Here is a 69,335-nt window from a genome sequence, read left to right as displayed (position 1 = left end):
TTTTTAAAAAAAAAAAAAAAAAAAAATCATAGCTGCACAAGAACTTCTCAAAGGAAGCCAGGATCAATGGAGACAAGCAAATGCAGACATTCCCATCTGTGTGTTTCATCATTTCCCAGGACACTAAAGCCTCTTTCTCCTTTGATTTATTTAGTAAAATAGTTCTGGACTGGCTCTGATTTGCTTTTGCTTAAGGAAAGGGCCTGGCAGAGCCCTGGGCCACTTGCAGACCTTGCTGGCCCAGACCACCCTCGCCTGRGACCTCCCCTCGTCCTGCCACCTCCCACCATGGCCTCTGATTTTGTGATTCCAGCTGTCTGTTTCCTTGGCTTTATTACAAATGCTCCCAAACCAAAGTGTTCGGCTTTGGATCGAGCATAACGCTTTGCTCCACACAGAATGTTGTGTGTGCTTGTTTATCCCAGAATCAAGAAACTCAAAAATTATCTTAGTTGATGCAACCCCAATCTTCAAAGTTTTTTTTTCCCAGTTCAGCTACCAAATTATCATCACATTAATAATTTATATTGTTCTTTGTGACCTTAGTGCAAATTCAGGAAGATATTTTCAGTTAATGTTCAGCCCAGTTAAAACCACTCTGCATATTCTTTTTGCTTAAACTCAGGCAAGTATCTGCCTGCATCAAGGCTTAAAATGAAAAAACGGGTGAGCTTCAGAACCGGATTAAGGCATATTAGAAATAAGCTATAACAAAAAGGAGAGAAGGCAATTATATCTTCTTCCTTTTCCTAAGAAATGGAAAGATATTTGTAATTAAGGGCTATAAAAGTTCTTGGGATGAATTTCTTTGAAAAGACATTATGCTAATTGCAGATTCCCTTGAATAGGGAAGACTTCATATACACAGTTTGTAACGTAATCATTGAAACAGCGAACAGGCTGATTTACATTTGAAATAACCTTTTAGTAATGCTTGCCGCAACTGTTTGGATTTATTATAAAATTAAGTCTTCGTGAATACTATAGCTGGCCATACCTTGGCTGCAGCAGAGAAGAGCTTCTTTCTGAAGCTGTGAGAATACGTGCCTCGGAAAGCAGTGCTATCTACCCGGTGGTGGCTGCTGTTTCAGGCACACCCAAAGACGTCTCTTAATCCAAGGACAGTTCAGAGAGTTCTTGATATAACATGATGCCTCTCAAGAGAGCCTTACCGTCCAACTCTTACTGTAGTTGTTAATGCAGCTAAGCCTTTACTTTCTAGCCAAAATAAATTATACAAATAATAGCTGTATCTAGTGGCAATTTGAACCAGTTTCTGATTTGTACAAGAGAGATCCAAAAGCCTGGGGAGAACAGGAATTTGGATTAGGCAGAGAAGCCATGCATGGAAACTGTTGCTGCTCAGGAACTGTGAGAAGTTCAGGACAGATGGATGCAGAATAATTATAGAATGATAGAATGACTCCTATCATTAGAAGAGTTTCTTTACCACTCATACATCTGCCTGCCAATTCAGAGTACCCCCCTGTAGTACAATTAGCCGCTTCAAATGCAGACTGGAAAGAAAGGTCAAGGCCAGCCTTTAATTCCCTGTACAACCAGTCCTAAAAGCTAGAAATAGCAGAACTATAGAAATGGCAGTAATTGCTTAATTATACAATGTACTCTTGTTCCAATAAAGCAAATTGCTTTATTTTCTTAATCATTTTTCCCAAGTCTCTCTCTCTCTCTCTTTTTTTAACACTTTTCTGTTTGTAGAGGACAAGCTCTTTGAATGGCTTAAACTGATACAGCTCTTTGGAATTAGCCACTGATATTTAGCACAGTGTCTAAAACTGGTCGCTCTATTGCTAACAAGCTACTGTTTCCTGGGTGCTGATGAAGCATCTTTTCAAGTTCAACTCCAAATTCCACTCCCTTTCTTACCGCCATTCAGGATTTGCTGAGTATAATTACTTCTGAATATTTTCACATCTCAATATCCAGTTACCAGTTTCTCATTCAGAAAAAAAACTATATCATTGTCATAATGTATGGATCTATGGTCTCCAGCATGAGTCTTGCCACATTGTACACCTGAATTTCCCTGTTTCCAGTAACAAAACGTCTGCCCTCAGCGCGGTGGCTGCTCTTCATCTTCTGTCATCTTCTACTCTCCCGTACTGACATTGCAAATATCAGGAATGCGATTATCATCAGCCTTTGCTCAAGGGTCTTTTGCACCTCTGCAACTAGCCTGRTTTAGCTTCAAAAGGAACTGAGGCCAGAAGGTATCATATGGAAATGAGACTAACTAGAGCCTTCTAGTCTCAGATTTCTTTGAAACTGTTCAGGATAGGGCAAGAAATCATCCTTTAACTGAACCCACTCACTTGTGTTTGGCTGAAACATCTTTTCCAGAAAGGCCTGAGGACACTAAGCAACAAGGAGTTCACCTGTTCCTGGAGCAATATGCTACAAACGCTTAATACTTCTAAAGATAAAAAGTGAATTCTAGTTTTTCATTCCAATTGCTCTACTCTCTGCAGTCCTAGATATTGATTCAGGTCTTGCGTTTTTTGTTAAACTTAACATTTTAACATCTGATATTTAAACCTTGCAAAGAGAGACTYAGAGAGACTGTACTCAGGCAGTATTCCTCCTTTCTGTGTGACCTTGCAYGCCTGCTCCTAGATACTGAAATGTGCATTTGTTTGCATTTAAAGCACGTCAGTTGAGTGGGATTACCTTACCTCTGTGACTCATTTTGCAATTCAACAGTTGTGTAATTCTACAACCTGAGCCTTTGTAAATGATTTTATGTAACTTTGCTTGTTGCTTATTAAAACACTGAATTGCGTCAGACCTAGCACCAGTCTTCGTGAAGTTCTGTTGGAAATACTGCTGTATAATGATAATTTTCCACTGATGACTACTTTGGGGGATCTGCCAGTCCATGTGCCATTTATCCTAGGCTTTACATACAGTCACTTTATTTCTTTTTTTTTCAGTTGAGTGACATAGGAAAGTCCCTGTGGCTCTTTACATTTATGAAACTTCCCATTACCTAGAAATTGTTAGGATGTTTGACTCATTTCAAGGGYTTAATCTGGCTACGTTTCATGTTTTTCCTCTATATCCATCTGGCTCAGCCCTTGCAATCTGTGTAGCCCACAGATCATCACACTCATTAGGGTCAGATACTCAGACTGAAGTAGGTGTCCCTAGTTAGGAGCTGTTCTCAGATGCCAACAAGTGCGTGGCTAGGACTGTGTCCAAAATTTCAGGCAGCTTGTTTCTAAAAAGCAAGAAACAGGTATTCACCTGATGTGCCAGGACACTCTGCTATCAGCAAGCCTTTGAGACACATTACTAAATAGCCTCTCTAACTCTTTTACACTCCATAGAAGAAAGTCTCCTAATCAGGATGATGTTTCTCAGGTAAGAGTGTGTGGGTGTATTATGGTGTTGTGAAATGTATATGCCTGGGACATCTATAACCTCCCTCCTTAAAACATTCAGCCACTATCTGCTGCTGCATGCTGCTACCACTTGAAGCATTGCTTATGACTGCAATTATCCYGAAAATCCTACAAGCACTTTAAGAGAGGATTTTTAGCCTGATGATGATTTAGATTTCGTGAAAAAGGACAACTAATCAGTGCGTGAGGATGCAGTTTAATTTCTATGTCTAACACAATGGCACAAAAATCCAAAGTTAGTGAGGATGATGCCGGTATGGCAAGAGCAGACTGCCTTGTGAAAGGTTAGATTCAGACACTGTGAGATACTGAACACGAGAAGCTGAGGCTGGGGTATTTGCTACAGACAGGACATCCAATTACACACTGCTCTATAAACAGACTGGTGCAGCTTCACCTGGTATGGTGATGTGCTCTGACACCCGTGTTTGAGACACAGTTTGGGGAAGGCCAAAGGGTCTCAACCATACAGAAAAGCTATCAGGCTGATCAGAGGCTGAATTCTGGTGCAAGATTTTCCTTCTGCCTCTGTGAGAAGAGCCTACCTTGCAATCATATAGGAGATGAGGGCAGACATAAGGTGCAGCTCGCTCATTTATTGCCATAGTTTCCCCATTTTGATAACTTATGGTGTTAATAAGTGTAATGCTCATTGGTTCATGTTACAGCTATTACCCCCCAGAAGGCTCCGTCTTAGAATAGAGCCAGAAGGTAACAGACCCTCATCCCTACCAGAGGCCTCAGGCAGACCATGCGCGTCCTCTCCTCGCACAGGGAAATAAGGGGTTAACAGCGTGCAGGACAGCAGCCACTTCAGACATATATTTAYTCACTGGCAGGAGTCATTGTACAGACTTCCCGTCCCCTTCGGGAAAACATGAACAGAAACAGACTAGAATCCTCAAGGGATCAAGGTACAGAATAAGGAACAAAAACAGCTGGAATGTGTCTTTTAAAAAAATCAAAAGCACTAAGCACTGGTTGGAGAGGAAAACAAAACAACAATTTTGCATTATGGAAAAAAATCATGTACCATTCGTGCCTTCAAACACCGATTATTTTCTGAGAAGTTCGTCCACAGTTCCTTGGTGGAATTTAAAAACTGTTTGTTTTTAAATTGCACTGTTTAAATTGCACGTGAAGGAAAATACATTTAATTCAGTGAACAACATTTCCAATAGCCAAGAACTTGTCTGAGGTCGAGAAAATATTGACAGCAAAAATACAGTTTGCAGTAGGGCAACTTGGACTGAATGAAAAGGAAATCTCTAAGTTTTTTCCCCTTTCTCGGCACAYGTACACGTCATGCTGACAAGACTCTCAGGACCTGTTTGTACCCAGCTCTGGCCAATTGCTCGCAGGTGTGCTTGGGCGGAGAAAGCCCAGAGCGCTGATGCCAAAGCCAGCAGAAGTCTGCACGGAGAATAGCATACAAACATTCACCTTCTCTCTCCCTCAGGGAACCGCTTTCTCTGCGGCAGGTTCAAATCTAGTTATTTTCTGGGAAAAGACTCAATTATACCTGGAATYGTTGACTTAAGCCCAGTTCATTGATTCTCAGAGTCAGCAGTAAACAGTGAAATACAACGCAATGGGAATTATAGCTGTTAAAGAAAATAAAAGCAGAAAGTTTGGAAAGTCTATAATCTTCAGTTTCTTAACAAAATAAATCACAACAAAGAGTTAAAGCCTCCTTCTAACCACTTAGACCTGGTTTTGAGTTCCTGCTGCTCCTTCCCATCCTCTGTGATGTGAAGTTCTCTAGATCTGATTATAGTGCAGATGATATAATTAAACGAGAGGAAGCTTAGTCTACACACTCCTGTGCTCCATGACCCTGTGTTGCCCACAAGATTTGTGGGTAATTGGCTTAACTTAGAGCATCTGTCAAACTATGCTGACAAATCAGACAGAGCAAGGATTTGGCTATCATAACAGAATTTGGACTTTAAAAATCCCACTCACCCAAACTGCATGTACCTACACATGTAAATTTGTTTACCATTTTTTTAATACTGAAATGACCTGAAATAAAAAAAAATCTATAAAATCTGAATTAAAAGAAAATTTTGAGAAATCTTACCCATGACCTGACTCACACTATCTCCTTTGAACACTTCTRCATTTTCCATGGATCCTTTCTTCCACTAATGGAAATCAGGACTGAACTGTATGAAGGAGAGAATTTAGTTGAGAGTTGGAACTCAACTCAACTAAATTTTTCAAAGATGGCCTCCTGGTATTCTTTTTTTTTTTTTTAACTAATTAATAAAGTTAAAATAAATCCAAACACTGCCAAAGATGACAAATGAAGATGACCCTTGGCACTACAATACACAACACTTATCTATATTTGATTCGGAGGTTTTCTCCTAYGTTATTTATACGTTTTCTGACAGAAAGACGTTCACCAGGATGTGCACATGTCAGCGCACACGATGTTGTGAGGGAAGTAAAGCCAAAAAAGCTTTGTACTTAGATTTGTGTAGAGAGAGAGATAAAGTAAGCTGCAAATGCCTTACTGTTGAAGAGCTTTACATCATAATTTTATCTGTATATCAAATAATGCAAAATTCTAGAAGGGAGACCAAAGTGGTCGAGATGAARGCAGATCTGTTCTGGAGTATTTTTGCTTGCAGATTTAAGATCTTAAGATCAAGCTCCTCATTAGGCGCAGTTACTAGAGCCATGTCAGATTCAYGTGAGCCCTTAATTTAGCACTGCTCCATGGGCACTAACACATCTACCCTTTAAGTCAGGTAACCAAGCTCAAGTAAACAGGTAACTGTTTATATCTGAGTTAAACAGACAAAATCTTTAGCTTAACCCCAGAGTAAAGCCATGGAGAGGCACTTTGACCATCCTTCTCCGTGCTCCTGCTGGCTGTTGGTACAACCGAGGTGAATCGAAGCATGTTCTCCAGTACGAAGTGACACATCGGTCTCATCCCCAAGCACAGTTGTAAAACAGCCRCTCAGCCAAGTGTTATCAAGCAGAGCATCAGCAGGAGCTTCCTTGCTCTCTTTGTACTTTCAGCTTACTTTAACTGAAGTAAAAACTGTACTTGAAGAAAAAGATTTCTCTGCTGAATTTGAGGCAATCTCTACCTGTATCTTCATGCTTGCATAGAAGGTAGCTCAAGAGACATCTCTTGGTTTATGGCCAGTATAAATCAGACAAAAGCGCCTCGATGGGCTGCACACAATCTAATTTGCCCAGGATCCCAAAAGCAGTTTGCCAAACACTAGAAGATTCGCAGTTCCCACTTACCTTATTGATAAGAACCTGCCTTTGGGCACTCACAGATTTATTCAGACTATCAGCTCCTGACTGCTTGCTGTGTTTCCACAGCACTGTGGAGATGAACTGCATCAGCGATCTGAGAGATATGCAATTTCAGCTATACAAATTCTGAGATTTCCACATGCCACGGGGACCAAGTAACCAACGTTAAGAGTTTGTAGAGATGTTTCCCCAAAACAGTGTTCGAAAGAGCAGTACAAATTCTGTACTCTCAAAATAAACTCTGGTTGAATAAGATTCAAATGCATCCCTTACCACTATTTGAAATCAAAGTTTTAATTTGTTCGCAGGAACACGAACACTTCTGTGTATATATTTCTATATATAAACATACCTGCATATCTAAGCTTATTCAAAGAATGSAAGAACAGATGCTGTGTTGTCTACCTCAGGCTCAGAAACAGGTTTACAACAGGTATCATCATCAGCTCCATGTAAGCCATTAAGTTATTAGCCCATCAGAAATATTAACTTTACTAACTACTCTAGCATTGAGCACTTTTTAGCATCCATTTAGAGTTCTTGTCCATAATTCCAGCTCTCTTCCCATAACTCCTGGGACACCAAAGGCACAACTGGTTATCAACCAGTTCCTTGGCAGGAAGAATGCCAAGAAATTAGCAGGAGAAAAATTTGTTGCTTTTTTTACATTAAACTGTTATTGAAATTCTAGTGTGAGTCAATTCAAATATCTAGATGGAGAAACGCAGACAAAGAAATAAACCCAGAGAAGGAATTTAAGTTTTGCCTGTCAGAAAGGGGAAGGGCACAGCTAATAGGCAGATCATATAATAACTATCCCTGCCAAAGTTCTTTGYACCAACTTTCAGTATCTTTGGGAGCCATTCAACACCTAGAAATTCTTGATTAAATTGAAAATGRTAATTCCAATTATCTCCATGTCTCCCACATATACACACAAAAAACGTACAGCACAATGAAGTACAACAATTCCTGACTCACACAAGTCCCCTCTGTTCTCTTTTGTCACCTTTTAGGCCCTTGCACAAGTTAATCCTGCTTACTGAGCCAGCAGAAAACCACATCTCATGCAGCAACATCCATAGCCAGCAGACTGTAAGCCAAGACATCTTGAACCTCAGGTGTGACAAATCCAGATTCACTTTGGAGGAGGACGCTACAGGTACTTATAAATGTCCTCAGTGAGTTTGCTACATTCTTCTCTGTTCAAGTASTGAGGCATGCAAGCTGTTCTCTGAGATGCAATTTTGTGCACTAAGACTTTAACACTAGTAACACTAGTGACCAGAACTTWAATTAATAGAAGAACCACCTTGCTGTATCCTATGAAGAGTCTGGGGAGAGCATTTGCTGAGAATTGATTTTTGTTTCTAAGGAAAAAATTTACCTTAAGTTTTACCTGCTAATATTGGAAAACTATGGCTGAAGCGCAGTTTGCAACAACTCTTTTTTATCCTCAATACAGAGGAAAACTATGCTCAGATTACACAGARGAAAAAGAAAAAATCACCTTCTAATCAAGAGAATTTTTATGTTCAGTTATGGATTGTATTTAGTATTATTTTTCCCTAGAGAGCTTGGGATCTCATAGTTAAAAGCAGATGAAAATTACTTTTTTAGTTTTTTCCTTACAAGTACGTAAGTCTCATTCCATGTAGCAAATATTCATTCTAGAGAAAATATACTTAAGCTTCCACTGAGACTACAAAAACTCCACTAAAGAAAAAAGTTGCTTYATTCCATCCAAACTGACATCTAAGTCCATCTCAGTCCCCTTTCAAGTGGGCAATATTTCTTATGCCCTCTGAGTTTTGCAAGTGCCCCAGTCGCGTTGTGGGGCAAGGTGCTGCCTCAGAGTCGAGCTCCCTGCCCCAACACAGCCTCAGCTAGCCTGCAGCGTCGGGTGGGATTATAGTATTGGGAGAAGACAGACACGGGCAAGCTCCAAACCCATTACCAATGTGCCTGGTCTCCATCAATAGCCAGTAATAAACTACTGACAGCTGCCTCCAGTACCTATCTCCATCAAACACACCAGCTGCAGGTCAGACTGAAGGAGAGCATGAGCATTCATCAATGCTGATCAACAAGCTGAAGGCCATCAGGACCACTCTCCCAGCCCACGYGGCCCCTGCACACCCCAAATCTTCCCACTCTTCTGCGCTTTCTCTGCCGCAGCCGTGAAAGCTGTCAGCCCCTTCACTGAGCTGATCCTGCTACCTAACCAACAGTCAGACCTATCTGCTTTTCTCCTGGAGCGGTTTCCTGCAGCTCCTCACATGGTCTGTTGGGTGCTGGTAATAGTACAAGAAACGGGAGCAAGAAGAGGAACAGCAGAGGAACAGGACTCCCATGTCTGATCGCAAAGAGCCACCAGACCATCCTGTGGCATGGCTGAGCAGAGGCTGAAACACATGTGTTGAATCAGCAGAGAAGCTGGATCCCTTGCTTAGACAGRGAGTTGATGTTCAGCCATTAAAGAGCTAGATGTGACATCTGGCCAAGAAAGAGATATCTGCACCTGTCTCTTGACCTGAAACGAAGCAATATTTATTCTAAGAACAGCCAAAGCACCTGCAATAAGAAAAAAAAAAAAAAAAGTCACCAGTAGGTTGAGGTCCCCCACAATACTTCAAAAGGGAAAGGGTTTCCCCCACAATACTTCAAAAGGGGAAGGGTTAACGTATTCTGCCAGGAGGAAGTTACTTCCATGGTGCTAAAAAGGGCAAAAACCTGTCAGAATCAGCACATCAGGAAGAACCTACTGCCGGTTCCTGAGTGACAAAGAGAGCRTAATTTTTGATTGAACCATAAAGGCAGTAGGTTAGATCGGGTCTGCCTTTTCTATTTTGGATGTTTTATTTACATTTTACCTTAATCTGGGCTTGAGTTAAGAGCACTTCCACCACAACTGAATGATGAGAAGAYATTCCCCACCCATGCGTCTGGTAARTTTGTAAAATGGTCACAAAAAAGCTCTTAATTTCYCAGGTCAAGGTTTGTAAACAGAGGAAATAYSACTTATTAGACAAAACTGTATGGAAGAAAAARTTATATAAGCCTTTAGATTTGTTAGCCCTCCTTGATCTTCTAAGGACATTTACATCCTTAGATCATCACAGCTGCTGCAAATCCACCAGAGCATGCAAGATAACAAAATGACACCTGAAAAAGAGCCTGTGTGGTCCACAAGCTTGTCTGATTTTTCCAAATATACCTATCAATCTAAAAAATACCTAAATACCTGTATTTACATAACTCATTTTGTCTATATCTTTGGTCCGTCATAGCTACTGCAAAATACCACAAGTCTCAGAGCAGTTTCCAGATCCCCCAGAACACAACCCCACGCAGAGACCTGAGGCAGGAGGAGCTGGGGCATCCKGGTGGCCGGGAGAGACTTAGGCATCTTCCCCCAAACGGGAGTAACCAAAGCAGAGCACACGGAATGAGCACAGATCTAGAGAGCGGGACCATTCAGGAAAGGCTGGAAATCAGAGGATATGATAGGCCATCATTAAATATGTAAAAGTAACTGTAATGAGGGTATATCTGATGAGGATAGCACAAGGAATAACGAACAGATATTGCAGGATGGAGATTTAGAGAGTGGGGAAATCTAAGCGTGAAGAGGGTTAGCTGTTGGAGATGATTTCCAGGCAGGTCTGGACTCCCACTTTAGTGAGCTTAAATATTGGCCTGAGCTACCATCTGTAATGGATGAAGCAGAGTGTGAATTTTTGGAAAGCTCTTCCACTCTCTTATTTTTATACCTCTTTTTCTCTTATTCCTACAGTGTTACGTGCTACTGCTGTTCAGACCATTTTGACTCCGCTCAGGTAATCCCTCCTCTAATTTTTGGTGGAGTTGTTCCACCTTTTTCACCTCTTAATTTTATGCCACTGAATCTACTGAAGCACTCAAAATGCAAAACAACGTGAAAGGCATTTCAAGTGAGTAAGATCAAAAAACATATGAAGTGGTTCTGCCTAGGTATTTTCTAAAGTTTTAAAGGAAAAAATATATTACACAGAACAACAACATAGGACATTTTCTGAAGATTGTTTCCTGCAAAGGTTGACTACAACTAGTGTGGAAATTAAAAATTAGCTTTACCCATTCCAAAGGTATGCTGCTCTTTTGTGCTTCTGTTGTACTTCTCTTGCTGAGATCATAACTGAAGCATCTGTAAAAGCTGCTGATCTCCATTTCAGGAAAAATTTCACCCTTGAGTTCAGATCTTTCCTGGGCAGTTTCATGGTGGTTTCCTTCACCCAGTTGCAGGGGCAAATTCACAACTTTCAGACAACAGCTTTGACCAAAGGAGARGTAGGAATTCAGATTCCTTCCATGCTGATTTTTGCTCTCACTGGCCACCCAAGGARCTACAAGAAATTTCTTTGGTCCCCAAAATGCTGCCTTAACTGTGAACAAGAGCAGGTTGGCACTGGCTTGTGGAGACAGACTTGTAGGACTGCTTTTTGTCAAAAAGTTTATGGTGTTCACTAAAGGCAAGAGGCTAGAAATGGAGTTCTGTTTAATTCATTTGTTTTTAATCCCTTCATTTGGAGTGCTACGAAGAAGCATTGCAGAGACTAAGCAGCCACTGATGAAAAGGTATTTAAAACAGCTGAAGTAGTTTAACCTTTATGCTTCTGCTGATTTGGAAGCTACGCTGTCAGCAGCAGCAGCTAAAAGCCTGTGCAGGTCTTCACTTAAACAAAATCACCTTGTTGGTGACTACCTGCCGTTTGGATAACGTCAACAAGTAATTTGGTGCTTTAAGAGCTTTTGTTTCATCAGTGTCCATAAGACAGTAATTTCTTGTTGTTTTTGCAGACTCTAAGCCGCAGGTTTCTTGCTTTTAATTCAGAATGTGTACATCCTACCTCCTAAAGTACTGGCTTCTAAATACAGTCGCTCACGCAGCCGCAGAGCTACACTCTGCTTCGCAGCACATTTCCGCAGAAGCCAACACAGCACATACAGCCCCATTTAAGCACTGGCGTGGGCCCACTGTAGTTAGCACAGCAATCAGTCACTGCAACTTGAATAACATGGCAGCTAATACAAGTGTTTATTTATCACACAGGCAGTTTATTCAAGTGCAGTTTACAAATTAGATCATCTTTCGAGCTGGGATAAAACACCATCAGTAAGGCACGTTCCCTACGCAGTGACATGGTCTCTTCTTTCCACTTTGAAGCCCTTAATGTATGCAACTTTGAATCATWGGGTTGAAAAGCAAATCTGTGAGGTGTGAAAAAATATCTCCATTATCTGAAATTCTCCGCAATCCCAATGTGCCAGTCTAATAATCTGAGTACATGATGTTCTACAGTGCCTTAGTTCTGAACATGTTTGTGGTTTCCTCTCCATCACTGAATATATCATGAGCTGTTCCAAATCTTTTGTAATTAGTCTTACTATTACATAAACTCATGTTTCAAGTCTTTGGTTGATACAAGGAATAATGACCAAGAGAAAACTATGTTAAAAGAAGGAGAATGTAAAAGGTGATTTTGAAATTCTCTGCCCACAATTTAAATTTAATTCACTGTTTTCCATAAGGTAGTAAGTTAATTCATTCTYAGTCATTTGAATGTTGATGTTAAAAAATACTATTTAGTGACTCATTGCATCTGGAAACTAGATTTTTTTTTTTTGATTTTGCTTTAAATGTTAAGATTTTGTTAACTAATGGAATTTACAAAATCTGAAAAATTGTACATTGAAAAGAAGTGCGAAGTGTCACTGTGCTTTTTTCTAGCAAAGAGATCTTCATCAGTAAAGTTAGAAACAAAAAGAAAATTGATACTTTTGATACCCCACATAGGTTGGAAGAAAAGGAACGAAGTGACTTAGTGTTATACAAAACAGGAACTAGCAGGCATCAGCCCATCCCAAGTGTAGCAAGCAGGATCTTGAATTGCCGTTTTACTTCAGATGCTACTTCACTGAACTTCAAAACCAAAATACTGATGAAGAGCATAAGTCTTTAAAGGAGAACAGAATTGGCTAAGGAACAACATTGACGCTTTTCCAAAAGCTGGGAGGGAATAGAAAAAAGATGTCACGCAGAGTCGCAGATTTTGTTTGTCCTTCTGACTTAACATGCGTGTAAAACTCTTGAGATTTTCTCTCAGCTCCGCTACAACAGCAGCTTCCCAGGAAAAGGGCAGGTGCTTGGCGGCCAGCGAATCTCCCCTTTTGCCGTTGCTCCGGTTCAAATCCCTGCCCTTCTCGATGGCAGGGGCGACGCACGGCGGACGGCTCTGCTCCCGAGGCCGCGATTCTGCCGCTCTGGGCCGTTCTGGGTTACTGACCGCGGCCACGCCGGCTGCTGCTGGAAACTGGTTTCCTTCTTCGCTCACTCTTCGTTGCTAATTAGCCAAACYGTAAAATTCAGTATCCGGCTTTTTGGCAGCTTTTCTTGGTTGGGGGGAAGAAAGGTGGAGAAGGTGATGAGTAAGATGCTCATTCCCACCGCTAGACAGCCCGAGCTTAGTGCTTTATAGGACTCCTTCCTTCTCTCCCTTTACAGGGGCAGAAAGGCATCAGCACGGCAGGGTGAGTCGATGTGGCTCTCCGAGGCACGCTACTTAGGAAACAAGGTGCTCTGACCTGGAGCTGGTGACGCTGAGCCCTTGCGGCACAGGCCAGCTCAAAGGAGGGGTGTTGCAGTGACCAGGGTTACTGCAGTCAGGCAGGCCCACAGCTTCTGGGGGAGCTCCCGCAGCTCGGTGCCTCTAGGAGACACCTGCTGAGCTCATCAGTACAACACACAGCCTGGTTAAACGCAGGCGGGCTGGCTCCTTTGGTGGTCCCAAAGCACTCCTGATATCTCACAGACCAACTGCTCAGTTAGTGAAAATTCAAGCAYGGACCAGGCTGTAGCTACTTTGATTTACATAGGTTGAAGTCCYATGCCCAGGAAAGGGCATAAGTAACAAGCTGAGATTCCAGACTAATTCTGGGCATTCTTTCCAAAGGCTTAAAAGGGAAATGTCTGTGCCTTTCACTGGGATTTGCATCTCTAAAATAATTTTCTCCAAAACAATATCACCGCCAAGTAGCAAACACAGTTAGTGTTTGTAGTATATTTAATTTACCAGCTCATGGGCCCTCTCTCCCTAAAGCTGTAGCCTTCCACACTTGCAAGACATTTGGACTCCATCTCTTTTTCATTACCTCCTCCCTGCTCCTCTCTTATGAGTTCCTGCACATTTGATTGATTTCTGCTGCAATGCTGCTTTGCACTCTTCACTGTGGAGAGACAGTCCTATTGCTTCCCTTGCTTTTGCTATGCCATTTACAGAGGATGGCAGAAAAGTAGGTCAGCACATCAGCAGCATTGGATACTTGGGATCAAGTTTCCTGTATTCGAAAGGGAGCSCTTGTCTGCTCCTCCCGAGGCACACTTCCTCCTCCATCGGTGACCTGCAAAATACTCCAGTGGAGTGGGAAGCAGCACAGATGATTTCTTGAATCCCAAGATCCAACTAAACAAGGGAGGGAAAGTCTTTCTGARGTGATATTCCCACTTTCGATCAGAGACTGGAGGAAAGCAAGTGCTGCAGCACAGAGAGGAAGCCGAAGCAGCCGTTCTGCAAGGCAAACGTTCGCATTTAGCTCACTGAGTAGAAAGTCACAGAGCAGGCATTTATAGGACTTTTGCCCAAACTGCAGTCACTTCATTGAAGTTTTGGGCCCTGCTTCTCAGGCATCAAAAGCTAYGGCTGGTCACAGAGTCCCACAGCACCCCTGCCACCAGTACGGTGCTGGTGCCCTGGGCTCGGTGCAGTCTGAGGACCCACAAGCGGCAGCAGATTTGGAGGGGAAAGCTGAGACCCATCTTTCCCCCAGCCTGGGAATCTCAGCTCCTGGAAGCTCCTGCTGTGGAAAGGATGGCTGAACTGGTTGCACGTCCCAGACTACTGCAGCTCTCAAGTGTTAGTAAAAACCTAGCATCAGAGGGCTGCTATGTAAAGCATGTCAGGCTGTAAACTCTTACAGCTTAGGAGCCTTTACCCGGTCATCCTGCTGCACTACTGCGGGTGCAGGGACTTGGGAAGAGGGAGGGAGAGGTGCACAACTGGGACTGGTTTCTGTGTCATCTGCCCCAGTTTAACCTGCCATGGACTAAGTTTTCAGCATTTGAACACATGGAGTCCCCCATGGGAAAAACCTTAATGAGAGAGGAAGCATTACAGCTTCACATAAAAGCTTGGTGATACTTTTGTTYGAAATATGTCAGTCAAAGGTGAATGCAGTACAACTGGGGCACCGGTTCTAAACCCAAGACTAGTCCAAAYTGGCAATCTGCAGCCAGCTCAGCACTGAACGTTATTCAGCAATGCTGTCAGGCAAATCAATCCAGAACCGGAATGGGCGCCTTAATACTCTTCCATCAGCTCTCTGGAAATCTTCATCTTACTCATTTTCCCCAATAACACCACCATTGCTGGTTTCTTTTTTTTCCTAAATCTTAATGCAAGAAATGGGCCCTTTTTGACAACACTACACTGAAATAATATGCAATAAATCATCTAAAGACTCAGCTTCTGCTCTCAATTTCAAATTGACAGATAAGCTTCAATCTTCCCTCGAGGTGCCTGCTGTTTGAAGCACAGTTGCTGATGCAAACTAAGATCTAATAAAATAGCCAAAATCAGAAGCAGTTGCACCCCCCGTCAAGCTATAAAATAGCACACAGTATCAGATTTCAAATGGAATGATTAAGCTTGTATATGAACACTAACTGGGAAATAAAACTGTGCAAGAACAATATACAGTGCAGCACTTTGTAAATTCTAAGAAAGGGAAAACAAGTGGAAAGATAGACAAAAATACACGTAACAGCAGGGCTTAAAAGGTAACAGTAAAAATTATATCTAAGAGAGAATATAGGAATCAAAAGAATGAAAGGTAAGTGAGACGGAGGTAGGTATCAACAGCTTTGAAAAGAAATTCTAAAAGGATATATGGGGATAGTGTTTAATAAATATATAATCTTTAGTGTAACATTCTTGGCTTGTTTGTTCTTTTTTCCCTGACTTCATCTCATTTTCCAGAGAGGTTTAGGAATCTATGGCATGTGCCTGTTAGTTTCCCATTGTTATCTGTAAAGCACTATACAAAAAATATTCCCTAGTGGTATAACATTAAAGCAACACAAAGATTAGAAAGGTTATTCTGCACAGAATTTTAAATTCTTTTCTTTCCCCGGGCAAAAGTGAAATTTAAAAATTCCTTGGAAATGAATTATTATAAATGTGTTGAATCAAGCAGAACATTTCATTGTAAATAAATTATACATGATAAACAAGTATAGCTTGCACATAGATATACATATCTTCTCCTGAAATACAGATTTCTACCTCCCACAACAATGAAATGTTCAAGTTATGAAGTACTTAATATTTGGCAATATCTGTATAATAGATAAATTTTTTTCTTTTATCAGTTATGCCTATTGCATTAACAAACAGAAGTCATCCCATAAATGAAATTCAACCTCAAGAGTTCCTTTGAAAGGCTGCCATGAGAGTCTAGGAGACTGACTGTACTTGCTATTTCATATTTTATTACTCAATTGCCTCCCTAGAGCCTGCGTATGTTTATGAAGTTTAATTTACCAGGAAGAGAAACTTGTTTTCTTCATATAGGATTTATTGTCCAAGAGATTTCCTACTCTGAACTGTGCTCCAGCTGTGGCATTCCGGGAGATGCATGCAGGCTCCAGCCTTTGGCCTTTACTTAGTACAAAATTATTAGATCTCACAAGGAAGTTTTGCTTAATCACTGTCTGTGGGTATAAGCACTTTTCTTCCCCCCCCCCCCCATAAGCCAGAAGTTTAACAGTCAATCTTACTGAGTCTTTCCAGTCATCTGAACATCACTAATAGAAGCTAAGCTATCATTATGGGAATGTGGCATTTTGCGCGTTAACATTACATCCTTAAAAAGACAACACGAATAGAACTCAAAATACTTTCTCCAGAATTTGTTTTAAAATGGCTTTGAAAAACAGATTATTCAAACATATATATAAAAAGATAGTACATTTTAGCTGGCTAAATGTCCCTGAAAGCAAGGCGTATTCAGAGCATCTTGCACATTGACTATCCACAAAGCAATCATTTTCCCAATTTTGGAATTATTCTTTGAACCACRGAAAGCAAACAAGTTAAGACTGTTTAATTCTTAGCCCTTGTAAAGGGCTTAGCACTCAGAAAACTGAATAGCTGATAATTTACACTTCATAAAGAGAGCAAAAACTTAAACAGATCGCTGGAAACTCTTCTTTCTCCTGTCCTCCTACCACAGTTGGGGAGAGACAAATTCTTTAGAGAGAGAGAGAAACTGGAATATGTCAGAGTAAAGTGTTTCCTAGGATATTTGTGTTTTCCTTCCTAAAAGGAAGGCAGCTACCTGCATGAACCTCATGTTAACGACATCAGGTCAGGGCTAATGACATTCATCCCTGCCACGAGGAGAGATAAGTGACATTTTCAAATACCTGTGAGCGTGCAGGTGTCTCCGCAAAGCGAGTTTCCTCAGGAATTCAGTCACTGCCTTTACTTCAGCGGCTAGCCGCATTCAGAGCATAAGCTTGCTTCAGAGGCACTTCTCAACAAAGACTTTCCTCTTACAGAAGCAGTGTCCTCCTGCGAGGAGCAAAGGCACGGGCTTTTTCATCCTTTCTCCAAAGGTCTTTCCCTAATCAACAGCTTAAGACTGAAATATGAAGCTACAGATAAAACATATCCAGTTCGGTGGGGATCATAAAGCCAGAGTTTTTGTAGGAGAAGGGAAAGGTATCAGCCCACGCAACAGAGTCTCAGCTTTCACTTAAAACTCTCTGTTGCCACAGATAGTCACAAAACTTTCCCCCAGGAGGGAAATTTATGGGTCTATGATTGTAAGGTCTATTTTAGAAGAGGATGTTGTGACCTCAGGTGTGGAGAAAAAGTCTGAGACCTCCCAACTCCCCTCTCACTCAGAAGACAAATCTCAGGTCCACTGAAGTCAGTGACAAGGTCTAAATAATATAACAAAAATACGTAAGATAACGTCACATTAAGAGAGATGAGGTATYGGTGTGGCTGAGAATAAATGCAGGTAAATTATTTTCACTTCTCACTGGCAGTAGAGAGCTTGGCCTGGCTTCGGATCTGCTGTATCCCAGATGGTTACACGTGGAGAGACGCGAAAAACATCTAGTTTTCTAGGAACATCTAAGAGCAAAGGAACAGTCCTGAAAAACAGTTACAAAATAATGTCTCTCTCGCCCTCATCCCCTCACAAAGCCCAAGCCAAGATCGATCCCATTAACAACACTTGATCTTAAAAAAATTCCCAGTGGCTCTGAGAGATTCCCTAATAAGTCACAACAGTTAAAAYCTCAGAGGCTGTAAAACTGAAAAGAACAGCCGTATTTAGTGTTTTGATTACTTACTTTCTTTTTTAAATGAAATGGTTTATTTCCTCTTGTATTCTGCATTATGAAAATGCACATGAATAAATCAAGACTGAGACTCAAACACTGCATGTGACACTTTATAAAAGGTCAATTTTGTAACAGAGAACTCCATAAGATTATAGACAATATACTACTCTATTTTCTGTACAGTTGAAGCTAGCAATTAGGTTATCTTTATGATRAAAACACTACTTTAAAAATAGTATTTCCATGATGTAATAAAATGTGTATTATGAAAAGCTGGGTGCTGATGAAAGCTCTATTAACATCTCATTTTGAAACKAGTTGTTCACTGTTACCCCTTCTATGCCCTTACTTCTAATATTACATGGTCAATAACTTGCAGTCTGCTGGAATGGAAATATTTGCTCAAGTAATTTGCAAATTGCAGTTTTACAGAATTAGTAGCTCCAATAGTCTCACTGATCATTTCAAGTTATGGTCTGTTTTATTTTGCAATCTGCTCATGAGGAGTTCTGCTGTCTACCTGAAGCATTTGCCCAACTCTCATTAATGCTGGGGGACATGACAGCCTTCATGTGGTTGGACRTTTTTCAATGTCTGTCAATACTCTTTTTTTTCCCTCTCCCCTTGCTTTCCAAGGCTATGCTAAAACCCAAACCAAAGTAAGTAATGAAGAGTAGATGTAGTGTACACACTTCCCCATAGAGTAAGACATTGCTTCTATCAACTCAGAATAAGTCAAATATAACTTTTAAAATTGGCTTAGAAGCACAATTTGGCCTTTTTATGTCATAAAATAACGCAAGGTTTGCTTCTGAGAAGTTTCCTTATTTTTGCRGACCATTCAAAAAGCAAAACAATGTTATAACACTAACTTAAAACATTTTGAATACAAGTCCACATTGTAGTACACTGGCTTTGTTTAGTTAACATCTCTGTTGAAAAAAACAAACAGTAAAGCACTTAATCTACAGATAAAAAGGTCTAAGAACACTGAAATTCAGCCTTATTATAAAAATTACTCTCTCAAAGAAATTGAGCTAAAAAAATATTTTTTGGAGGTTCTCTAATTGTGCCTAGTGAGTGTAAATAGAAGTGTCTTTCGTCTCAGTTACAGGTGAAAAGCATGTAAACTCCTTAGAACATGCATGGCAATGGATGAACAGGAGGCAGTAGAAATCAATACCTATAAACCGATATTTTGTCTCATTACTGAAAATTGTTAATAGCTTAAGACCACGTAACAGTCTGTAGYTATAATCAGTTTACAACAGAAACCCATTTGCTGCTCATAAAATTAACAAGAAAAAAATGGAAAAGACAAAGCATACCTGCTTCTGCATCAGCACTTCAAGTGCAAGCATCAGAAGCAGAGCAAGTAACAATTCTTGATCTAGGTGGCAGCCAGTAATCTTTTGCTACAGCTTTTCTGTTTGTTCTTTTGCACTTACTCTTGCTTAGACTAGATGGTCTCAAAATGCAAAGGCTTTATTTATGTTCCTGACAGAGAGCGTGCCTGCTAACAGCCCCTAATGAACGATAGGGTAAATGGTCCTAGCTTCTGGGGAGGAAGGGCTTTCTGCACAGACTGTAGAATTTAATGGCAAAACTGATGCCACCCCTGTGAGCACACAGCAGTCTGCATTGAGTCAATTCTTCCTTTTCTTGTYTTAGAGAACTTTTAAGAGGATGTCCCACCTGCTCACTGTTACAAATGTGCTGCTTGTCTAGCACCTGCACTGAATGTTCATAAGGGTCTTACTTAATGGTGCATCATCTCTGGACTTCTCTCAAGCTTGCATGTTGTGCTTTCCAGCAAAGGTAGGTTTTTGAAAATAYGCAGTGTTAGTCTAATCCTGCTCCAACTAAAATAAGCAGCAAAAATTTCTATTGACTTAGGTAGGGGGAGACTTAGACCAACRCTGAAACTCCTCCCTCTCTATGAAACCCTCCTATAGGAAACCACACCATTAGAAGTTTATAAGACTGTAAAAGTCAGTCAGAATTGTATTGTGGTCCTGAATTTGGTATTACACAATCTGCCCAGCTGCAAAGTGGGTCCTGAATGAACCACAGAGGCTTCATCAATCATATGTTAGGAGTAAAAATAAATAAACAAACAGATCTTTTAATTACTCACTCTGTCTGCTCAAACAATTGAATTTTCTGAATATGCTCCAAACAGGAGAAATTTAAAACAATACTTCTCTGAAAACAGTGGGTACCAGCATAGGAAATGATAATCAGAGGATTACACAATTTTGATCATAGATAGTTCAAGCAGGAGTACTTTAGTTAATAGTTCTCAATTAAATCAAGTCGAGGAAGCAATGTAGAAGTCTGAGAATTGCTGAATTCCATATGGAGGTGAAATATTAGCAGTATGTTTCTAAACGCAGTGGGGTGAAAGTACGAAAGGAAGTAGTACAAGATATTGAAAATATTCCATGGATGAAGAACTGCAAAAAGTAAGCATCTCCTGAATCACAGTGAAGGAAGGACATTAAGTCTGAGGAACTTAACCGCTACCAGCAGTGGAGATCAGTATCCCTTCAGCTGCTTCAGGGGAATCACAGCTCCGCACCAAGGGAGCAGGCCACCTCAAAGGTTACTGGGCACTTCAGCCTCTCAAACTTCAGTGGTTTGAAATGAAACAGAGCCTGAGAAAGAGCACTCTGTACAACGGGGCTGTATACTGAGTGTTTGTATGCAAAAGTACCGTTACTGTAGCATGACAGAAAACCCGAAGGACTACACCTTTGCAAGAGAATGTACCTCAGCAAGGCCTCTCTCTGAACTTTTTCTGAAGCTTGGATAAATATGATGGCAGGTGGATTTATTTAAAGCAAAGCAAAATGCGTCTGCCTTCTGCACTTCCCAGTCGAACTTCTGTTTCCAAAGTCTCAAGCTGAGACRAGAAGAGCCTCAGCGCCATCTTCTGGGCATTCTGCTGTCACTGGCAAGATACGTTTGTTAACTGGGTCTWAGAGGCAGGTACTCATCCGAACAAGAGTTTTGTGGAAATCATTTGGTAGTTCTTCTTCCACAGCCTTATCAAGTTTCAAGAACATTAAACTACTTGCATTATCTATAGAAAGTGATTTTTGTTACTGAAAATCACTCCCAAATAATCTGCTCCTTTTTCTCACCCTCTCCTCAGACTACAGAAACATCATCATCATCATCATATTGTAGAGATCTATCTGGTCAAATAGTGCCACTTTTACTCCTCGTTTTCTTTTGGCAAAAACAGGAGCTTGAACTATTTGAAGAATTTTCAACATATTTGCATTCCAGAAGCCTTTACTGTGGCCACAACCTGGGATGCCATGAGGATGTGAAGAAAAAAAAAATTCACCACAGATGAGCTGAAGCTGAACAAGTAGTTGTCTTTCCAAGATATGATTTATCTATTGAAAAAGTTTGGGCAGTTTAACAGAAGTATAACATAAACCATTTAAGAATTATCCCTTAGAGCATGACAAGGTCAAAAAAAAACTATTTTAAAACAGATGTGTGCAAGAACATCTAACAAAAAACTTATGTCATGTCAGTAATAATTTTCATTGTGGACAATCATTTTGTAACATGCATTAAAGACTGAATATATTAACATCTCATCTCCAACCCTAAGGGGGGAAAGAAAAAAAAAGAAAAAAAAGAAAGAAAACAGAAAACCTCCCCAAACAAGTCTTTGAAGAGACATGTGTGCACTATCAGCTCATTAAAAATATCTCCCCAGCTTGCTGCTGCTCAAATTAGAATGGCAAACAGTATTTTGCTAGGTCCAACTGGTAAAGAAATGAGACACAAAGAAACCAAGAGTCAATGGTGCTACTTAGTAAGATTCAGRTGTCACACAAGTTATACAACTGATTCATTCTTCCTTCCTTAGGCAGGATAACAAAACACCAGAAAATAAGGCTAGGTCTTAAGTCCATTAAGAAAGTAAGTTAGAAGGATCTAAGCTTATTCTCCTTTGGAAAAGGAAGCCTTCTTCTCAGTATCAGAAGTTATCAACATACAGAAGAGAAACCAAACCAAATTGTCCTATTCCAAATAGTTCCAGAAGCTAGACTTACTCAAGTTTAGGAAAAGCCTGTGGAAATTGCTGCTGCTACCATGATAGGAGGGCTTCTTTCACAGGATTTGAGCTCTCCAGGGATATCAACTTTGCATGACCCAGGTCCACATACAGAAACTCTTATTCCCCTCCCACTCGGCTAGTGTTGCATGGTTGTACACCTGCTTATAACCAAGGAAGGTCTGAAAACAACAGGAGAGGACTGAAGTTCACACCACACCACGTTCATGGACTAAGATGATGCACAAAGCATGACTCATTTCCTAGGCTAGTGAAGTATAGAGTCAACCTTCAAAAACTGCAGGAAGTACAAAAATCACAATCCCTTGATTGATGCAAAGGGAGCATGGTTTACTTCTGTATGTATTAAAATCTATAATCATGGAGTTTGGTAATCAAACCCACACTTAGGAAGCAAGTTAGCTCAGTGCAGTTTGCTACCCTAGCGCCTCAAAAAATTAAAATACAGTAAAAAAGACAAAAAATTGTGTCTACAGCTATTCTAATGTTCAGTCCTGTCAGYGGTTGTACCGAATGCAACAGCATGCATTGAAATGACTTCCAGAAAGAATAGCTTCTCATACAGCCTACAAATAACTCTGCAAAACAAATGAACTTTTAGTAGTAAGTATAGGAATTTACAAATATCAGCACTATAGACAGTGACATAAAGCAGTGGTTTTTAAATAGTGTGGAAGCTTGACTAACTTGATAGATTCTAATCAGTTGCAGAGATGACTCAAACAAATTGCAAATAACCAGAGCAATTAAAATAAACTCTTTAAAAGGTTTGTCACTTGCCATTTATCTACCCATAAAATTTCACAGAARTATCAATTGTTTCGAACTACAAAAGTTTATATTTGGAAGAGAGAGGAACAAACACTATCAATCAGCAGTTTAACTGAGACATCAAATGGCTGAGGATATTTCTATCACTTTCCATATATTTGAATCAATAAAGAAATCATACATGGAGAAATCAAGTAATTCAGCATCCTTTCTATCCTGCATTTACCTTGCAAATGGTTTTCCACTATAAAAGAGCCATAAGCCCATTTGATGATTTAATGATACGCAAGCAATCTGTCATTCAAGGCAACATGACAGCATATAGATTTCACTGCAGGCACATGCAACGGTTATTCACAATGGAAGGAACAATCCTGCTAAACATGCACACACTGATGGGTGCTAAAATTAACTGAAATTATTCASAAAAACAAGTTAGGGGTTGAGATGAACAGCTGATATAGAACATCCAAATGTAGCMAAAAAGCAGATAAAAGTGTTTGGAGAAAAAAACAAATATGGAAAGTATTATTGTGTAAGTCACTGTGCAAGACTGTTACATGGCTTYACCTAGCAGATTGACTATATCTCCAGTGTGACACTTGAGTAAAATGAGTAACTTTCACCTGCATCAGTTAAGAATCCTTACTGCTGTACTTTCTGTAGTCTTGGAAGAGATTGGTCCAAATATCTGGACTACAGATAGCAGAAAACAGAGGTGGTCTATAGAGAGACACAGGTTTCCAAGTATAAAATCCTCCCTYGAGAGAAAGCAGTGACAATACATTAATTTTATTTAGAAAGCAGAATGATCTGACCATTTCCCAGGCTCCGCTTTTTCATATTAGAACAAAAAGGGAGAAAAGAAGGTGGCAAGACAAAGCATGAGATTTGAAGCCAATGAAAAAGAAACAAATCCTCATTCACACATACAGAATGAAGTGCAAGAAGAAAAAAAAACTGAAGTTTTGGAAAGGCTGAACGTAATTTGTGAATCAGGCTCACTTYGCCACCTTCAAATTAGGGAGAGCAAAGCACCAATCTTTCTTCAGTCTGCAACAGTAATATGAAGATAAGAGAAAGTATTGCTTAGAGGTACAACTCTTTTACAGCCTAGAAGCTAGAAAAGCAGCTTAGTATTGGAACTTGATCTTATCTAGCCAGAATCTAAAGAACTGAACTAAGCATCACCCTTTAGCAGAGACATCTCATGCTCAGTCAGTCCACAGCAGGAAAAAACAGAGTTTGCTGCCACTGAACTGACAGAATCTTTGTCCACACTTCAACTATAATCACAAGAATTAAAGTAAAACTGTTTCTACCAAAGTGACAGATGATCCTTTTTCTTATTGATATACTCCTCAAAAGGTACCTTATCTGTTAAAGCTAAGCTACAAGTCATTTAAAAGGTCACATCTTATTTCCATGAGAACCAATTTTTAATATTGCTAATGTTCATGGCAGATGTAACGAGTCAAGGTGAATTTCTTTTTCTAATCACGCAAGACAATACAGAACAACAGTCAAAGAGAAAAACTTATGGCCAAGTGGGTGAAAATCATGTAATTGGTTCTCAAAGTAAGAATCTACACCTTACTATAAAAGTAGCTGTTCTATTTCAGTGGAATTAGGTGGCTAGAATAAACTGCCAAGTGGCTACCCCAGAGTATGTCACTTAAGATAGCAAATTATAATTCAGAGTCACTATAATCCCTAAAGTTTTAAACTTATAAATTATTCATTTTTAGAAGAATAAACATAAAACAGTTAAAATCACACAAATGATGATGGAAAACATGTCATATTTCTTCCCTTAGTGCCAGTTTCTTAAGTTTTTCCTTGCACAGCATTTTTAAGTCTAAGATTTTAAGTCTTCTTCTAAGATTTCAGGATAAACAAGTGTTTTAATGTCTGCTCATTTTCCCCACTCTTACAGTTATGGTAAGTATACTGAGTATTTAAAAAGCAACTTAAATCATTTTCATAGGTATAATTCTTACTGCACAACAGGAAAATAACGAACATTTCAAAAGATACCAGTCCAAAAAAGAAAAGAAAGATTCAGACAGGTTTTCTTGAATTGTATTTCAGCTTTAATAGAGTCAGAATTTGAAACCATCAGAAATAATCTATACATCTATACACAGGCTTAAGAGCATGACGAAGTAGCTATGGTTTCCTATGTACAATCAGCTGAAATAACACAATAGATATATGTCTGACTAGGAACAATAAACATTTTTTTACATGATTATTTAGCTGTTTTTGATCGTAGACGTCGTTTCATGATCAGGTGATCGCTTTCCTTTTCTTTCTGTTCCATAAAAATCTGAAAGAGGTATTTCAAAAGTTACTCAGCTTTTCCTCAGAAACTTCTAGCACGCAACATTGCATATTAAACAGTGACCCTGTTAGACTCTTCTAGATTCATGTAAGTAACTACATGATTTTTCCCACAAGCTGTTTACAGAAAGAAAGATGCCTATTATCTTTTAAATGAAGGCCCGTAGGACACAGAACATTTTCAGTACACAGTACGAAATTAGTTCATGGATTAAGTGGCCAACTACTGAGAATATATCAAATTTAGCTTATGTAGTGTCCAAAACTGCTAGGAAAAAGCTGATCTGAAAGCTACTTTCTCTTCTAAACTCTGAGACTAATTTCATGAAACAGGAAGTGTTTAAAAAGTCTATTTTTAGCTTAAATTCCTTCTATTCCTTTCTATGACTTTGCCAGGATACAAGTCTCTCTCACTTTTCCTTTCACATCTGTGCTTCTCAGCCTTTTTTGTCTGCATTTGTGTCTTGTTTTCTGCTCATGGACACTCAGCATTYTGCTTTATCTCTTTCATTCATACAACTTACAGAAAAAAGTCAAAGGGGTATCTTAGATTAGGCCACAACTTGCCATAGTGAAGCAAAGAAAGGCTTGAACAGAATAAAGTGATGTAATTACAACAGTGCAAGAGTCCTCTCAGCATCAGACCTACTGACACAGCCATAAAATTGCACTTCAGTAACTCCACTTCAGGTCCTGGTATTTAAAACTCAGACTGGCTTAGGCAGGACAACCTAGTTTTAAGCATATCCAAAAGCCTTTCTGAACAGTGCTCTGGAGAAACACGGATGTATCCACATTCTGAAGTAATCCAAAGATCATCCAGGTATAAACAGGGTTTGGGACTACCTTAGGTACTCGCTTCCCTTGCAAAGTTAATTGTGGGGCAGAATAGCATTTTTAGTGTTGCAAACATGCAGCCCCTAGTTAATGCTTCACTTGCAGTCTCTATTTCTATTTTTCCTTTATGCTACACGTAAATGAATACTATTTGCTRGAACAACAAATTATGATTCAACCACTGCAGTAGAGGAAAAAAAAATCCCCACATACCATAGCTAAAATATCTATGCACTCAAATTCAGACAGATATCTCCAGGATTGCTATATCATATATACAGTAACCTAGCAGTCAAATAGCTACAGCAAAAAAAGCTGAAAAATGGAGAAAAGTAAAACAGCAAGGTTAAGACCAAAAAGAATGACTAGGCAGAATCAAGAAAAAAGTATTTTCAAACTCTTTCTCAAACCGATTAGACYTTCAGACCCTAACAGTTTATTTTAAGCCAAGACTGCAGAAATACTTACTTTACCAAACAGTAACCTGGAATCACTTACCGAAGAAGCAGGGATATCTAGAGGACYGGAAATGTCAGTTGAATACAGTTTTCTCCTGGCTCGTTTTGGCTTGACCTCATTTTCTTTGAGACTTTCTGGTTCTGCAGACTTAGGGGAGCTTATCGTTGCAATTAGTTTCTTTGCTAGAAGAAAAAAWTTATTATAAATCAATATCTTACTGGTCTTGTGAGCCCCAAAACTAATGATTAAGATTAATTTAGTTTAAGAAAACCTGTTTCAACAGATGTTGAATGTTCTTATAAATTCAGAAGTAGTATCTGGCTACTGCTGAGACCATACTGCTATGGAATCTGAGGGCTGCTCTGAAGAMGTATTCTCTTTTAGGCACATTCTCTTAAAGGGCACATTCAAATAGCACATCAAACCAATAAGGGTACTGATTTCATTTGAAGTTAGATGCCTCAGTAGGAGCTGAAAAATGGGCTTAACATCTTTGTGCTGACAGAGTGAAGGGTAGAGTCAATTTTCTCTATATATTTGTATAGCTTCAGACTAGATTTCTAATRAGAAGCGTGTATTATGAACTAGAGGGAAAATAAAGCCTCAACAACACTAAGCTCTGAGAACAGGCAAAGAAATTAGGGATGTGGAAATAACGGCTGCAAGAAAAACTACTTCTATTTTCATTTCTTTGCTGTGACTCTTTTGCTGGAATTCAGTATTTCCAGGGTGAAATTTTGAGTTGTCTGAGAATGAATTGAGAACAATGCACAGTCCTCATTGCTATTCCACTACTGTTGTCTAAGCTATTCGGCAGTAAAGCATGCACTCTAGWAGCATGTTTTGAAGTTGGTACAAAGATCCTAATTTTAAGTACCTACGTAAAATGACAGCTGACCTGGTTTTAACAAACCAAATAACAATGTCTTTTAGAATTTAACTCTAACAACCCCTTGTGCCCACTGCCCCACTTGACCYCATTCCCTTTATTTATTTAAACCCCAGTAACTTAGAATTCACACGCTACTATGGGGAAGAACAAAAAAATATTGCTCAGTGGAAAGTCTTGGCAATTACACTTCCCAAGGCTACACTTAAACATAAYAAATTCATCAATTGCCTTACAGTCAGTTGATTAAAGTTTTCAAAATATTTTAGTCAGATACCAGTTTCAGATGCTGTAGAACTAATTCTCCCCTCCCTTCCCCTATATATATAAAAAATGATTAACACAGTTTCCACAGAAACAAAGTTGGGGAGGAGATTGCTTAAAGAAAGAGATAGGATACATGGCTTGGATTCAGCTCTTGACTCTTATRCTAGTAGCAAAAGTTTCCTCAAAAATTTCTTTAACTGTTTTAATGTAAGAAAGAACAAAATAACTCAGACRTTTTGAAATTAAAATCAGTTACCATTGCTGTTATGTTGAATTTATACACATACATCCTCCACCGCATCCTCTCATCCCACCTAATCTACCTTCTTCATTTAACCTAAACCTTAGAATTACGAGCTCCATGCAGTCAAAGTCAAGTCTTTTCTACTCTGCAAGATCTGATGCAACAGGCCTCATTTCAGACATGGTTTCATGAACAACTTTATACAACAGATACTGCCTTTAGCTACATACGAATTGTTACAGTAGCTACAAGTCTTTCTGCAAAGCCGAGTAGAACACATGGGCGGGGCAGGAGGGGATTTTTCTCTTTACAAACCTTTAGAATGAATAATAGTAGGAGAACTTTGGAAAAAGTCTCCAATTTTTTGTAGGGTTCCATCCTTCTTCCTAGCTGACTTTGTACTTGAAGTAGATTCTTGTTTTCTTAATGGATATTCTTTTCTAAATGACTGTGTGGTAGGCATCTAAACAGAAACACGAGATCATTATTTAAGTGGAAATTTGGCTTCAAGTTTAATTCAGTTTTGACTTTAATTTAAATATTATTTTTAGGTTGGCACTTTGAATTTTGCTGCTGACACCTCTGTTCATTACACTAATGATATGAAAACAACAATTTAGAGAATCTCATTTTACACTCAGAAAAAAAAATCCCTCAAAATTTGACAGATGACATTTAAGGGCATGAGTAATATATGAAACTACAAGCAAAGTTACTTAAGAAAGGATTCCATGATGTAGAGTATTTCATTACACAAACTATTCTATTTACAAATAGAACAGAAGGATTACTGACAAGAAGATCTACTACCTACTCTGAATTTGCCCAGGTCTCTGGGCTTAAGAACATGCCCATTTTGTGCATATGGATGATATGAGCCTTAGTTTTACTTCAAAGGCATCACCTACAACAGCACGTACCCTAATAAGGTCAAACTTGTCTTCATAGCTATCTAGCATGCAACTTCCACTTAAATCATTATACACAACTACTAGTGTATATTCTTGCCAAATACATACTTAATATCTTCAGTTAGCTTAAGAGAGTTTAACGGGAAGATAATATAAGTGTTTAAGAACTCCATCTAAGTACATGGATAAAGATAAGATACTACTGAGTACAAATGTTTGCTACTTTCACATATCCATCTTTAGAGAAAAAGCCAAACTAGCTACAAAAATAGCGCAAGATCAAACCATTTTCTTGTTGCTTGTAGAAGGCGAATTAATAGCAACAGCAGATTTTGCATTTTTCTTGTTTTCACTTTTCACAAAATCCTAAGAAAATAAATATATAACAAACATTAGCACTGCTGTTATCGCTCTGGAAAGAATAATGAYTATTTATATCACAGAAGCGGCTACTGTTTAAATGCTATGTCTAACAGTAGAGAAGTATTCATTCAAACTGAATAGAGAAAACTATCCAAATCCGAATCAAATGCTGAACAACCTTCTGAAAGACAGAAAACTAGAAATAACCCCTAGAAAACTAGAAATAACTATAGAATAATAGGTGAACCATTCTGACATTTGCTATTTTCTTTCCTCTCCGTCACTTGCTATGCTTTCAGCTTAGATATATTTGACAAGCGAACATACAGGTTGAAAGTCACTCAAATCTAAATACAACTTCAGATTTATGGTGACAATTATAAGAACAGGTTGGTAGCATAGGATCATTGYTAAGCTGTCAGAATAAGACATTTCTATCTTGGGATGTGATGTTATCTTTGTATACAACAAACTTTTCTTTCAAGATCCACATGAAGCAAGAGTGCACATTGATTATTCCATCAAAAGAAAAAAAATCAAACATATCAGATAAATATAGAAAGCCAGTGTTCAGGAGGTCAATAAATATGATTTGCACACATAGCTTTTCAGAGAAGAAAACTGAGAGGCTTCAAGTAATAGTAGACAGCCATAAGTATCGATAGCRGTATAAGTTTGTAAATAATACCAGTAATTGCCTAAGGCAAAATGAACAATCTTGTAGAACTGGTCCATAATCCCACAGATCAGAGCTGCAGCCCAAGGASAGAATAGTGTAGAAGGCAGGAAAAAAAGAGAAAGTGCAAGTCAAGGACAGGACGCCAAAGTCTGGATAAATTCCAGTCCTTGGTCATATTCAACATAGACCAGAGATTCACCACTTCTGGGGAAAAGTGGCTTTAAATATATCCTAGACAGTTCCTTAGTGATCCTAATGAGGACTATAAAATAAAAATGATTCTAACAAAAACTATCACAGTAATGCATTGAAAAACTGCACAAAAGACTGTCAGGTGGCTTGGGTCATACCTCATCCATCTCTTCACTCTTCCTTTTYCTTCTCGGTTTGAGCATTTTAACCGTTACAGGCAAGGTGCTGCCCTGATGCTTCACCTCTATCTTATTGGGTTGCAAAGGTGTGAACTGGATTTCCATCTCTGGCTTTGGGAACCGACTGGTTCTTCCGTTTTCTGTGGACACTTCTGAAGAATCAAGGACAATGTCTGAATGGCCCTGCAAGCACACAGAAACATTAAGGAAACAACCACCTTTAAAATAAGTTTGAGGAAAAAACAAACAAAAAAAAAGTGGGGAAAATATACATAAAGCAAGCATTCTGTTTTCCAGCTAAGAGCTTATGGAAGACCTGTAATAGAAGTGCAAAAATTTACTTCAATTACAGTAGAGTTTAAACCTTATTTTGTAAAACTTTATTTTTGTTATAYTTTAGTAAAACTAATGTTTGAGTATGACTGTAGAATTTAATTTTCCAAGCTGAACTCAACCTGGTGCCTTTTTTCCCAGTCATTTTTCAAGGACAGAGCTAGTCATACTTTATACAGGTAAAATTGACATGATTGTCAATTGATAAAACTGAAATGACTTTCTGCTCTGCACTGCTGCTCCTCAGGATCTGGGCAGGAGCTATTTTGACTAGAAGTTTAACTCTTCTTCAGTCTATTTTTAGAGAGCTTGCCTTTCCCTTTCTAAGCCTTTCACATTCTAAGCCAAATTCAACCTGTGAGAGACTTCTACATCACTTCCTTTTCTTTGGAGATAGAAGGCAGGCTTTCAGGCAGCAACATAGCCTCAAAAAGCTGAAGATCTCCTCTAACTCCTGCTGACAACCAGAAGAACTGCATGGTGGAAGTGGGATGGAAAGGTCAGTTTGCAGAACTCTTTCCCGGCAGCACTCGCTGTCCACCATCCACATAAATGTTTCTCTTAGCAGAAAGAATTGGAGCAGCAGCCTCCCTGGCTCCTGCTTCTCCATGGCAGCAGCACAGCTGCTGGCAAGCAAGCAAAGTGAACTCAGCGGCTGTTTGGATGCARTGCTGAAGGTAGGATTCTGCTCTGGGAGGGGCTGGCAGGTGACTGCTACTACTGCTCATAGGGTCCCAAACACAGATGAGCTGTTGTTGMGTCTTATGCTGGTTCACCCTGAAGGGTGCTGAGACCTTTCTCCTCTCAAAACAAGAGCACTCAATGAAARTTAAAGGCTGTCACACTCTTAAACAGGTTCTGCTGTGATTTTGAGTTGGTGGGGTACCACCACCAACACTGCATCCCCATGGACCAGAGGGTTGGTTAATAGAAATATTTTTCTTTATAAATGTTATTGCATGAAAAAGTCTGCAATTCAAAAGTTATAAGAATGGCTAGAGTCAGCCAACAACACTGTACATAGGAATCTTGTAACAAAAGAAAAACYGAATTTGTCCTGCTGTAGCTTGCCCATTTAAATTGCTTCAGAAGTATTTTTTCCAGGTGATTCTCATCTAACAATTAGCCACTTCTGAAGCATCACTGAAAGGTAGGTTTTCAACAGCACATAGGAAAAATAATCATATGATTAGCTTTATCTGACTTTAACTACAGATTCTGTTTCCACCAAAAGCCACTAAATCAAGTGATTCAATTGTTCTCCCCAGCACTCAGAAAGGGGTAAGCAGAATAAAGCTTTAGAATTGTTCGGGTCATATGACACAGACATCCTTACCCATCATGATCTATCAACATCCACACAACTACAGGAAACTGCCAGATTTAAAGTTCTATACCAACCTCAGTTTCACTTAATGAAGAAGCACTGCTAGGACATCGAAATAGCGAATAATTCTCTTTAACTCCATCATGTCTTACTGGAATACTTTGTTCAGCTATAGGTTTACTCTTGCTCTCTTTTTTCATAAACTGTAAATATTTAGAATGAATAATGGTTACGCTAGATTGTAAACCTCAAAATATTTTGAGTGTTCTAGAAGTTTTAATATAAAAGCTCCAGCACATAGAGCTAATGAACATTTGGGCTGAAACACAACAAATTTCAGACTGTAGTTGGAAATATTGAGGATATGACCACTGGTGAGGTGAGGCCCTACTAGGTCTCCCCAATAGTCCATCTAGTTCAGTATACTGCTTGCAAGAGTGGCAAAGYGATGTTTAACAAGAACATGGCTACTTTCTATAGTCTGTTCTCTCCATACTCTCCCAGTACCCAGAAGCAGYACCACATTAGAAATGTCAGAAGGTACACCTGCACCTAATCCTCATAGTATCCATTTATGAACATTTATGGACATCTCTACTGTTAATTTAACTAATATCTGCTGACATTACCTGCTTCCATCACCTCCAGAAGATCACTAGCTGCTGCATAACAAGCGTTTTATTTCACTGCGTACTCGCTGCTTCTTGTGGGATTTAGTAAAGAACAGTTCTGCTTTCATCTTACCACAACCTCCATGATTTTGATAGCCTCAGGCGTACCTCTCCAGTAGCCTTAACCTCCCMAAACTGAGGAGTGTCAGCCTTTTAGTCTCCCCTTTTAAGCAAGGGTGACACATCCCCTTGATCACTTCAGCTGTTCTTGTCTAACACCACTACATCCTTCCTAACGATTCCACTTCCCCAAAACTTTGTCATTCATTTCAAGAACATCATAACAATGGTTTCCTCATATAATAATCCAAGCCTATTTCCTAATTTTAGCATACAAGTAATGCTCCTCASCAGTAGAATTCAAGTATTACTGCTACAGGCTTGAGACAAGTACTTTAGTGCTAGACCTTCACAAGAATTCTTCTCAGTAACTAACTTTATAGTAATGATTCTTGAATTATTTTCAACAAAAATCAGGGCAAATCATTTCTTTTAGAGAAAAAAAGATTAAGTCAAAATAGCTCTATCCTGTTTTTTCAACCAATGTCTACACTGAGCTTAGATTCAATGAGACCAAAAAAAATGAGAAAGAAAATTAACAAGAAATAAAGTTGTAATGCTCCTGGTTTACTTTCATGTATAACAAATGAGCAACCACAAATATCCATTCATAGAAGAAGGAAGAGTAAAGCCAATTAGATCAGTTCAAACAAATGCAATAAAACTGATCTGTAGATGTTTACAAGTTTCATGAGAAAGTTAACAGAACAAACTACTTCGGTAGCTATATGACTAGCATAAAGATCTTCTGGCAGCAAGAGCAAAAGAAAACATTGGCCACAAAGCTGTTTAACCATGCTGATTTGTGGGTTTGGACACCTGAGATTAATCAAAGGGGAAGTCCAACAGCCATTAGCTTTTCTTCACAAGCCAGAGGGATGTAGTAATGAAATTTGTAAGCTCAATCTGGATACTGGAAGTATCATCAACAGGACCAGTGGAGAATGCCTGATAAGCTACAGTTTTTTGCAGGTCCAGGATATTATACAGTTTATTGGAAGAGGTCTTTCTTGTTTCAAAGCTTTTTGGTAAATGTAATGACTCTTYGCAGTGGTTGTTAAGAGCATATCCCCTGATACACTGAAGGTTTAGAAAGTAAACTTTTTCCATTGACCAAAATCATCACCATCTTACAGAAGAGACTTTTCCTAGAGATTGCTTCTTCCATTTTCCCCCAWATCCTTTAAATTCTGATTGAATAGTATATTAGCCATTCAAACTGTGGATCATAATCTAGTTTCTAACAGTTAGGAAGACGTTTTTCCAAGGTTTCTCTGAATACCTCAAAGTTCTTTATGTAATTTCTTGACCTTCCCTTGATATATATGGTACTTGCCATTGTCAGAGATGACATCTATGGAGGCATTTTACTTTGGGGTGTGGGGGGGAGGGGATGGACCCCTGTGTTACCAAATCAAATCTAAGCTCTGGCACTGAAAGGATTTATTAGATGACACAATGAAAGGAGAAAAGCCTGAAATGCTRGTGAAAAGTTATTGCACTTGCTCATTATCTTCACAAATTATCTTCTGCCTTTCTGTGACTAGTGTCCCTGGAATTTATGAAACCTGTCTCAAAGGCAAGCAGATTTTCTGAAGGCTAAACCACAGAAAAAGCCTAGAGACTAGCAAGACTAGCACTGAAACCTATAGGGAAAAGATATATATATATATATATATATAGATATATAAATTGGAAAAAAAAGTTTCCCTACATGCTAACATTTAATTAAGTTTAACTTAATTAAAAACAAGAAACCTATTTTACCATATGGCAGTGTTTAGCTCAGTTGGTTAGAGCGTGGTGCTGCTAATGCCAAGGTCGTGGCTTCAATCGCCGTATGGGCTATACTGAGGTTTGGACTAGATGATCTCTGGAGGTCCCTTCCAACCTTGCCATTCTACGATTCTATAACACGTCCAGTTTACCAAATACTCTTCTGATGTCCTCGGTGCTTTGCTCTCTTATCATAAATACCATCTATTAAGAACAGAAGGTAGAAGAACTGAGAAAAAACAGTCTGAGCACATTCCAACATTCTGAAACACTTCAGGTTCTCAGTCTCTTAAAATTGAGAAGTGCAAACTCCAATGTGTATGCTTGTCAGTAAACTGGACATACAGTAAAATAGGTTTCTTGTTTTTTCTGTGTCTTTCCAGAAAAAGGACCAGGAAAAGAGATCATGGTCACAAGCAAGCAGTACAGATGCCCTGTTATGTCCAACCCCTCAATCCATTTTTCGCAGATTAAGATGACAACTACTTTATTTCTCCAGAAGAACCTGGGATATTTCCCATTATCATTTTCCAGTTCTTCCTTGATATACAAAGTATGTGTATAGATCTTCCTCCTTGCAGTACAGAGAGCTGTCGTTACTGGATCTCACAACTAGCCTCCATACTATGCATACGTATAGGCTGCTCGTGCTCTTTTAGCAGCTATTATAAAGCTGTACAGAACAGCTTTCCAAAAGCTGTTCTGTCCTGTTTCCTATATCACAAGCTTTACCTACACAACACTGGTAGAACTAAGGAAAAAGCAAGAAACTAGTCAAAATTTTTGGTAGCAGACAGCAGCTATACAGATGACTGCATTTTAGCACTCAATCCAGTTCTAGAGTACAAGATGAATTACATCTCCCAGAAGCTAAAGAAGGGACTGTTAAGCCATTTATGTTTAGCTCTGCTCATTATTAATTAGCAACAGAGCCACATAGTATTAACTCAATTTAGCAGGAAAACTACTTCATTAAATATTGAAATACAAGCAGCACACAAAGGCCCAGTCAGCATCATGAGTCTCAGTACAATTGCAAGCCTTTTAATTTTTGTTCAGGAAAACTGCAGAGCTGATCTTCTCTTTGCACAACCTTCAGATACTTTTTACAGGTGGAATGCAAGATTTCTTTTTCTTCTTAATCCCAATATGGTCTAGCATCTCTAATTACAAAACTGTTCCTTTTACCACACTAGAGGAAATACAAAAGATGTTTAAGCTGAAGTCCCTTAATATTTGCATAACTAAACTATGCAACAAAAATGAGAAAATTTAAAATAGAAGATAAAATATTGGATTAGAAAAATATTTTTGTTTTTAATTTTTGAAAGTGTCTCTGAAATAGATGCCAAGGAGACAGCAGAACAAAAAAAATTAAGAACACGTTACAGTTATAGAAGATATTTACTAGTCATAAGTATACCTCTTTGTTGCATATAGACTGATCCAYTGCATTTTGTCCTTTTTTAGGCAATGGTACTTCTGCTAAAGATTGAAGATTTTCTTGGTGAATACCTTGTTTCAGCTCTTTTATAATGTCATCTTTGCCTGCCAACTCTCTTCTTAGTTCCTCTATCACAGTTTCATTATCCTAAAACACATTAAAATTTGCACAGATTGAAGAATTATTAAAAAAGGAAATTAAAACATATATAAACATCACTACAACTATTCAGTAGCATAGGTTTTAGAATCACATACTAAACAAGTAAAAGATTCAACAAAAAGTCAGCTAATCCCTTGTGTTTATGGGGTCCTTGCGGAAAACAAAGGAAAATTACAGAAAAGCATGGGAAGATGCAATGTAATACTCTTATTTCACTCTGCTTATGTACGTCCATCATCTTCTTCCTCAAGCAATAACAAGTTCTCCTCCAATTTGTTCATACTTGGTGTAGTGAAAAAGGCAGCAAACTCTTCTGGTTGTTTATATTATGATATCTGTCCCCAAAGAAGCTGAATCCAAAACAACAGTAACTAACTTCAGTCTTCTGTTCAGCTTTTGAAGCCTTAACTCTAGTACTTATATTACCAATCCTGGCAAAAATCATGACATTAAAACAAACACATAACTCCTGAAATTCCCCTCCCCCATCTTAATTTCTTTCCTCTCTTCCCCATCTGTCTTCTCATATCACTGACTGCTAGCCCTGAAACACTCAAAGAAATCTCAGAGAAAATTTCTTACTGAGGATTTGATCTAGCTTAGGGGCAAAGTAGCTCTGGGAACTACAAAATAAAGTCAGTTTAGGACTCCACATCCAACTTTGCAATCAAAGAACCAAATAGATGTCAAGTGTTATTTGAACAAYGAAATATTTTGGAACATCAGTCACTACTACAAATTCAAGTTCAAAAGAACATAAGTAAGGTTTTTCTTTTTTAAAATAAGCTGCAAGTATTTTCAGCGTGACAGTGTTTAAGAACAAAACAAATGCAGCCAAAATAAGAATAGTGTTTTGCAGCATTAATAGATAACAAAAAAACAACAACAAAACAGCAACAACAAAATCAAAGCTGACCTTTCCCAAATCCTTTAATGCAGCCTGTTTCAGTTCTGCTATTTCTTTATCCTTTTGGGTGGTGCTAGAAGCAAGAGTCCTGAGCTGTATTTCCAAAGCTTCTACTAATTTATCTCTTTCTTCACGCCACTTTTGAAGGTTGCTGTCCTTTTCTACCAGCTGTGCAGTAAGTCTTTCCTAAATGAGGAAAACATAGGTTAGAACTGAACACCCCTTCCCTACATACTTATCTGAACTGTCCTTACTGTTTGGTTTTATATGGTTAGTATTATATTATAGCTTTATAAAAGGCACTAGTAAGCTTGAAAAATTAAAGCCCATGTAGACTCTATGTCRTTTCAGAGGGGAAAATTAGAAACCTAATTTCACCAAGAACATGCGAGAGTATATCAAGCCTCATGTAACAAATCTGCATCTATATTAAAYGCTTTGAAAAGCGCAGAATTTTTGGCAAGAGCTTCCACATCCRTGTGCTTGCTTTACAATTCTGTGGCTAACAAAATGTCTGGCAAAGTCAGAGACGAAGCAATAATAGTACTCACATTCCCCTGTACTGAAGATCCAGAAGTTCATTGCCAACTATTTCTAGGTGCACATACTGTTTTGGAGATTGTATAGATTCATAAAACAATTTCACGTGTTTAAGATGTTAAGCTATGACACAAAAGTCCTGTGAAGGCAAGCTATCCACCTTGCTATTAGATTTGTTTACACTACTTTGCAAGTGATGCGAGACCAAAAAATCAGTGGCATTTTGACCAAGTATTCTTACTAAATATATGGAGAAAAGCTGAGTCTTTTTGCCAAYTTCTGTTTGCTTTTTCTCTTCTCTTAGAAGAAGAAAAGGCTTTTATATTTTTATAATATAAGGCTTTTATTTTTAGAAGTTTTCTAGTTATAGTCTTTTTTATTTCTAGAAAAGCCAAAAGATTTGTTTCTTAAAAGAATATTTTCTTAGCTTCATTAAATAGTGTATGTTCCTTACTGGTATTTTACACACACGATGAGGTTTCAGAAATTCCTAGTGAGGTGATGGGATAGAAAGGAAAGATTCCTACAGAAAAAGAGACATGTTACTTTCTATTATGGACTATGCTTTTGCATTTTGTGACCCTTATTGTTTTATTTTCCATACTGAGCAGATCATATGGGCTTTCTCATGAGAGAAAATGAGGGGAATTTTGGCTTTGACAAATGCCAGTTAGTCTCAAGTACCCATACTATTAGTTACCACTTGACATGAGACTTGCTCTACACTAGACTCGGACAACAGGACTTCCCCGAGACCTCCCTTAAGAGTACCGCAGAAGCCACCATCAACTACTGCTCACAATTTCTGCTTGTTGCTTTACATGACGTTCTCTGTCTTCAGCAAATTTTCTCATTTCTCTGTTGCGATGACTCTCAGCTTCTTTTACTTGACTTATGAGTCCCATTTTTTCCTCAAGCCACTTCTTCCTATCAGTTTGATACTTTTCCTCACACTCCTATTTTAAAGAAACCAGAAATAAAACTAGAGGTAGATATTAAGCAAGAGAAGTCTTAAAAGCTGGATTAAATTAACTTGTTTCAAAAAGATAGAGGAAATACTAGCCCAGTTTTATTCCAGCATATTCGTAAGTGCAAATATTAAGATTTCATTTATTCTTCTCTGTCTATTAAAAAAGCTAACGGTTTTAAGCACTTTTTATTCAGACTAAAGTGACTTAATGGAATAGATTTTTTTTCTAAAAAATTGCTTTGGATATATTATAAGCACTATGAAAGTTACACCAAAAGTAATGATAAAAAGAACGTCCTAACTTGCAAATTCATAATCTTTTATGCTGCATTATAGGATATGTTAGAAAACTTATTTCTACCTCAGTACTAAAAGGCAAAACATGCAGTACAATTTGAATGATAGGCAGAGACAGCGTATACCTCACAGAAYGTCACTTCAAGCCACAGCAGCTTTGCCTCCTTTTATCCCTTGCCACTTTCACCAGTCAAACCTTTTGTTAGATTTGCTCCCACGTAAGACAGATGAAACCTCAGAGGCTGCTTGGAAAAAGCTACTTTTACCTAAGGAGAATTAGAGGTAGCACCTCAACCCAAGAGGGAGGACTTCCAGGTCAAAAAGTAAGCCCATGATGTTGAGAGAATTTAATTTATTTGCTCAGGCATCTGACTGAAAACAGATTTGTCAGAGACATCTTCTGAAGTTACAATTGTTTTGTGTAAGTGTTCCTTTCTTGCATATATTGCACAAACAAATTGCGCAAGTATATCATACATTTATTACATAGGTATACCRTGAAACAATGAATATTATGCAGTTTGCCCCTCTATTTGAAGGATTGCATTAGCTTAAGTCATTAGAAACATTATGAAGTTATAAAGGAAGACAGAAGCACAAAAAAATAACAGAATGTATGTAGCCTGTSTATAATCACACAGGAAACCTCAATAACAGATTTGTACTTTAATGAAAAAAGAATAGAATTGGTTAAGACAACTGTACAGGGGAGCCCAGCCATGGCAGCACTGTCCACATTTACATAAAGGAGGATGCTTTCTACATTATATAAGGAGATATCAGTGATGTAACTCCTCATATATTACCAGTGATGCTGCATTCAGATCTTGCTGCACAGCAGCTTTTAAGCTGCACAACGTGAGTGTTTCATATCATGCCCTAGCTCTTGGATATAACGGCCGAAACRAAGTATTTGGATTTAGTCTCCTCTTAAATGAGTTATAGCTTTAAACTAAGCAAGAATTAAGTTACCATGTTTTACCTTCAGTTTTTCTTGTAGCTTTATTGATTCCTCAGCACTTGCATTTATATTTTTCTCCTCTTTATGTACCTTTTGCTGCCAGGCACTACTGCTCTGGTTCTTCAGCTCTCCATATTTTTGCTTCCACTCTTCCAATTCTAGACAATTTACAAGATGAGATAGTGTATAGTTTCAAAYACACACATACACACTCATATCCTTCTACTAAGATCACTTGGATTTATCACTACAACCACAAAGGGACAGCAGAAATAAAACTATTAGAAATTAATTGATGTACGACAAAAATTAATGCTGAAATAGCAGTCAATAATTAAAAATAGAATTTTCAAGTATAGTTTGCAGCAAAATACAATATATTAAAATCACGATTTTGCCTCCCTGTTCCCTTGACATAGAATAGTTTACCTGAAACTAATCTGTTGGTCTCTTCTAATTTGGCTTCAAGCACTTGATCTTGTTCAATCTGAGTCTGTTCTTGTTCTTCTAATGTCATCCGCATATCTTCAATTATTTTTTCTTTTGCACAAAGATCTGAATATTTGAAAATGATTTACAATTAAGCCTTCTTCTCTTAGTTCCCACCATTCTCTCCCGAAGTGCCCTCATTACAGAAATTCTGCCCCGCTGCCTTGATCAAAAGCACTATTAGAAAGAAATAGAGCATCTCTATTTAAATACCTTTATCCAAAATTCTTTAGTGGTTCTTATCAACATGACTTAGTTGAGAGTTTCGGTGTCACTATAGGTCACACCATTGCTTGCGTTACCTGAAAAAATCACCATTGCTCAACTACTATATCTATCTCTCTCAAGTTTGGAGAGGTACCATCACTGTACTGATTCATGTTTCAATATTTGAAAATGGTATCTCCTGCCTAAATAATATCTTAAAAAGATTTAAGATATTGATAAAGAAAATTCACACTCCCATTGGTACTTTTATTTCTTAATCTGAGTCTGTTCCTTTGCCTTCAAGCACATCTGACAACTGTTAATAAACATCTGGTTCCTGACTAACATTTTGATGTCCAAATGGGAGTTTTCCTGACTAACATTTAAAAACAAATACTACAGGATTCATCAGCTTGGTTAATAACATGATAACTTATTATATTGCCCAATAAGAATAGAATAATAATGGCTCTTGCTGACCTTTACATAATTTCTCATACTGTATGGAGAGTTCTTCCAGCTTCTTATTACTCAGCTGCTCCTAAACATCACATTGAAAACAAATTTAGAGAAAATATATGGAAAAAAACAAGTACACGTGCTAGAAATCAGTAGCAGTCTGGAAAGCTTTTCATTCTGAGTTTTAGTAAATAATAAGCAAAACACTTGAGACAAAATCTGGAATAAATATATTTTCTATATTCACTATAAAGGAGCAGTTAAAATCTCACCAGCTAAGAAAAAGGTGCAGAGTGAGATTTTTCAACATATTCAGATACTTCAGATCAGAATCAGAACATATAAAGTCTGTATTTAGTAGACTAATTGTTCTATTTAAAGTAATTTGACAAATTTCTGCAATGAGAAGTTCTTTCAACATCTTTACCTATGACAATTCATTTCTATCTGCTAGTCTTAATTTATTCCAATCTTTGTAGGCTTCCTCTAGATCCTTGGAAAATTTCTTACCTCACTAATAGATTAGATATAAAAAAAGAAAAGCAAATAATTTTTTTTAATACCTTTTTAAGCTGCTGGATTGTGCGCTGTTTGATATCTAACTCTTCACCAAGCTGGTTTTTAACTTTCTCAAGCTCATTAACTTTGTTCCGCAGGGATTTCTCCTCTGAACGCATTGTGCACACCTGCAACAGAGCCCATAAAAATAACAAAGGCAGCTTACAGCTAACCATAAAGCATTTAGAGTCTCTTTAAGCTATCTAAATAACCTAAACATTTGAATTCAAATGTTTAAATTGTCGTAAGTGTATAAAAATTTTAGCCAATTTAAGAGGCTRTAAGCTCTCTATTGCACATCCTTTTTAAGGGAAAGGACTTCACCATCAAATAAAGTAGTATACTTGGCAGAAAAACAAACACATAGTTTATAGTTACAAACCTCTTTTTGTACTTGCTGAATTTGTTTCTTGGCATCAGAAAACTTCTCTTTCAAGTCTGTATATTCTTCATCTTTCCTCTGGAGATCTTTTTTCAGACTCTGTATGAGGGTAGAACTCTCAGAGAGCTCTTTATTTAGCCTTGTATTAGAAAATAAGGAGATATAAAATAAATAATATAAATAACATAACAATGGTATGCATCTCAGAAACGAACAGTATATACAGATTAACACAAACTTAGACTACTGATTTTTATTTGTAAATAAGTCAGTCTCTCAGATCTATGACCAAGTTTCTATTATTTTTCAGATTTGAACTTCTCATAATAAGATCTTGAAATAACAAACCACTCTGTTTCACTTCCAACCACTACAATCAAAACACAAAACCAAAACAAAGAAAAAAACAGAATACAAAAGCCATCCAAGATAAACAGGGTAACAAAGCTAGTATCAAGTAGATTTAAATTGGATAGCTACATCCTATCAGACTCTGTACAAGTCAAAAAAGAYAGAAAAATAAGAGAATCACAACACTGCAACTAATACTGCTCTCAGWTGCAAGCACCAAAAAGTAATCAAGTTCGATAGGTTTACTTTTAAATAAAAGCCATATTACATATGTACATACCTATATGCGCACACACACACATATGTATATATATGTATATATATTTAAAGGAAGCAAGATATCTTAGATTTTTACTTTAAAACTATGTAAGTGTGTTTTGTAGCTTTTATAACTGACATGATACAAAACAGAATCAGATTTTGCCCTAGGTCTCATAAGAGGAAAATCTTCCAAAGCTATAGAAGCCCAGGGTGTTGAATTCCCAGACCTTCATGTTAAACTGTACTTCGGAGGGTATGTAGATCCCTGGATGGATAGGRTATTAAAGAAACCCTAAAAAGGRGAAGGGCTACATAACATCTTAAGATTACTTCTGTGTGACTGCAATTTCTCTATAATATAATCTCTGATACATCTAATCTCTTTTTTTTTTTTTTTTTTTTTAAGATTTCAGAAAAAGGGGCTGGTGGTAATTCTACCTTCCTACTCCTACCATCTTTTCAAGTCCTTATAACAGACTGTTTACATGAATAGCGACTACCAAACAATCATTTACTTTCATTTACTTACTAGCACTAATCCCTAAAATGGTTGCACATAMTTTAAACCTATATTTCTGAAGGCCAATACAAATAGATGGGAGGGGGAAAGAAAAAAGCAAGTAGAATAWATAAATTTCAAGGAATGTATCAGAACTTCTTTAAGAAATAGTTTAGATAACATTGATAAACACGCAAGTGTTATATGAAAGCCATGYTCACAGAAAGTAGTTTTATCTTGGGTCCATTCTCAAAGGATTATGAGTTATCTCAGTATTTACTTACAGTTCTATAGATTGTACTTTCTCCTTATAATTTTTCTCTTTTTCCTGAAGAGAATGTTTCATCTTCTCCAAGTTGTTCTTCAACTGCAAAACTTGCTCCTTCAGATTTGCTTCTTGATCATTTAGTTCTTTCAATTTTCTTTCTGAATTATCACATTCCTTTTGCAGGACTACTGTAGTACTTTCTAGACGTAAAATAATAGATTCTTTTTCCTTAAGTACTTCTTCTAACTTTGCTCTGCTGTCATCTTTAGTTCTAAATACCTCCAGGAGACATTCAAGTTCTTTTATTTTTTCTTTGTAGCTGGTAACTTCCTCTTCAAACCGTGCAACTGCTCTATGACCTTCAGCAGCCCATTTTTCTGAATCCTGAGTTTTCTTTTGGATTTTCTCTTGTAGTTGATTCATAAGTTCTTCTTCCTTTATGGACAGACTACTTTGATTTGTAAGCTCACTTAATTTTAGTTTTAGTTGATTATTATCATTTTCACTGTCAATAAGTCTCTTGTTTAAGTTTTCAACTTGTTGAAGTAGTTCTTGAATCTGTTGACTTTTTTGTGAGGAAGCCTTAATAATTTTTTTGCATTCTTCCCAAATGCTTTCAACACTGCAACGAAAGGAGCTGTCCCGTCTCAAATTTTCTGTAGAAGCAGCTTGGGACTGCACACATAAAGGGCCAACTTGAGATCGCTCTGGTTCATCTCTTTGAGAATCTAAGAGATCCGTTAGGTTAACCAAATCAACATCCATAGCATGAGACTCTAAGTGACACTTACATAAATCATCTATTTTGGACTGCATTGTTTTTATTTGTGACACTTTATCCATTATATTTTGGTTAGCATATTCTACTTCCTTATTCAATAGAATAATCTTTTCTTCTTGTTCCTTATTTATCGTTTTCTGTTTCTTCAATTCAGAAACAATTTCCTGATAGTTAACTTGACACTGCCGAAGTTCTTCACTCAGGCCAGATGCTTTTTCTTCAGAGGTGGAGTGCTCAAAGCGCAAGTTTGTTATCTGTCTGATAAATTGTTCTTTCTCAATCTGTTCTCTTCCAAGTTGTTCTTTAAGTGCAGCTAACTGAGATTCTAAGGTTTCAGTTCTTCCCTTCAATGCTAGTATTTCTGCATTGTTCTTAGAAGTATTTTGTTTTATGTATTCAGTTCTTTCTTGCTCTAGCAAATCATCTTCCCAACATTCCTTGATAGCTCCTAAAAAAGATACAGCTCAGGTTRGTTAAGTCAATACCATAGATTCTATTAATAATTACTATTTGGTGTTATGCAGAATATAGTCACACTTCAGAAGCTAAACCCTCACATCATATAGTATCATAAAGGCATTAAAGCTCTCTGAACAGAGTAGGAAACGCCTCTGAGATTTCAGACGTAGTTTGTAGCGAACGGCTTTCAGTAACCTCAAAGAATATTTTGCTATGGCTCCGTTCAAGCTTTTCACATTGGATTGCTGGTGGAAAACACAGCTTTTTTTTTTTTTTTTTTTTTTTTTCCTTAAACCATTATGTAGTAACACTCATGTGCTAGATTATGTCTACAGTTCCATCAATTTTCTGCCCTCACTGGTTTAATCTTATTCCTTTTCATCTACTGTTACCATTCATTCTACATTTAATGGGTGAGGAAAGGGAAATTTGTTTGAAAAGTTTTCATATGCAAGATCATCTTTCATTAGTTTTTGTTTTCCTTTTCTTTAATACAGCAAAACTTCACTTTATACTTGGCTCCTTCCCTTTTTAATTGGGTTTTGGTTATTTCCGTCTCCTCTTAATATTGGATATAAAAYGCTCCTAGAAATAACTAAAAAATTGCAATACAAGCTCAAATTCCTATAAATACTTTTTTAGCTTCAGATCGATTTTCCCAGATAGTGAGCAACTCTTCACTACAACAACAAAGCTTCAGAATCTAAGAGTGTTCCCTCAGTAACATGCATGCTATGTCTTAGGATTAAAGAGAAATCTAATGGTAAGGCTATTACAGCTATGTATTTTGGGGAGATAGAGTAATATAATTACAGTAAGGCAGAACTTAGTAGTCCCCTCCTGTAACCAGCACTGAGCACACAGAAGTGTGCTGCGTGGCAACAGCCAACATTTCACAAATAGTCAATGATTACTGATTAAAAAAAAAAAAAAAAAAAAAAAAAAAGAGCGAGCAATAGTGTTTTTGCTCTTAATTCAAGTTTTTTTGTTGTTTTTAAAGTGCTCAAGTTCCACAGGATTCTCTGTTTCTCCCCCACTGTGTTTTCTGTTGTTCTAATTGAACCTATTAAATGGTTCTTTGGGTCAGACAGTGACAGCTTTATAAATGAAGGCAATATTTACAGAATAAAACCAAGTTTCCAAATCACAAAACTAACAACTTCAGATTAGGAGACAGTTTTCTGTGAAAATCTAGTCCCATAACCCCAAGAAAACAAACACTATATATTCCTTGTATTAGACTTTTAAAATAGACTGTAAAGAGAAAAGATAAGGTCTCTTAGGATTTTTTTTTTCTTTTCCCACCTTAGATCACTTAAAAAAAAAAAAAAAAGTACCAGAACCTAGCTAGAACATCCATAGCTGGAAAAATTATTTGTAAGAACATTTAGAAGACATTTAGATACTTTGTACTGACAATCATGCAGTAAAGCAGGATAAGCATACTGCAAGACACATGACATTTAGTCCTGAAACTTTTTATGCAGAAAGTCTTAAGGAATAAACAGAAGGAACCTGACCCAGAACATGGCAGGCCAAACCTAACTTCAAGAGTATAAAAACATTAGCCTCAGGCCCAGATGAGTTATTTTCCTCTCTAAACAGTCTTGGCCTATGGGCCACTGGTATATCTAAATTCTAAGAAGGAGCCATTGAGATGTAGCTATGTTTTTYGTTCCGCTGTGTCACGTACATTTAAAACAAGAACAGTTAAGTGTAAGCAAACATTTGTTACAGAATAAGTTTCACCATTATGGAACATCTAACAATGAGGTTTCAAAGTCTGACACCTCATGCTTTCAAAACCCACGGATAAGAGAAACAGATGTCTAACTTCGCTAGATAGCCTGTCCTTCCCAATAGAAGAACCTCAATGCTGACATCTAGTGGTAGTGTTAGCTTTTTAATCGAACAAGGAATTAAAAAAGGGTAGCTATCACTTCTGACTTTTTCTTTAAATTGGCTTCAGGCACAAGATCATAGCAAATTCACTACTATCTAATATATCYAAGAGTCTACCATCAGCTTCATTTTTTTGTTCCTTAATCATTTGATGCTACCACCTGTATAAATGTTAATGCTAGGATCCCATATTCATTCCAATCAAAAATGTTAAGAGGCAAATCAAAGCCATGCCTGATATGGACACAGAAGTTTCTCCCAAGTAGGTCTACATCAGATGCTTGTTGAAATACATCAGATGTGCCTCTTTGGTCACACTACTTGTTAGCCCTACCCCAGTATTTTACCTCCCTTAGCCACTGTTGGACAAGACACAAGCCCACTCACTTCCTACAGACATTTCATCACAAAAAATAGGAATGTTGGAAGAATATTAGATACTGGAAGGACCAGGATAAAGCCTCTATGAACCTGCTGGCTGTTCATCTGTCTTATTCTTCAGATCTGCTGAGAACTGTCTACTTTCCCTGCCTCCTAGGGCAGCAAATATCAGAAGTTCACTGCGAAGTGTTCTTTTACACATTTTAAACCAATGTTAGAGTGCCCTCTAGCTTTTGCATGGCAGGATTTGGTGAACAACAGTTCTGCATTCAGCTTATTCATCATCTACAACCTCAGTTTTCTGTGATCATGTGAAAGTAATACAACATCTTGCTTTATAAAGGGGCTGTCTGCTTCTTATTTCTAAGCAGATCTCCTTTCCTATTCCCATTCTCATCCAAGTAAGGCCTAGGAGATTTTCCTATTYCCTTTTATTTTGCAGTAATAAAAAAGTGAGGGAGGGAAAGATGTCCAGTTCTCCTTTCACTCATCCTCTCCTTAGTTCTATGAAGAACTGAAGTCCATCTACATTCACAGGTCAAGTTAGAGGCTGGCAGACATTGCAAAATAGTATTTTGCACAAGTCTCACTGATAAAGACTCTGCTTTTTTTTTTTTTTTTTTTTAAATTCATTAAAGTTTTGTCCCTTATCCTCAAAGATCCGTAACTCCAGATTCTATATTTATTCCCTTCTGACAAGACAGGTAAGCTCACAGATAAAGCAAGAAAAGCATGAGGACAGGAAGTGCAGACGTGACAGAGCTGTGAAAGAACATGCTATATGTGAACTTAAGTTTTACTTTCACTCAGGTGCAAAGTCTTTTTTCTTTGCCAGCACCATCACCTTGGCCAGAGTTGATGTGTCACTGTTGTTAGAGAATGAAATATGAAGTTCTATAGCACATACTGTATGACTGAACAATTCAGACACCTTTGATACTTCCTTCAACATTTTTAAAGCACTGAGCAGGCAATGCTACCTCCCAGAAGACTAACAGCAGCAAGTGTAGTACAAAAACTACTGTTACACAAAACCTTGAGAACTACAGCTAAGTTTGCAAGTACATCAGCAGATAAGGAAAAGCARCAGAAAGGAAGCAGTATCTAAAAATTGATTTTATTTTAAGTGCTTAGGACTAAACAGGAATGGACCTTCTGCAAAACAGATATTTACATAAGTTACTTCCATTTACAGTTTAACATAGTAGATTTTCTCCTCATACGGTAAAGTTTACGCTTCACAGCTTTTTGCTTCTGTTCTGGAACAGGAATCAAGTTTTGGAAGATTCCCTGTTCAGTGACTGTAGAAATTGTACCTTTCTTTGTAGGTGGCTCTTCTTCCACAGTAGGCTTATTTTCAAAGCAACGTTTTCTTCCTATTTCCAACACAGTTTCCTCACATTCCTGGAGCTGGGAGCATTCAGTTACTTTCTTAGAGTTCTCCTCTGCCAGTTTTCTTTTAATGGCAGTTACAGTGTTGTCCTGTGTTAAAGAAAGATCAGTTTTTACACAGTGAGTGTTGGAATCTTGCTCTTGGAAGGAACAGTATAAAAGGTGTGATGACTGCCACCTATTACCACCCTTAAAGCACTCATACTACAAGCATGCTAAATTGCTGTGGAGCAACAGGAGGGAGTGGGACATTATAAAAGAGGATCAAGGCCTTAGCTTTACATAGGAAAAATAAATGGATTAGATTATAAAATGAAATTCACCTTAAGTGTTCTCTGAACACTTAGTAGTTTCAGGCTACTTGACATCAGGCCTCAGGAGTCAACACCTCATTTCTTTCTCTCTTTTTTTTTAATCTACATACATTAGGCCAAGTTAGCTTTTAGATGTTCAGTAGCTACCCATATAGTAGCCAGTTAAAGATTTAGTCATATCAAAAGCAGAGRTACACCAGTCATCCACTTTTACTTCAGAACCTACCCAGCGCATTTTGTACTACTGCTCTTCCTCTGGTTGGGGGCAGGGGAAACCACATAGAAAATCCAAAACCCCACRCAACTCTTGTTGCCACTTCACACAATCAGTCTTTCCTACATCATTCACCTTTCTAACTTTATTCAGACTTAACCTCTTGCTGCAGCAATGCCAGTGATACTTTCTCTTGCCCAGTTATTTAAATCCCCCTACTCTGAGCTTATTCTTTAGAGTGGCTCTTCAGAATATCTGCAGATCCCTGCTTCTAGAAGGCTCATCTTTTCCCCTCCCCTCTTCTCACCATAACTTTGGTTTCAATGCCAACTTACCTGTTATCATTTAATGGAAATATCCATAACTTACAGAAAGTGTCAACTTTCCAAAGCAGTTAATTCCACTGCAAGCACAGACTGTGAGAGGTGGTGGTGGTGGTGGGGAGTGTTGTATAAAGAAAATTGATATAGTTAAGACTTACATAGTCTTTCACAGTTGCTTCTAAATGTGATATCARATCTTGTAGTCTTGTAATAACATCATCTTTTTGCTCCACAATGTCCATTAGCTCTTTAATCCTTTTATTCTGTGTATTCATTTTCTTGGAGATAAAGAGTAGAAAAACACTACTTCAGAAGCTGACTGAATTAAGTTGAACTATGTCACGTGGTTAGAAGCAAGGTCAGTTAAACTAAGCTGATATGAACAAGCTAAAAGCATATCATCATTTAAGGTACTGGAACTGTGTATGAATTAAAACAAGCGAGGATTTTGCAGAGCTTTTCTGAGGGGAAGGAAAACAAGCAAGCAAAGAAACCCCACACATGCACCCCACAACAACTTACCTCAGTTGCTTCTTTAAGTTGCTCAGCAGACTCATTCAATTTAGTCATCTGCATTTCAAACTCTGTAATAGGAACAGAGATCTTCATCAAATATAAAGCCAGCACATAGTTTTCCTAATWACTAATTTCTCTGAATCTTCTGGCATTTGATGATCATTTGTTTTTGTGTTGGCTTCTACTTGTAGGACACTTCAAAAATTGTTTAGGAAACACTAAACAGATTACGTTATATGCAGACTTGCTGCCAACAGCTCAGTGCTCTAGATTTTACACTAGAAATGCTAACAAGACATTCAGAATTGGAATTCTTTTCTGCCATCTTCCAGTAGACCAAGACTATTTCTGTTTATTTAAAATGCAACTAAGTAACAAGTCTTACATAYGCACTACTTTTGTTGAGTGAATCCAACCATTGTTTCCCCCATCTCTAAAGACTTTGCAAGCCTGCACTAGAACACAACTGAAGTACACACTTGCAAAGCCAATTCTTGCTCATGTTTTCTTGAAAACAGCAATTTCTTTACCTGTTCTTCTCAAACACTTGCAGACAAGCCAAGAATCTTCAATAAATCAGAAATTGGTCACTTTTGAGCAGAGCACACATCTGAGCATATCAAACGTTGAGTTAYATTCCATGTTTTGATCTAAGCCACAGCAAAAACTTCTGTGTTTACTATTCCCAAGATGATACAGACACACCACTTTTGAAAGCCAAATTGTGCAGGTGAACRTTGTTTTTTTGCTTTTTGTTTTTAGTAACTCAAGGCTCCCTTTCTGAGAATCACAGAATGGTTGAGGTTGGAAGGGACCTCTGGAGATCATCTAAGTCCAACCTTCCTGCTCARGYRRRGTCACCTCGAGCATGGTAGACAGGGTTGCATCCAGGCAGGCCTTGAGTATCTCCAGAGAAGGAGACTCCACAACCTCTCTGGGCAACMTGTGCCAGTGCTCCATCACTCTCACAGGGAAGAAATTCCCCCTCAAGGTCAGGCAGAACTTCCTGTGGTTCATTTAACATTCTTTGCATATGTTTCAAAAGTTTCTGAAATGCACCAGACCAGCAGCTCTATTTTGAGTGATCAGTGAAAGTCAATTCTACACTACAGTCATACCATGATCCACTAACCTCTGCCTATTCACTTAATCTGAAACAGAAATGTTTAAGGAGTAGCCATAAAAGAGTGACTATGAAAAAAGTAATAAGCAGCTACACAAGCACAATATGATGTGAAAGTGGTAAGTGTTCCTAAAAACCTTAATAGATTTTTTTGTAATAAGGGGATAGAGCAGAAAGGAAAAAAAATGCAGAGATTAATATAATCATTAAATCAGGAATTAATCTTGACATTTCACCCCATACCACAAGCTGAGCTTCCTGAAAGGAAGTCTAAAAGACAGCTTTAAGCTTGGTCTTAAAGACAGAATAACTAAAACCAGTGAAAGTCCATCAGATACAGCACAGAACTGATTAACTGGTTACCATCACTGTAAATGTAAATTTGATCGAAGGTGGCAGTGGGGCTTTTTTTTTTTTTTTTAAATGTTCCCAGTTAATTGAATTGTATTAAATACTAGTATTTTCTATTCTACAGTTCAGTCTTTCTTTCCCCCCCGTCCTGCTGAGCACTTTTATGCTCAACTCACCTCTGTTTTTCTTTGTCAGCTCTTCTTCAGTTTTCATGAGTTCAGTGGTTTTCTTTGTCAGCTCCTCTTTAGTCTTAGTTAGTTCATTGGTAGTTTTTCCTAGTTGTTTCTCAAGCCAACCTATAGCTTCCTGGGGGTCCTCTAGGGACATGATATACCTGTGTGCTGCTTCTGCTTGTTTTTTAATATCAATGACATCATTCTGCAGGGAATCAATAATGCCCTCAAGATCAGTGCAGCTGTCTGGAACTACGCTATATCCTCCGTTCTGAAAGACAATACATATCTGTCTTTTTAGAAATAGCAAATGATAGAATAGCCATTATTTCCACAGCAAATTTGAAAGACCCTTATGAGTTTAACCATATAAGACAGTTTTAACATCAGTCTCTTCATTGTTATTTCATAYGCTAATTGATTGCCAACTTTTCTACACCCAAATTTCCATTATCAGTTAATAGCTACCTTATTTTCACAGCATTTAGTGACCCACTATCACATTTCCTGCTATATCACCACAAAGACATTCCACTTAATTATGGAAGCTAGTATTCTTTCCTGATGCAAACAGACTGGACATAGTAGGTGAATAGTTTTGGAAAGATGAATATGCATATTCTTATGCATATTTCCATACATCAATAAAAGTTTGAAATATGAAATAAGTTCTGTGCTAACCTCATAGGAAGCAGAACAAAGATGCATGCAAGATATTGAGTTTTAAATGTTTTCCTGTCATTTTTAAAATCAAGTTTTTTCCAAAGTAATAAGAGCCTGCCTCAAACTAAGAGTCTAGTTATGCTTTAAGTGTACATACAATTCTCATTGCTTAAGTTGTAGCTAAAACAGCCTTAAGAGGGGCAGGGATAGGGAAAACCACCTAGGAATCCTTTAGTACAATCCACACACCGAGAGAAAAAAAAATCCAAATTTCAAACACTTTAAATAGTGTTTGATAGCACTTAACTCAATTTATACCATAACAGCAGTTATTTTCAATTTATTTGTATATAGTAATTGTCACTGTTTCACTCCAAAAATTTGGAGGACAAGAGAAGGTAATGGGAGGGTGCAGCAGATTTAGAACRTGTGTATAAGGCTTAATACTTCCACCTGTTAAGTGAGATATTGGTGTATCTATCTAGGGATAGAATTACACAACATGTTATTCCTTGAAATAATCCTTCAAAAGCCAGAAGATGCATTTTGGCTAATTTAACAGAAGGTTAGTAAAAGCTCAGATGTTTGGGAACAAAATAGAAATAAAATACCAGAGGCCAAGCTTGCTCACTGCAAGGCAGATCCTTTGATTTTTCTTCATCAAGACTTTTGGTATAACCATTTACAAGTTCCTTAAAGATTTCCAAACGTCTTTCAGAATTTTCTTCAAGTCGCTCCCGCTCATGAGAAAGACACTCTCTACAGTAGGAAAGAAAAACATCTGCTAAAAGCCAACTAGTTTGAAATGTTAAGAAGTCACTAGCACAACAGGCCTCCTATAGGTAAAGATGTTCTGCCTATACTTTTAGCATGGTAGCATAATACTTCTGTTCTGGTGTAGCAGCCCTTCTTTATTATGTCTTGCTCAAGAACAGGAGCAGACAAGTGTGTGCACACCGACTACGTAGACCACTGAAAAAGTTTGTAGATAAACTTCTTGAGCCAAAACACTAATCTAGAGTATCACTATGACTACAGCAACCAAGKAATTTGTAAGTGTTATCCCTTCTGTGGGCAGGTTAACAAAGCTCTTACTCTGAAAAAGAGTWCAAGAATACATACTGCTTATAGATTCCACCTACTGAGGATTATTCCTGAACTCATAGCCCAGATAGAAACTGACATATTAACAGAAATGTCAACTCTATCAGAAAAAAAAAGGTGTGGTCTATTCTGACCATGAGACAGATTTAAATTGTTTATATTATATATGTGTATGTGTATGTATATATATGTGTGTGTATGTGTATATATATATATATGTATATACACATACACACACAGACATATATACACACACACCCCCYACTCACTCCTTATAGGTTTAGAAATCCTTAAAGTTAACTTACTTGAAATCTATTTCCCGCCGTGTGAAATACTGGGTAAATTCTTGTGTCACTTCTTCCCGGATTTTCAGTTCCAGCAGTAACTTATCCTTCCTCTCAGCAATAAGTTTGTTCTTCAAGTCTTCTATAAGACTCAGTAGTGTCTAGAATTATCATTAGTGTTTTTTTTTCCATAAAGCAGTAGTTTCCCAGAAGTAAGTTTTTCCCCATTCCTGAAAAGACTAACACTACACTTTATTCTTCTAATCTGAAGGGTGTTTTTCTTTTATTAGCTGATGAACAGCATTCGTGACTAGATCGAAGCATCTGTTGTTTAGTACTGATACAGTACCATTGGTACATTTACAATTCTGYACAGAATAGGCATGCACAGAGAAGTTTAAAAGAAGATTTCAAGAAATCCTGTAATAAGTTTCAGTTCTAAAGGATTTAACTCTTTTAAATGCTTATTTCTTGAATGACATTAAGGAAATTTCCAAACAGCCTCCAGCCCTCTAGTCTCTCCCTTATACCTTTCCTAGAAAGGCTTTTTAAGCAAGTACTGTTCCAAAATAGACCAGAATTTTTACTTGAAAAGTATTTTCGGTACTTTCTTGTATATAGAAAACCAAGAAAAGACACCTGTACTGCTGAAAAAAAGATATTCCTTGCTCTGCGCTGACCACAGGTTACTAATAGCAGAGAGAAAAAAAAAAAATCAAGTCTGCAACCCTTATTCCTCAGTCTGGATTTACATGTATTTGATACGTTTCCCACAACAGACAGTAAGACAACAATTACACAAGTAATCCCACTTCCAGCTCACAACAATGGCTTTGGGGAAAAGTGAGGGCAATTGGAAGGAGCAGAGAAAAGACAGGGGAAGAAGGAGAATACATTGTTTAAAAGTTCAGTGCTACACTGATTTTTAAAGTAATCCTGGTACATACCATATATTCTTCTTTTCCAAGAACAACTTTATTTTCRTCGTATTTCTGCACTGCTTCCTCTCCTGACATATTATGCTGTTCTTCCATCTCATCATCACCTTCAATCACATCTTCCAAGCTCCTGTCCCAAAGTATTGTGGCTCTTTTCCTCGTTATTGGCATTTTAGCATCACCAAGTAGTGATGATTCTCTTACTGATTTCTGGCTAAATGACTGGTCTTGAGGAAGAACAGAAGCATCCAGAACTAAAACCTACTCAAAAAAAAAAAATAAAGAACAGCCATCAGTATTTCTTAAACCTTTCCTGACMCTTCCAAGAAACACCTGCTCTTACCTATAACTCTCCTGGGTATGCTACTTCCCCAGTGTATACTCTGTTTAGTCACTATTATACCAGTTTCCAGCTAGAACAGGAGTCATTTCAGCATCCAGCCTTTCTTTTGATTCCTGAAGCACCAAGTTTCATTAGCTGGACAACTCCACAGGAAGGCTGGCACTTCTTCTACAAGCAGATTTTTGTGTTTCTGTTTATTTTGTTTTTCCTAGATRTATTACATGCAACTGTCACCCTACAAATCCCATTTTTTGCATAATTGTRTCACCCTCACACTCTTCTCCCTCTAATCTCAGGCTTAACCTATTTAGATGTGTCCAGCTCCCAAAGGTCTATCTGTTGTCCTTTAACGTGGTAGATTAAAAAAGTCATTTTTCCGTGATTTTCATTTAAGGCTGCAGCAAATTTCATCAGGGTTATATMAGCACTGTATTAACTCTTACACATTCTGCATAATCTCTAGTTTCCCATGAAAGCCTCTAAGGCTACAAAAAAAAAGACCTTCCATGCCCTTTTTGCTGCTSAATCTATTTTTCCAATATCTGACATGAGCAGGACAGCAGTAGCATACTGAGGCAAGTAGCAGTGCTCTCCCTAGTTGGAGCACGTTATGAGTAGAGAAGGAATGTTTACTTAAATCACAAGGAACTTCTTCCAAATATGAAGAGTCCTTGGAAACTTGCCAGAATTATGGATTACAGATTTTTAGCTGGAGATGCTCCCCTGCCACTCAAAGAGGGTATTACCCMGCATAGCCTTTTAAGTAGCTTTACAAGGAAGCAGAGCCTGACAAAAAAGTAACTAGAAAATTTAATAGCAGCATAAGAGATTCTAAAGAAAATTATTAACAAAATTCATATTCTTAAAAACAAGGGAGCCTTCCCTTTAAAGACAAATCAGAAGAGCATGATCAATACAACRATAGCACACTTACTTTTTGTGCAATGGCAGAGAACTTCAGCACATTGAGTGTTTCATCATATGCTGAAGCACATTGGCTTATATTTACTATCATGTAAACCTTCCCTCTTCCACTGAAGAAACCTTGAAGGAAATGAGTTAATTTACTTTCCCGAAATGGTATGTGCTGCTGCAACCTTTAAGACAGAAATAGATAATCAGAAATCAGACAGCTTCCAGTCAGTACAAGACCTATCTAGCTTGGAGACTTGAAAAATATTTATACCATACAGCAGCAGTAGGTCTTTAAATGATTTAGAATTGTTTTCTGTTTGTAGAGAGGTTGCATAGCAGTTTGTATAGCAGTTTAGATTGTTATTTAGTCATTCATTATCGCTTCTGATAGGCTACAGTAATACAATCAATGCAAGCACTTAGATCAAAAAGTGCACTCAACATTTAACCTAGGGTAGGCCATATTGCATCCTTCTTTTCCTTATCACATTAAGGAGATGRATATATTTAGTTCTAGGCAAGCAGCATTCAATATATCAGAGCCCTATCAGCTCAGTATCTGGTCTCTGAGAATAGAGAACAGCAAGTGCCCAGGCAAGAAAAACACCAGACACATGGAAGTTCTTCCCATAAGATTTTATTCATCTAATACACAGCAGTTTGGCATTTCCTAAAGAAGCTGTGCCATAGAATTAAACAGCTGGTGGTGGATGTTTGGATGTCTATAGGAAGTTAAATGGAAATTCCCAAAACATGACTAAACACACTTGCTGCTGTGTAGGTCACCTGTATTTTGGACATAACAGCCATTCAGTTTTGCTAATAGCACTAAAGGACTCCAGAGTGCAACACCCTTGTTAGAGCACCTTTCATGTTTCATAAGTAGCTTTGCTGCTAGAGTGACAGACATTTTAACAAAATTACTGCTTCCTACTCAGCCCATAAGATGCATCCATTAATACCTTGAGATTTTACAACAACACAGAAGTGTTCTTTAGTTATTAGGATCAAAAAAAAAAAAAAAACCTCTGAATGTTAGCAATCTTTTAACAAGTAGCTAGTTTTAATGCATCTGTCCCATCTAGCAACAACAGGAAGGGAAGAAAGATTAATTCACAAAAGTTAGGGTTATCAGGAACATGAACAATAGACAAGTCTTTGTCTAATTTTTAAAGYGTGACTGACTTTGAATAAGCTGTCAAGAAACATGTTACAGTGCAAATGAATTTGGCAAAGCACAACAGGGAAAAAAACAGCAGTTTGACTGGGAGTTGATTTAACTTCTGGGACATAAACRGATCTTCAAACTAGAACCTGTGGAGAAATCTGTTCTTAGACAGCTATGCCCAAGTGTGACTATATAGTGTACTGTTTGGACAGCTAGCAGAAATTTATGCATTATTTCAGTCTCATTTAGGTCACTACAGTTGAGGCTTAAGTAGTGTGGAGGCTTTTTTCCATCTGTCTGCATATGGTTAGTTACACCATGGGGGGTTGRGGGAGGGAAGGGAGGAAGCAAGGAATCAACTTGCAGTGAACATATTTTGTAGAAGAGTACACCATTATGACAGCATACAACAATATCCTGCTGATGGAAAAGGCTACATTAGAAGTGCATAGAAAATAGAGTTAGTTAACAAGAGAGGAATAAAAAACTGAAATTTTGACTCTTCACAATATTAACTATGACACTAGCAAAAGAAAGGTTTAAGTAAAACTCAAGAAAACTTGAATAAATCTTATCAAAAAGTCACTGAGGTCACATGTTTAAAGAATATTTGAATTTGAGTAATCTACCAAAAAGCAAACATAACAAGTTTAAAAATGACTTCAGTAGGTCAACAAGACTTTCCAGGTCTGGAAAGTCTATACATCTTTTCCATCAAAACTTATTGTATATTTTAAACAGTAGCTTTCAACTGCTATATTAAGTAAGCAATTGTTAAAGGGACTTACTTYGACTGTTGACAGTTCTTGAGTGCATTTATACACTTGCCCAGAATAAGAAGGGAGGTGTTTATATTTCCACTCTCTTTCAATCTATCACCTTCATTGCGCGTCTTAGTACATCTTTCTGAACCAGCAAGATCACAAAGTGACAACCTGAAAGCAGATAAGGAAAATTCACATCTCTTATTTCAAAACACCTACAAATTATTCACTGTTCTCAACTTTTTTTTTTTTTCCTCTCAGAGAAAAAAGTTTCTTGGTCTTCAACCACTGAAACCCTCCCATCCCCTTCAACACTACTTTCCCATCCTCTTCCTTCTAAGGAATTGCACAAGGACTTGCACAAGATTAGAAGTTGGGTATTGTTGATTAGAGGAATCTCATGCTGAGTAAAGGGGGTAAAATGTAGAATAGCATTGTTGGCTTAAGATAGAGCACCAAGTACCACATGAATGCATGAACCAGAGAACCACCATTTGTGCATTAAGTGCTATGGGCGGAGCACTGGGTATATAGCACAGTACGACTGAACCAATAAAGAATGGTAGTAAAGTTGGCAATATCACTGCTGGAAAAAGAGGGAGACTCAGCTCTGAACTTACTCATTGACTCGTGTCACTCGTGGTACTTCTGAATCTTCAATTTTTAGTACCTTAACTGTGAATATGCTATGACTGAAAGAAAAAATTTAAGACAGCTGAGAAGTGATGAAATAAGACCAACAATTTCGAAGTTTTTTTAGTCCCTAAAGCATTGTTTAAAACTTCAGAATCTGCCAGCATAGCTAAGTATTTACTCATTCAATTACAATACAAGGTTTTTAGAAAGATTTTTGCCTTTTTTTTTAAAAAAAGAAAAAAACACTTAGAGTATACCTCCAAGCTTTTACATTGTAATAGGTGACTTTTGGGTAGAAGGAAGCTAAATGTTTTTGCTTGAAGGAGAATATTTTTAAAAAAATGCTGTTAGCTTTTATGCATGTTCATCCTGCAGCAAGATGGAATCCTTTTGGCTCAAAACRTTGGGTCATACACTGTTATAGGTTGTTAGAACTGAATCCTAGTTATTTAGGATTTGGCAAAGCCTCTCCCCCTCCCAAAAGCCAGATTCTATTTGAATTTCCTCCTCCTCCCCAAACATCCTATACTCAATGTTTTTCTCACCTTCTGCTAGAAGAAGTATTTAGCTTTGTGCTTGCAATACTCTGGTGTTTCAACCCCAGTTTTAGAAGTCTAAAAGCTTCTTTAGAATCAGAAATCTGAACCCACTGCAGATCTTTAGGAAGAAAAAAGATGATCATCTTGTAAATATAATTAGCAAAAATAAATAGAGCAGGAGACTGTGCACACCAAATACATCTACTGAAGACATACAAACGTTTTAGTAGGTCTGTTTCAGATAGAAACTATTAAATGATGATAAAGAGGATCAATATCCACCTCCCACAGGAAAGGAAGGATAAGTATATCATAGACTATATAATGACAAATATGTGCACATATATATCACACATATATACAYACACACCCATTATTTATATGTATGCATAGGGAGTCTGTCACCTTTTACATACAAAGCAGAAGTTTACAGTGCTACAGTTAGAGTTTGATCTAGAAAGAAACACACCTCTTAATACAGAAAAACTGAAGTTTCCACAGCCAAGTTTGGGTATTTGCAATGTATGCTAATCACCTTTTACATACGAACATCCCTTAATGTCTTGTGCAAGACGTAGTGTTCTTCTCTTCTTCTCATTTGATACTGGAATCAGTAAGTCATAAAAGCATTCATTGTAAATCTCGAAAAACGAAACCCAGACAGAAAACTTCATGCAATTCTCCACACTTGGACCAGATTGCTCCGATTCCTTTAAGTGTTCTTTCAAATCTGCCAAGAAGTATGAAGKATCATAAGTCTATATGGATCTAGTGGATTGAAATTCATTTCCAAAAAATTAAATATAAGTGAAAATTCATACAACAGCAACCTCTAAAAAAGATTCTCTAGACAAGAATCCATTGGAATTTTCTTTCTTCCTCAAGTAGCTGGAAGCCATATGCTTATCATACACTGCTGCAAGAAACCCCACTACTCTGTCACTTCTTTTTCAGTTGCAAAGACTATCAAACCGACCTTGATTTATCAAGAGATTAAAGAAAACAGAATTAATTCTATTTATTTTACCACTATCCTTTTACGAAAAACTTAGTATTTAGGGGGTTTATGCCACAATTAGGTTTCTATGGAGTGCTCARAAAGCCTATCAGGATAGTATTAAGGCCCACAGGCCAAACAGTACTACCCTTCCCGATCAGTCTCACCTCATTTAGTATCACTTTTGGGCTGGATGCACAGACAATCTTCTATTTCTATCCTTGGCTTTTCTACCTAGACATTCACTCACTACCCAAATCACAAGTATGTAAACAAGTGCCAAATAGTTCTTTTGTTATTAACCCAGGTTAGAAATCACTTTGTTGACATGAAAGCAAACTTCTTTGCCAGTTTGTTTTTTAATTGTAATTCTTTAACATGAAACATACCCTTAGAATCAACTGGTGCTTTGCTGTGAGTGCTATATTGATGGTCTACCTACAAAAGAAAACAAAGACTTTAAGATGTATTGTTCACAGTAAAACCAATTACAATCTGCCACTTTTCTAACAGCTCTATTGTCCTACTACGTGGTCATACAGCATAGTAGCAATATTCTGCCAATGGAAAGATGCTGGCTACACATTGTGTCTAGTTCAATGCACCCGTAACTCCCACTGAAAGGATTGTTCTTACCTTCATGGTCACTCCAGCACTTCCCTTGCATCACATCCTATCACGATGGGCATTTCAGTTTGGTGATCCAGATGAAAACAGTTTATAGCAAATGGAGGGGCAGGAGCCCACTCAGGAACAAGGACATTTAACAGTATGATTTGTAACAGACCAGTTGCATTTTCCACATTACATTTCACCTTGTGAATCTACAGTCTCCTGAAATTGTTATTATTTTGCTATTTCAAGACTTCTAGATCTCATGGCTTACAAGTTCAACTCTCAGAAATAGCAGTAAAGCTAGAACACTTTCTCATTTATATTTTAGATGAGCAACCAGTTACCTCATAACAAAGGCCATAGAAACATTTCCAGTTGAAATCATGAAGACTGAAGTTTAAAAAGGGAAGGACAAAAACAAATAAACAAAAAACCCCCACTCTTTTGCCAAGCTTTCAAAAAAATTAAGATAAAACAAATTTCTATTGCTAGAGCTTGAGGTTCATACGCATGCACTCAGTTGCTAGTTTTAACCTTTACAATATAGCTGCAAAGAAATGTGACTAATCTATAGAGAGCATTATGCTTAAGGAATGAAAACATTAAAAAAYAGATTTCCTGTATTGCCATGAGTATATTTCATGGGAAGCTAGATTCCATCGGAAGCTGGATTCCATCAAATGATTCAAGGGACGAACAAGTGTCTACATTAAAGCTTCTAGCAAGCTTTTTTAGCTTTACATACCCAAAACACACCTAGAACTGGCTCTACTGAAGTTTATGAATTTYGTTACATCTACTTAAGTATTGTTTGTACGAAGAAAAATTTAGAAACCAGAGGAGCGCTACACTATGCATACAAATTTCCTCAGTCTGCTGTTACAGACCGAATCTGGAAGTAGCTTTCCATCTCATGTATTTTATTCCTATATCCTYTGTTAACCCAGATGTTTTACACAGCTTGCATTCCAGCATGTATACAAYAGATTTCCCTGAAATCCTTAAAAATTATTAGGGAAAGACTTTACGGCAGACTTTTTTCCCCTTCCTTTCCTAAAAAGGAGGAGATTCTAGAAGTCTGCAAGGCTTTACAGTTTCTCTCAACTTACTTACAGATTGGGAGATTTTTAAAGTAACTCTCAGTTATATCAACTTAATGTATTATAGAAGTTGTCCTATGTTCAGAATTTCTAAAACTTAATACAAAATAAGATTGTAGATTCAGGATGATGCTATTAAAATATTTCCAGTAAAGTGTTTCTGCTTCTATAGTAAAGTGTATGACCTCAAGTTTTTGTCAAATACCGTACTACTATATAGCAAATTTAATAAATCTCCATAAAGGTCCCCATTGCCTCCAACCACAGYAGTTTCACAAATACTAACTTTCTCCATTGAGTTCTGTTCCTCAAAGAAACCATCTCTGCTCTCACTAACAATGATATTAGATCCTTTTTAAAACTCTTGAAGCCAGGAATGTGGTAGGACAAAAGAATCCAGGTGAAAAATTTGATTTTACAGAAAAAAAAAGAGTATTGTTAAGCATACTACAGTGAGAACTTCACAGGTTGAAATTCTTTCCCTAAAATTTATCCTTCTGGTGTTGCTACATGCTAAGGACTGCAAAAAGAGCGCCACCATTAAACACACACACAGAAGAAAGCAGTGCTTTCTACAGAATCTTTCTAAAGAGGGAGGAGAGGGRAAAAAAGTGTGATATGATAGTCTCAGACAGTACCTAATGTTGAAGTTGACAAAGTCAGTTCATGGTTATGAGATGTGAGGCTTTACTAAAAGTAACTGAGAAACAGGGGAGAAAAAATATTAAGAAAACCCAACACTGAGTCTTGCTTACRCCTGGAAAGACACAGGACAGAGCTTGCCCTCTCAAGTTCTACTCTCCTTGAGCAAGTTTTCTTAGCTGTCTAAGTAGAACCACGTTTTGGCTTCACAAACTAGGATCACCATTGGAAGTAAATCAAAGCATCTTCTGACTAAACCAGACTTTTTACTGCGGAAAGTGAGTTTACACATTCTGGAAGAAGCCAGAACATTTTGTCTATACCAAGGTAAAGTCTGCATGACAGTCTCCTCCTTCCCCTGGTTTAGCAATGATGTTTTTATAAATCAAGGAAAGCAACAAATCCATGTTAATATTTGTCAAATACTGCAGTGAATGGGCTGTTATGCTAACTGGAGTTTCATCACCATAAAAGAAGTGAAAAGTGCATCTTCAGAGTTAAAACACAGCCTTGTACTTATGGAATAAGATAATAAAAAGTTCTGTTGAGTGACACTTCAGAAATGTAATATCCTTACCTGCAATTAATAGGTTGCAAATTAAAGAGTGGAGGGGGAATTCTGTTCACCTTTCTTCTTTCCCAAGAGTTTGCATATATTGGTTAAAGAATTACTGCCACCTGCCTTCCACAATGAAGATGCCCACATTCAAATCGTGGATAAAAATCAAGATAGCAGATACATTCCATCCTAGTGGAATACCCCAGTAAAACCTAACAGGCATTTGGGAGATATTTCAGCCTTTTCATGGAGGAGAGGAAAAAGAAAAAAGGAGAATTCCTTTCTCATTTCAGTTTGACATCTGTTTGACTTTGGTTTTAGTGTTCCATTCACTTCCACAATCTTTTTTTCTCCACTCTTTTAATTCAGAAGTCTCCCATAATTGTAATTAAGCTAAACAGCTTGAGAATTCCAGACAACTCACAGAACTGAAGCTTGTTTTAAGACTGCTCAGCAATGAACAATAGAGTGATYAGTATAAGAATAAAATCCATCAGAAGCCCCACTTTGATTCAACTCCCTAGAAAYTCACTGGCTTATTTCTCTTTTCAGTAAGATTTCTATTTTTAGCTTCCCTTAATGGTACTACACCAAACTGAAAGAGAGGAGAGCCTCAAAAGCACAAACATCTTTTTAGAATCCTAGAAGGCAGTCAATTGACTAAGAGCAGAGCTAGTAGTATCCCATGGCTACTTGCATTCAGTTCTTAAGCATCAGTGATCCAGAGAACAAGTTAAGATGCCCAAACTACAGAGAACACTTTGGAGTTTACATCCGATTAAGCATTCAGCCATAGATTAGAAATCCCCAGGAGATCACTGTTCACTAGTTCCACTGCTCACTTAACTACAGCTAGTTAATTTGAGTAAGTGTCTAACAACAAATAGAAGCATCCATGCTCAAAYGCAGATAGCCTCTTCATGATGTAGAATGAAGAGGATATCACTGAGCTATCCGCAGATGACAATACTCATCAAAATAAGAGGAAGCACTCCTCTTACCTCTTTGGTTAGGCGAAGCATTGAATTTTTAATAGCAGTTTCTTCTCTCACTTGGTCTTTAGTCAGCTTTATATAATCTCTACACCGATGGGGTTTGAGATCCATTGCTGTGTATAGTTTTCCTTGAATACTTTTAAACAGCATATCCATAGTCCTTGGCAGAATACCAACATCATCTTCTGTTCCTGTAAGCAATGTACAAAGGAYCTGATTCTCTCATGAACAAAGTGTTCACAAAGATGAAGACTGAAAGATGAGATTCTAATCTTAAGGCATAGCTGAGAACTTGTAGGCCAGTTACCACCTGAAGCAATACTTTTTGTATTTGTAGATGGTAGAAATTAATAGTACATTTTAGAAGGTATTTGGCTTTCAACAACAGTTGGTGCGCTGCTCCTTAAATAATAAAAGGTGTAAAGTAAAAAGCAGTTGGATATTCTGCACAAACGCAGCTGCAAGGAAAACATTTTGTACGTATTTGTACGTAAATTATATTTCATAGGCTGCTTTTTCCTCCCTCAAGGAAATAATCTCAAAAGACTATCAGCAACAATATCTCAGTTGCAGCCATGCATTAATCCCAGAGTCCACAAAACCTATAGAAGCCTGTGACCAGTAGTAGATAAAAGTAACTCCCTCATGTCTCTCCTTTTCTCCAAGTATATTGCTTACATATCAGAAAGGCAGAAAAGGTCAAAAAGTGAAAAATCCATGTGTGCTTGATCGCAAAACCACAAAGAATAGTCATCTGACAGCAGCTTTTACTCACCTGCCTATTGCAACACTAAGAATATTCCAAGTTAGCAGGAGCGTTTACTTGAAACTATTTACTCAACAGTAAGTACACTCTCCTACATTATGCTTTCACAGTCCCCTTMTTACAGGCAATGAAGATGTAAATAAATTGATTAACAAGATGTGTCAATACTCAGACTTAAATCTGTTTCTTTAAGAGTACAGTTTTACAATTCTTACCATTAGTCTTTTGTTTGACTGTAACAGCCAGTGTAAAGAAGCAAGGACACAAAGGCTGTCCTGGCGTTGCTGCTTGATAGGACTTGTCTAAARGAGTTTCAGGTGTTATAGCTGTGCCTCCATTTTCTACTTACCCAAAAGTTAATTTTAGATTCTCTGAATAAAAGACCTATAGCAAATGCTTAGCACATCCCTCAAGCACAAATGCTGATTTTCTACTGAAAAAGTTCAAGATATTTGTATTAAATCCTTTTTTTTTTACAAAAAGATAATTCTGCCATTCTACCCTGTCAATTTTTATTACTAGTGGATAGTTACTTGCCAAAAATGTAATACCATAATCAAGTCTGCAGAATCTGAAATACTGCAAATCATATATATATATATATATATATATATATATATATATTTTTAAAAAAAAGTCCAGTATAGGGGACTACATATTCTAGAAATTTTATATACCTATTATTTAATACAATAGGGAATTATTGTCCCAGACTAATGATAAGCTTAAAGTACTGGCAGTAGTCTTCAGTTGTAACCCATCTAATAGAAGATTACCTAGAAGAGAAGATTACTCAGAAGACAATGGATCAGTCAGATAAAGATTAACTTCATATAGCACAACAAATATTTAGCATCCTTTTACAGTTTCTACATAACAATTAACTACTATAGCATCTAAAATTACCATTTTATTACAGAAGAATTTGCTGATATCTGAATCCAATCCTCTCATTTGTTAAAAAGTTTTGAAAGATAACTAGAGAAAGGATGACATCTTCTGCCCAGAGAGGATATTGAGCTTTAATAGTACAGAAATAGTGCCTCAGGAAACAACATCACTGATGATATTGTTATTGCTAAACTCAATTAGAGACAACTTGAAATTAAACACTTTGAAGCATGCTGAACTGYTTTCAAGTATGTGTCTATTCTTTATGATAAATTATTCCTTATTTGAAGGCACAACATCCAGGCTTGTTCCATTTTTGAAGATGCATATATAAGAAAATCAAAGGTTAGTTTGATATAAAGTTATTTACAACCTTTTCACATCCTGAATATACAGAGTATTCATTTCCCYAGATGCCCCCACCCCCACCACATTCAAAATACTTGTGAGTGAGGGGCAGAACAAGGCACAACTGTGTTAGGGTCTTCCAAAGAAATCACTATACAYGTCAAATCTGACTGTTGTCAGTTTAGTGATATTTATTAGGGGAGGAAACTTTGACATATTTCTGAATAGTAGTAAGTGATCTTTAAATGTGTACAGACTAGAGTATAAACCAAAGTAAGAAGTTAGAGTATTCCAGTCAGAAACACCATTGCTACTCATACCTTGGAATGTGTAGGTTTTCCCAGCATTTGTAACACCGTATGTGAAAACAAGACGATTATATCCTTCTAAGAAATCTTGCACTGGTTGCTTCATAGTACCTTCAAAGAACTCTTCTTGAGTTGTTTCAGGTCCAAACACCTGAGCATTACCAGAAAATTGATAACATCATTTTGTTTAAACAGTCATTAGATGCTTTTAAGACAGTAAACAAACTGTTGATATACTTTAAGAAGTCAGAAAAATCTAATTTGCTTGGTATTAATTAATAAAAATTAAACAACTTGTTTAGCAGTTAAAAGCTTAGGACAATTCATTTACTCGTGAAAAAGTGAACTTCTGTATCAGCTGTCCAGCAGTTTTTTCACTCAGGCGACTCAAAGAGTTTTTGGGGGGCTTCAGTATGATGCTTGTTGAGTCTTCAAGTGAAACACAATCCTATTAAGTGATAGCACAAACAATACATGCATGAAAAAACATGTTCAGCTTCTAGAAAAAAAATGAAGTATTTTTAGATTTAAAAGAATTGTCACACCTGAGATTCATTTTCTTTTTCCAGGGAGGTGAATGGCCTGATACGAAGGCAAACTTGTATGTGTCCCTTAGACTCCAAACTGCTCCTCTAAAAATAAATAAATAGACAGAGGCTGGAAATGTGACTAGATTCTGTACTTGATAAGCAAGTTAAGATTGTGTTATTTTCATCAGATCTAAGTATTCTGGAGCACAGGAAGGGTTTACAACTACTTTTACTTCCCATATCAAGTAGATCTAAGTAATTCACTACATCAGTTGAAGCGTTCAGGTCCCTGCAGAAATTCACTGTAATAACTTACAGTTTCAAAACAATCTTGCAGTGCACACATTACATTCAGGTCAGTTAGAACCCAAGAACAAAACACATAACATTTTATGATTAAGCTGCTCTGAACTGGTATTGAGCACATGAACAMGAAATTGATGTACCTAACAAAGTATCAACACAATAACAACTTAGCCCATCCTTCAGACAAAAACATATTAAAGATAACTTAGTCATTTCATTTGGGTACCAGACAATGCAAGCACTAAAGCGTTCTTACCAGGCTTATGTCTGAGCTTGAAGAAACTAAAGAAAATTCATCAGACAGATCTGCTTTAATATCTTCCACATTTACTGGTCCTGTTCTTTGAGGCAGCTCAACACTAGCAATATAAGACGGTCTGAAAATTTTCTCTTTATCCAAAGCTTGTTCCATCCTGCAAGACAATACAATAAAACAATTTTTTTGCTCTTTGTCCACACAACGAATAGCTTTTAGAAGATAAGTCAGCGTGAAGCTATGAGATAGCTAGAAATTTCTTTGAGAGAGCTTTTTTAAAAATCCTGCTCATAACTTGTACAAGTTATGTCACATGTTTCTGATAGTGGGGGATTAGGAGCTGGCTGAAACAGGAACAGAAACTCTACTTTCAATGAAAAGCAACAGTTTACTAGAGGGAAAAAAAAAAGTCTTGGCCATATAATACTGCCTTACTAAAACCATGATGTCAGAGACAGAAATGCTTAGCAATATCTTTAGTAAAAAAGAAAAAAAAAAAAGGCTATATTGCTCCTTAGCCTCTTCATCAGCCCACTATGTTTATATTGTCCTTTTAGAATCGAGGCTCATTGCAGGAGTAACCCAAGCTTCATGGCTTTCTACACAGGACTCAATATATGTTTGGTATTATGGAAATAACTCAATATAGCTTAAAGCAAGAAAGAATTCAGACACACTCCAAAAAAATCTAATATATTTTGCACTACTAAGGCTCCATTGGTAAACTCCATTTGAGCAATAATTCATTTTTACTCCGTAAACTATTGACTTTTGCACCTCTTGCACAAGAATTTCGGCAATGAACATTTGCTATAGCAAAGGAAAGTTAACTTGATTCAGTGTTAACAGACAGTAAACTGGTGAAATTAACATAAAACCTTTAAAAAGTTAAWTTAACTCTAGAAACAATTCTCCTYCCCCCCCCTCCTTTTTCCAAGGCAGATTAACTGCAGCCATAGATATACTAGACAGGGTGAACTAGAGTGTCCAGCAGCATCAAAATCTTTCCAGATGTTGATAAATCTGGTGACTGGTTTAGTTTTCTGTCTGAGGTCATACCATCAGGAAGGCAGTTCTTCCCCTTAGGCAGATCTGGTTAGAACCATTGGAATTTTCCACCCTTTTGAGGCATGGTCATCCTCCTACAGTCATTAGTGAATTTTACTCAAAAATATTAGTATATTACGTCTACTCTTTATGCTTCTATTGCTTCTTGCAAAATACAGTTGTGACCTTGGGGCTTTTATTACAGATTAAGTTCAGAATAACTTACTAGAAGCTGCTTATGGCCCATAGCAGCAAGTATTCTAGGGATTAGATATCTACCACACGGTTTCCCACAGTTGTGGGGCCTGAACACAAAGAGCAGCTGCRGACTGGAAGAAAAAGTAAACATTGCTTTGCTTCTTCTAATCCATAGCTCTTCAGTCAGCTGCATGACAAAAATAAAACCAGGGAGAAGCTTGGCCTGAAATATTACTGTAGCTTGATTAAATATTAACATGAGAATAAGTTACAAGCAGAAAGAAACACATCTATGCTGTCAAAATCTAGAGGCCTTCATCAGCTATGAGAAAAAAAAAAAAATCACACTGCTAAACTTTTATCGGACCTTGTCAGGAATTAGGTTTGTTAGATAACTGACATTTTATTTGCTTTAAATATAGACTTCTTTTAAACTTGATTTTGTCAAGATTATGCTCTCATTCCATGCCTAGTTGCTTAAGAGGCAATAGGTAAACATAAATTTTATTCAAAGCTTGACTTGAAAGTCAATGTAGAAGTATAGCACTCAGAATGGTAACATTTGACCATTGAAAAATCTAAGATACTGACTGTTCATCTGTCTTTACATTATAGGTTTCAAACAGCACTGAGGCTACCTTAAATATTTCACTTACTATTTGACAAAGTACTATCAGCTTGATTAAAATAAAATTAGCCAGAGAGGAGAGGAGGGAAAAAAAGAAAGAAAGAAAGAAAGAAAAAAAAAACTAAAAACCTCCAGCCTCTCAGTTAGTCAGAGCTGGCAGCTTAACTGCTGTAATAGCAGCCTGGTTGCAGCCACTGAAATGTTTTTGTATGTGAAGATGCTTTATTTTACCTCTGCTCACTCCACTAACAGACATTAAAGCTGCAGATACCTTAGGAGAAGAGGATGCGGCAGCACACAAGGGCACGGCCGCCCCGGCACACAGCCTGCAACGCCGCCAGGCCGCGCCGCAGCGGGCACAGGCGGCCTGAGGCAGGCGAGCAGCGCGGCCGCTCGCGAGGAGCGCCAAGAGCACCGCCCCGACGCCTAACCGCACAAACCGAGCTCCGCCGCCGCCAGCTGTCTCCACCCTCGAGGCTTTGCCCCCTGCTCCCGCTGGAGCCGCGGCGGCTCCCGCGCTGCCCGCCCCGCGGCCCCCTCACCTGCCCG

The 69,335-nt window shown here is 37.7% G+C and overlaps 1 protein-coding gene across 3 annotated transcripts; it reads right to left on the bottom strand.

The window, feature by feature from the left end:
* Nucleotides 1-25,102: 25,102 nt before the first annotated feature.
* On the bottom strand, nt 25,103-67,069 carry KIF20B (kinesin family member 20B). 3 transcript variants are annotated; one of them, XM_085324829.1, is made up of 33 exons: nt 66,914-67,069; nt 66,367-66,453; nt 66,153-66,269; nt 65,834-65,972; nt 63,515-63,699; nt 59,987-60,035; nt 59,136-59,330; nt 58,607-58,718; nt 58,046-58,117; nt 57,450-57,596; nt 55,513-55,675; nt 54,245-54,496; nt 53,319-53,458; nt 52,521-52,668; nt 51,250-51,517; nt 49,606-49,667; nt 49,242-49,361; nt 48,157-48,322; nt 43,334-44,546; nt 41,939-42,077; nt 41,562-41,684; nt 41,020-41,080; nt 40,273-40,398; nt 39,865-40,001; nt 38,416-38,571; nt 37,085-37,261; nt 35,986-36,153; nt 32,130-32,258; nt 30,375-30,578; nt 29,268-29,348; nt 28,387-28,534; nt 26,711-26,853; nt 25,103-25,361 (listed from the first exon to the last, which is right to left on the bottom strand). In XM_085324829.1, the coding sequence occupies exons 1-33, from the start codon at nt 67,067-67,069 to the stop codon at nt 25,284-25,286; spliced, it is 5,661 nt and encodes a 1,886-aa protein (XP_085180955.1). In that variant the 3' UTR covers nt 25,103-25,283. The 3 variants fall into 3 exon arrangements, with proteins under 3 accessions (XP_085180955.1, XP_085180956.1, XP_085180957.1); XM_085324830.1 differs by having other exon boundaries at nt 59,136-59,204; XM_085324831.1 differs by lacking the exon at nt 32,130-32,258.
* Nucleotides 67,070-69,335: the final 2,266 nt, after the last annotated feature.

The sequence above is a fragment of the Rhea americana genome, unplaced genomic scaffold (genome assembly GCF_003343005.1).
Source record: "Rhea americana isolate MKP2758 unplaced genomic scaffold, rheAme1 scaffold_93, whole genome shotgun sequence".
Classification (NCBI taxonomy): Eukaryota; Metazoa; Chordata; class Aves; order Rheiformes; family Rheidae; genus Rhea; species Rhea americana.
This window is presented reverse-complemented; position numbering and strand designations above follow the sequence as displayed.